This window comes from Akebia trifoliata, chromosome 4 (assembly GCF_017979445.1).
Source record: "Akebia trifoliata isolate Shusen 1 chromosome 4, ASM1797944v1, whole genome shotgun sequence".
Taxonomy (NCBI): domain Eukaryota; kingdom Viridiplantae; phylum Streptophyta; class Magnoliopsida; order Ranunculales; family Lardizabalaceae; genus Akebia; species Akebia trifoliata.
Genome location: NC_141378.1, coordinates 32,270,756 through 32,342,844, shown reverse-complemented (window position 1 = coordinate 32,342,844; position 72,089 = coordinate 32,270,756). Strand labels below are relative to the sequence as shown.

At 35.1% G+C, this 72,089-nt stretch overlaps 2 protein-coding genes and 1 pseudogene across 7 annotated transcripts in view; all 3 read left to right on the top strand.

Annotated features, from left to right (window-relative positions):
• Window positions 1-22,562: 22,562 nt before the first annotated feature.
• LOC147404740 (uncharacterized) lies at window positions 22,563-48,391 on the top strand. Of its 6 annotated transcripts, none has more exons than XM_086440808.1 (10): window positions 22,565-22,847; window positions 22,986-23,080; window positions 23,173-23,251; window positions 23,503-23,671; window positions 23,774-23,974; window positions 24,346-24,487; window positions 24,592-24,783; window positions 24,879-24,969; window positions 25,042-25,207; window positions 48,161-48,391. In XM_086440808.1, exons 1-6 carry the CDS (start codon window positions 22,720-22,722, stop codon window positions 24,463-24,465), a joined length of 792 nt encoding a protein of 263 aa, XP_086296934.1. In that variant the 5' UTR covers window positions 22,565-22,719; the 3' UTR covers window positions 24,466-24,487; window positions 24,592-24,783; window positions 24,879-24,969; window positions 25,042-25,207; window positions 48,161-48,391. The 6 variants fall into 6 exon arrangements, with proteins under 6 accessions (XP_086296937.1, XP_086296934.1, XP_086296935.1 ...); XM_086440809.1 differs by lacking the exon at window positions 48,161-48,391 and adding an exon at window positions 44,885-46,825; XM_086440810.1 differs by lacking the exon at window positions 48,161-48,391 and adding an exon at window positions 44,882-46,825.
• LOC147404741 (secreted RxLR effector protein 161 pseudogene) lies at window positions 41,822-42,525 on the top strand (annotated as a pseudogene).
• Window positions 48,392-69,115: 20,724 nt separating the features above from the next.
• Window positions 69,116-72,089, top strand: part of LOC147404739 (uncharacterized) — a 3,854-nt gene continuing 880 nt past the window's right edge. Inside the window, exons 1-2 of the mRNA XM_086440805.1 lie at window positions 69,116-69,212; window positions 71,856-72,089. The exon at window positions 71,856-72,089 is cut by the window's right edge and continues 880 nt beyond it. Coding sequence (XP_086296931.1) covers window positions 71,856-72,089 — 234 coding nt within the window. The 5' untranslated portion in view covers window positions 69,116-69,212. The remainder of the gene's footprint in view (window positions 69,213-71,855) is intronic.

The window sequence follows — 72,089 nt, the reverse complement described above, 5'->3', positions numbered from 1 at the left end:
AGTACGTGGTATTCCAGTTTGATATACCAGAAGGTACTATACTGAAGTTATAGCGTTCACTGTCATCCCCTATGTCTCGAAGGACCAGGTTAGCTTGGATCCGGCTACAAGAGTTTCTAAGGACATGTCATGATGCAAATATGGATATGGATGCTCGTGAGTGTGTGCAAAAAGACAAAGTGCGCCCAAGGCATTTTCGCAAATATGCAATCATACAAACCATATTCATCCCACCATCAAACCAATCACAATAAATACAATAATTGATTACATCCAATCACAAACAAATGAAAGAAATGACAAAATCTAACCTAAACTAAAAGTCTCATTGAGTCAACTAGGTTAGCTCGAGTAAAAGTCAACCTAAGGATAGTCTTGGATCGGGTCAAGTTTGACCCTAAAATCTCCATCCGAGTCGCCACTAAAATCGCCTCGACCCTTCTTCACTAAATAGTGGATAAGGGTCCGATTTATTAAATGGAGGATTTTGAAATATGGGAGGTGCCACCTAGTTTAGGTCTAAGAACCAAAATTAACTCCAAATGGATATGGGTCAATCTACGGATCAGAGAGATGGATAAGGTCAGATTACAGGTTTCGGAAGAAGATTATGGTTAAGGCTATGGTCCAATCATCATCATCAATTTATGTTGGGTTTACCAAACAAATCTTATGGCTAAAATTGTCCCAATTATTACATAATTATTCTTTGAATCCCACAAAATATAGAAGGGTTTGAAAAAGCCATAATTAGTTCCATGATCTAAAATCAGTTAAGAAATTCTACATGCAAATATTTCTCAAACTGTCCAAAGTAGAAACTACTAAATTGGAACTCATGAGAATATTCTAAATAAGAAGATTATGAATAGAAACCTGCTAAATTGGGACTTATGATATTTTCAAATTAGAAATATGAATTTTTCTCAATTAGAATTCAAAAAATATATGGTGAGCCCTTAAATTAAAAGTTTATAAACTGAATTCTCCCAAAATAGAAGTTTCCAAAAAAGATCAAATTTTCGAATTAGAAATTTTCAAATCTATGAACTTTTGAATGAAAAAATACAAAATCTTCTAAATTAGGAAATTGTCAGAACGTGAAATTTCTAAAATGGAAACTTATAAATATGTGTTTCCCCAAAATAGAAAATCATGCAATTCTCATAACAGAACATTCCAAATAGCGATTTTCCAAAACAAAATCATGAATAAGAGTTTTCGAATTAGAAAACTATGAAGTTATGACAAATCACCAAATTAGACATTAACACAATAACAATGAAAAACTCCGCATCATCGTACTTGCCAAATTGGAAATCAACCAATATCAATGCATACAAAATTTTCAAGTCAAAGAAATTCATATAATTTCTAAATCGATCCGAACGAGCATGCATACATAATTCTCAACTTTTCCAAAACATTTATCTTTTAACGACATGCATGTCCGTCAAGTTAGGGAATGTGTTAACCCCATAGAATAATCTTAAAAGAGCACAAAGAGCTTGAATATCATCACAAATCATGAAAATCCAATTCAAGCATAATAGTTGTAACATTCTAACAAAAATCCACTCATCCTATTAACATGCGATGAACTAAAAATAAGAGAGACGCATAAAACTATTCCTCTAATCCTATCAATATAAAAAAAATGAGTAAAACATTAAAAAAAACCTAAAAATATATAAATTCTCCTAACCCTATCAATATGCAAAAAAAAATAAATATAAAAAAACCCCTAATCCTATCAACATGCTAAAAAACCAAATAAAAATGTAGAAAATACATTAAAAAATATATATTTAAAAAAAGATAGGAAATTCTTCTAATCCTATCGATATGCAATAATAGTTGAAAACATACAAAATACAAAATACAAAATACAAAAAAAAAAAAAAATTCTTCCAATCCTACCTACGTGTAAAAGTAAGTAATAAAAAAATTTAATTCAAAGAAACTAAAGAACGACTTTCCTATAGAATGAAATAATGTCGAGTCGATTCCTTTAGGTCCGATCCAAAGGCTTTCGAGTATTAGCTACTGTGAGGAGAGATGGGGGCAGCGAGAGAGTTGTTAGGGGAGATGCTGAGGAAAAACGTAGGCAGAGATAGATATATTCTCGTCAGTATGTAGTAGTGAGCCAAAGAGTGACGTTGTACCAATAGCACGTAGGGGCTGGGCAAAATGTGGGTGCAAGAGAGAGAGCAGGTTTAATGGTTGAGGTATTGGTACAGTAACCAACAGAGAAAGAGAGGGGCTTGGGCGTTATGGGTGAATTGCAGGTTTAATGGAGATGATGGGACGGCATCAATAACATTAGAGATGGGGGCTGTGAGTGGTAATGAAGAAGAAGAAAGGGCTAGGCAGAGAGAGATGAGTGTTGGGAAGGTTGGCTGGGCAGAGGTAGAAGAAGAAGTGGCAGAGAGGGCTTGTTACAGGTTCAGCCAAAGAAGAACATGACGAAGGGGCAAAGATGGGAGAAGGATGAAGTGTTGAGAAGGTTGGGGGCGTTGGCTCAGCAGAGAGAGATGAAGAGAGTCTATAGGTGAAGACGTAGAGAGGGAGTTGGTTGGATTTGTTGTAGAGGGTTGTTGCTGCTATGGGGATGTGAGGTTCAAATCCATTGGAGAAGAAGAAGGTTGAGGCGTTGCAGGCAGAGAGAGAAAGAAAAAGATGTCCTTCAATCTGTTGGAGAAGAAGACGTTAAGAGGGTTCAACAAGAAGAGTCAAAGGAGACCTTTATAGAAGCGTTGATTCTAAAAAAATTTCTTTCTTTTTTCTTCACACGTTATTTCTAGTCTTGGTTTCCCTTTTCGAGAATGGTGGTGGGGCGATCCCACGCTATTCACCTCATTGTTTGTTCCTTGTTAATTGATTATGATTGGTTGATAATTCTTGTTTTGGGTTGATTTTTAACGGGATTTCGTTGACATTTTGATTTTGATTTGATACTTAAAATTTTTCTTTTAATTTAAATTTGAGTTTGTGTTTTATTTCGAATTTTAATTATTCAATTAAGATTTAATTTCAATTTGATTTTATCGATCATGTTTGATTTTGGATTGGATTAATTGTGAATTTTAAATTTGTCGATTAGATTTGAGTTTAATTTTGATGATTGGTCAATTGGACTTTTGGTTGATCGATTTGAAAATTTTTTGATTGGATTTACTTTGTTGATTACATTTTAATTTTAATTTGATCGATTGTTTGATTTTAATTTTAAATGTTTAATTGTTTAATTGTTTAATTTTAATTGTTACTTGATTTTAATTTTAATTGTTTAATTTTAATTGTTGATTAATTTTAATTGTTGAATTGTTTAATTTTTAATTTCAATCGTTTGAATTTGAATTGTTTAATTTTTAATTTGAATTTTATGTTTAGTTTTAATAGTTTGAATTTGAATTTTTTAATTTGAGTTTTATTTTTAGTTAGATTGGATTTTTTACCAGATTTCAATTTTTATTACATTTTCGTAAGGATCGGTATCTCAAATGTTTAATTGTTGCTTGATTTTTATTTTTATTGTTTAATTATTTAATTTTAATTGTTTAATTGTTTAATTTTTAATTTCAATCGTCTGAATTTGAATTGTTTAATTTTTAATTTGAGTTTTATTTTTAGTTTTAATTATTTGAATTTGAATTTTTTAATTTGAGTTTTATTTTTAGTTAGATTGGATTTTTAACCGGATTTCGATTTTTATTACATTTTCGTAAGAATCGAGATCTCAAATGTTTAATTGTTTAATTTTAATTATTGCTTGATTTTAATTTTAATTATTTAATTGTTTAATTTTAATTGTTGCTTAATTTTAATTGTTTAATTTTTAATTTCAATCATTTGAATTTGAATTGTTTAATTTTTAATTTGAGTTTTATTTTTAGTTTTAATTGTTTGAATTTAAATTTTTTAATTTGAGTTTTATTTTTAGTTAGATTGGATTTTTAATCGGATTTCGATTTTTATTACATTTTCCTAAGGATCGGGATCTCTAAGTTGAATTTGGAGGTTAAGGGGCATTTCGGTCATTTTTATGATTTTTCCTAAATTTTTTTGTTTTCGTCTTTTTGGGTCCTGTTAGACTCGAAATCATGTTCTGAGTGCATTTGAAGTACTTTCGAGGTCTTTCGGAGGTCCAAAATTTATGAAGGGTATTTTCGTCATTTTGTCGATTTTTGCTGATTTTTACGAATTCTGGCATAAGGTTTCTTTTAGTCCCAATGTGATTATTTCTAAGTTTTAAAATTGTGTTTTCCTACGTAGCGAGGTCTCTAGGTTTTCGAACTGTATAGCGAATATAAGCGTACGTGCTTGCTAAATCGGGTGTAAAGTATAGTGATCCTAAGCGTGCGTGAATTTCTATGTCGAGTCATAACGAGTAGGGGAGATGAAAAGAGTGAATATAAAAAGAATCAGGGACAGTACTCACAAGTCTTTGAGTTCTTTGTGATCATCGTTAGGAATTCACGGTCACCGGGTGACGAATTGTCTAATTAGGCAGATGCAAAACTGGGGTGTCTACACACGTAAAAGCTGAAAGTCTTCCTGTGCACACATCCAATCTTGTTCCTTCCCATGTCGAGCCTCCAAAATTAGAACTGAAGTCACTTCTAGAAATCTTAAAATATGTATTTCTTGGCAAGAATCAAACCTTACCTGTGATCATTTCCTCTCACATCAATGAAGTCCAAGAGGGAAAGTTGTTAGGAGTATTAAGAGAACATCAAAAAACTATTGGTTGGACCATAGCTGACATCAAGTGAATTAGTCCATCTGTGGTGATGCACCATATTCGTCTAAAGGATTTCGCTAAGCCTTCCTTAGAACGTCAGACATGACTAAATCCTGTCATGAAAGACGTGGTTCGGATGGAAGTGATGAAATTACTAGATGCGAGTATTACCTATCCCATCTCTGACAATCGTTAGGTGAATCCTATACAAGTAGTTCCTACGAAGTCTGGTATCACTGTGGTAGTGAACCAAGACAACGAATTAATCCCCACTCGAGTCCAAAATGGATGGAGAGTATGTATCGATTATAGGAAACTCAACTCCTAAAGATCATTTCCCCTTACCTTTTATTGATTAAATGTTGGAGCGTCTAGTAGGACATTCTTACTATTGCTTCTTAGATGGCTATTATGGGTACAACCAAATACCCATTGCTGCAGTCGATTAAGAGAAAACAACTTTCACTTACCCTTTCGGAACTTTTGTGTATCGTCGCATGCCTTTTAGATTGTGCAATGCACCTGCTACTTTTCAACGGTGTATGATGAGTATATTTTTCGACATGTTAGAAAAATATCTCAAAATGTTCATAGACAATATTTTAGTTTTCGGACCAAGTTTTGAGGAATGTCTCCATCACTTGACTTTGGTGCTTGTACGTTGTAAAAGGGTCAACTAGTCCTCAATTTGAAAAAATGCCATTTCATGGTAACATCGGGGATTGTGCTTTGACACATTGTTTCTGCTAAGGGGATTGAGGTAGATAAGACGAATGTAGGTCTAATTGAAAAATTACCACCTCCTAGAACGATCAAAGAAATTAGGTTATTCCTAAGCCATGCGGGTTTCTATCGTAGGTTCATTAAAGATTTCAAGAAAATCTCGAAGCCTTTATGTGAGCTATTGGGAAAGGATGTTCCTTTCGACTTTTCAGAGTCATGTCTCTCTGCATTCAACAAGTTCAAGTCTGAGTTAACCTCGGCATCCATTATTTAACCTCCAAATTTGAGCATTCCATTCAAAGTAATGTACGACGTTTCAAATTATGCAATAAGTGATGTTTTGAGTTAGCGAATTGAAAAACCTCATGTTATCCAATATGCTAGTAAAATCCTTAACGATGCTCAACTTAACTACTCTACAAGAGAGAAAAAAATGCTAGCAGTAGTCTATGTCGTTGAAAATTTTTGCCCTTACCTCATAGGATCTAAAATCGTGATCTACACAGACCACGCAGTATTGAAGTACCTTTTATCAAAGAAAAATGTTAAAGTAAGGCTAATCCATTGGATTTTACTTCTACAAGAGTTCAATCTCGAGATCCGAAACAAAAAGAGGGCAGAAAATGTCGTAGCTGATCACTTGTATAGGATAGTTAATAAGCCATCTGAGGAGTCCTTACCCATCTTTGAATCCTCTCCTGATAAGCAACTTATGCAAATCTTTCAAGCCAATGCTCCACGGTATGCGAACATTGTCAACTACCTAGTTACAAGTCAATTCCCAATCGAAATGAATAGCCAAGAGAAACTCCGTCTTCTGTCAAAAACAAAATAGTATTTCTGGGATGAGCCATACTTATTTAAGTATTGTCCCGATCAAGTCATTAGATGTTGTATTTCAACCTGTGAGCAAGTCAATATCCTAGAATTATACCATAATCATGCTTGCGGAGGGCACTTCAATGGTAAGAAGACCGCTATAAAAATCTTACAGTGTGACTTTTTCTGGCCTAGTATTTTCGTGATGCCCAAAAGTTTAGCAAATCTTGTGATAGATGTTAAAGATTAGGAAAAATCTCCAAGAGAAACGCAATACCTCAAAATCCTATCTTGATCATCAAAATTTTTGACGTGTGGGGTACAGGCTTCATTGGATCCTTTCTTATCTCCCAAGATTATCAATACATCCTAGTTACCGTTGATTATGTGTGAAAATGGGTCAAAACTTTGGCATGCAGAAGTAACGATCACAAACTTGTGATAAAATTCTTCAAGGAGACGATTTTTTCAAAACTCGGTACTCCGCGAGCTATCATAAGCGATGGTGGCTCGTGTTTTTGCAATAAGATCTTTGCTGCGTTGATGAAGAAATATCTCATAGTGCATAATGTTGCCACACCTTACCACCTACAAACAAGTGGGCAAGTGGAGATTTCTAACAGAGAAATAAAGACTATCTTAGAAAAAATAATCAATCCTTCAAGGAAAGATTGGTCTTTAAAATTGAGTGATTCACTCTGGGCCTATATGATCGCATTCAAAATACCCATAGAGATGTCTCCCTACCGATTAATTTTTGGTAAGGCTTGTCATCACCCTGTAGAACTCGAGCATCGTGCATATTGGGCGATCAAGCGCCTCAACTTTGATGTTGATAAAGCCAGTGATAAGTGAAAGTTACAACTAGACAAGTTAGAAGAGATTAGAAATGGCTCGTATGATTGTGTCAAAACGTATAAAAAGTGTGCCAAATTCTTTCACGATAAGCACATTCTTAGGAGGAATTTCATTTCCAATCAAAGAGTTTTGTTGTATGATAACAGACTCCACCTTTTTCTAGGAAAACTCAAGTCTCGGTGGACTAGCCCATATATTATTCAAACAGTTTAGCCCTATGGTATTGTTGAAGTCTTTAATCCTAAGGACGGATCCACTTTTAAAGTGAATGGCCAACGTCTTAAACCTTTTCTCGAGTACGTTTTGCAGGAAGAAGTTCTTCTCCTCGATGACCATGTCTATCAAAATTAACTAAGTTTACGTCTAGCTAAAGACGTTAAACTTACCCACGCGATTCAAGTGACATTGTGTTAAATATCAATAGGACTGTAAGGTCTTTCTCAGGTTCTATCTAACCCACTTCATTTCATTTTGTCGATTTCAATTTTACCTTAGCATGTATATGTTGAAATATTGAGGACAATATAATGTTTAAGGTTGGGGGTATATGGGTCAGATCTCCACTTATTATTTTCTTCTTTACAAAAAAAACATAAAAATTTGAAAATTCTAAAAAGAATAAAATAAAATTTTTGGTGACTTTGTTGTATTTTGCTCAAAATCTTAGCTTATATCTTTAAGTACTTAGTTAAAAATATTTAATCAGTCTTTCATTGGAAGCTATGATCTGGAATCCTCATTTGTGTTTCTCTTAGGCAAAAGATAGAGCAAAGTTACCTTTTGATTTATAGTCAATTCTAATAAGGTTATTAAGAGTCTAGATTGTATTAAGAGAGCTTGTTACCTTCTTTCTACCTAAAGTTTAAGGAAAAATTGGGTTTGATGAACTTTGACTTCCTTATTCAATTGGTTGGTTGATTATAAGAAAAACAGAACTAGATTGTATACACCTTGTACAATAACCATTGAATTAGACGAGGTACCTTGAAAAGGGCTACCTACTTTTCTTAGAAAAATAGTGAAGAAGTAATAGAGGAAAAAAAAATCAAAGATCCAAAAGTTTATGTATGAAAGCACCCTCGATCCGTGGGGTATGCGGATCCACTTTTCATTTTCAAGATTTAGGAGTCGTCACCTAGTTATTACGGTCTAAGAACCGAGCATCGACTCAAGATGGATAAAAACAACTAATCTACAAAAAGAAACTAAGTCTAGGGATCACGTTATAGGGTTGGAAAGTGTTAGGCACCAACCTCGCCCGGCAAACTTCGATCTCTACTATTTCCCAAAAGAAAACTACATTGCTAAAAGACCTAAAACAAATAAATAAAATAAATAGAAGAAAAATGAACCTAGATGTTCGCGACGATTGATTCCCTCAGATCTGGTGAAGAGATTCCTCATATGATATTCCTTATTTCGTTTCCGTCACTAAATCCACTTATAATCTTTAAGATGAAGTATCTACTTCTTAGATCTGAGTGTTTTCTAATTTTTTGATGGATTTCTAGGTATTTTTGAACGGTCTCTGGGTGTTTTTTGAGCAAAAGTTAAAGTTTGAATGATAGTAAGGAGTTAGGACTTCAAAATCAGGGTTTTGGGAAGGCTAAGGAGGCTTTTTGACCTACTTTTTCTAGGATTTTCTTTGACCTCCGAAATTAGGTTGTGGAGGCTCTCTATTTATAGAGTTTTTTGGGTAGAGTTAGTGTTTGATTAGGTTTCTTTTATATAAGGTAAATTAGGGTTTTGACTTTAGTGTTAGGAGATTGACTTGGTCTTTTTAGATTAAGGTTTTAATTAGGGTTTTGACTTAAGTCTTATGAGATTGACTTGATTTCTTTAGATTAGGGTTTTGACTTAAGTTTTTAGGGTTTTGACTTAAGTCTTATGAGATTGACTTGGTTAGGGTTTTAATTAGGGTTTTGACTTAAGTCTTATAAGATTGACTTGGTTTCTTTAGATTAGGATTTTAACTTAAGTCTTATGAGATTGACTTGATTTAGATTTTTAAATTAATTTTATTAAGGTTTTACTTTACATTGATTAATATTTTATTTATTAATTTTGAAATTAAAAATTTTAAAAATTAGAAAATTATCATTTTGTCCCCGAAGAGATCTTTTACTTTTCAAGTTGGTTTTCGATGTTCCAGGATGTTTTGGAATCAATTTGTCATAAGAAATTCAATAGGATTATTGGTTTGTATCATTTACGAATTTTTTGGCATGAAATGATCATGAACCCTATGAGGGGTATTTTCATAATTTTGTCAAATCTGGTGAAAATTGACGAAATAGTTTATTTGGTTTCACTTTATTATCCTATGTGTTCGAAAGAGTTTTCCTAAGCATAAGGGGGGTCTAATGATATTTTGATGTTACGGGTATTTTGGTAATTTGATCATTTTTTAGTGATTTTTACCATGAAGCTTCTTTTTGTTTGTGAAATGATGATTTCTATGTTTTTGGGGTTATATTTTCCTAGCGTAGTGTGGTTTCTACAGTTTTGTTAGATTGAGATACCTCATCTGAATTTATGAAATATATCTAGTAACAAATAAAGCATTGGAAAAATCATCCATTATTGGGAATCGTCGCGATCGGGTAGACGAGTTAATTAATCAGGCGAATGCAAAAATGGGGTGTCTACAGATGCCCCTCTTTGGCAAAGGGTTGAAGTAAATTAGATAAGAAATCTATTTTGGTAGATAGTGTGATATCTGAATGCCAAAGCTAGTGACAGTTCATTTTGCAGCATGATTTAGCAATTCGTCGAGGCGTTCGGATCCTTGAGGGTAAAATTTTCCTCGAACTAAAAATTTGTCAGGTCCTTGAGCGTGAGCTCTCACTAACGGCGTCAGATCCTTAAATTTTAGAAAATTCTCCCTGACTAAAAATATGCAATTATGTGTTCTTGAAATCTGAGAAAAAGCTAAGTAAAAACTGAGTATAACTAAGTATAAACCTAGGCATAATTCTGAGAAAACCCTCGGCGGCATCTAAGTATAATTCTGGGTATAATTTCAAGAAAACCCACGGTAGCATCTGAGCATAATTCCGAGAAAACCCTCAGCGGCATCTAAGCATAATTTCGAGAAAATCCTCGACGGCATCTGAGCATAATTCTGGGCATAATTCCGAGAAAACCTTCGATGAGAACTGGCTGAGCATAATCCGAGAAAGCCCTCGGTGGCAACTGGCTGAACATAATCCGAGAAAACCCTCGGTGGTAACTGGCTGGGTAAAATCCGAGAAAACCCTTGATGGCAACTGACTGAGCAAAATTCAAGAAAATCCTCGGTGGCAACTGGCTGAGCATAATCCGAGAAACCATCGATGGTAACTGGCTGAGTATAATCCGAGAAAACCCTCGGTGGCAAATGGTTGAGCATAATCCGAGAAACCCTCGGTGGTAACTGGTGGACCAAAATCCGAGAAAATCCTCGACGGCAATTAGCTGAGCATAATCCGAGAAAACCCTCGGTGGCAACTGGCAACTGGCTGAGTATAATTTGAGAAAACCTTCGATGGTAACTAGCTGAGCATAATCCGAGAAACCCTCGGTGGTAACTGACTGAGCAAAATTCGAGAAAACCCTCGGTGGCAACTGGCTGAGCATAATCCGAGAAAACCCTCGGTAGCAACTGACTGAGCATAATCCGAGAAAACTCTCGGTGGTAACTGGCTGAGCAAAATCCAAGAAACCCTCGGTGGTAACTGGCTGAGCATAATCCGAGAAAACCCTCGGTGTCAACTAGCTGAGCATAATCCGAGAAACCCTCGGTGGTAACTGGCTAAGCAAAATCCAAGAAAACCCTCGGTGGCATCTAAGCAAAATCCAAGAAAACCTTTGGCGGCAACTGAGCAAAATCCAAGATAACCCTCGGCGGTATCTAAGTAAAATCCAAGAAAACCCTTGGCGGCAACTAAGCAAAATCCGAAATAACCCTCGGCGACAACTGAGTAAAATCCAAGATAACCCTCGGCAACATCTGAGCAAAATTCGAGATAACCCTCGGTGGCATCTGAGCAAAATCCAAGAAAATCCTTGGCGACAACTGAACAAAATCTGAGATAATCCTCGGCGGTATCTGAGCAATCTGAGCAAAATTCGAGATAACCCTCGGTGGCATCTGAGCAAAATACAAGAAAATCCTTGGCGACAAGTGAACCAAATCTGAGATAACCCTCGGCGGTATCTGAGCAAAATTTGAGATAACTCTCGGTGGCATCTGAGCAAAATCTAAGAAAATCCTTGACGGCAACTGATCAAAATCCAAGATAACCCTCGGTGGCATCTGAGCAAAATCCGAGATAACCCTCGGCGGCAACTAAGCAAAATCTGAGATAACCCTCGGCGACATCTAAGTAAAATCCAAGATAACCCTCAACGACATCTGAGAAAAAATAAATCTGGGAAATAATAGATGAATCTGAGAAAGAATGAATGCCCTATCTCATATTCTATATGAAAGGGTAATGGGTTAATCTCTGGGCGAAACCAAATATGAGATCAAAAACGCTTCTGTTCAAAATTTTATGAATTTTTTAACTTCCTTGTACCTCAGGGGTTTTCAAAAAATTGCTATCAAGAGGGGAAGTTTAAATTCGGGGTTCCCATTATCCTTTAGGATTAACATTGATCAAGTTTGAGAACAAAATGCACCTAGTTTGACAGGAAACATTATATTGATCACATTTTGTAAAAAAATGCTCCTAGTATAAAGGGGGAAACTACATATCAGAGAAGAAAGAAAGTGCCCCTTCTATGAAGTTTTGAAATGTTTGATTACCACAAACACAATAAAGATTCAACTTTTAATTTTGATTTTTTATATTGAAGATTTTGAGTCAGGCTCAAGAAAACAAAATATTTCCTTTTGAGATTCATTGTAGAATTCACCATTTTCCCTCTTGGTTTACTTGGAGAAGTAGAAAATTTTCAGATCAATCGTAGACGATGCTCGTGACTTCTGAGACTTTGCTTGGTTTAAGTTAGGTACTGAAACTTGGTTATTCGAACTTCTGATGTTTTGGCTCGGACCGTTTTTTAGCTTTTCAACTTAACAGAGATTTTCTTTTATTTTTTTATTGCTCTAATTTTTGCCTAGATTGCCTTTTTAGGTTTTCGATCTAGCGAGCTTGCTCTAGCTTTTGCCTAGATCGCCTTTTCAGGTTTTCGATCTAGCGAGTTTATATTTTTTTTATTGCTCTGATTGTTGCCAAGGCCGTCCTTTCGAATTTTCAACCTCGCAAGCTTGTCTTAATTTTTTCCTAAGTCGTCCTTTCAAATTTTCAACTTAGCAAGCTTTTTTCCTTTGCTCTAATTGTTGCCAAGACCGTCTTTTCGGATTTTCAACCTTGCGAGTTTGACTTAATTTTTGTCTAAGTTGCCCTTTCAGGTTTTCAACCTAATAAGCCCCATTTTTATTTTTTTTATTTTTGAACTTCTGGAGTTACTGTCTGATCTGCTTTGCTACATTTTTTGACTTTTTCGCTTGGTACTTAGGAGGACTTTCATGGGTAAGCTTAGGATTGGGCATAAAAAGAAAGTGAATTATAAGGCTCAAAAACCCAAATGCCCCTTGTGTGGATGTTCTTCCCCATTTTGAAAATAATTTTTTTATTTTTTTTATTTTTTTTATGTGGTCGGGCATGAAGTAACTTCTCAAGTTGCCTACGTACCCCAGACTTTTGAGATCAGACCAAAATGTAGTTCGGATTTTTCCCTCCCCTAGGTTAGGAGATCGGGCTAAGAAAAAAAAGGTATTTTTTTTAAAAAAGGTTGCAAAGGGCTGAGAAAGGAGATATTAAACTGGGTAGCAAGAAAATTAATTTGGCCAAAGATGTCCTCCTTAAATGTAGTACCGCTTGATCTGGTCAAGGTTGGTTGGTTCTGGTAGTTCAATTCTATCATGATCTTGAAGTTTGACGGTTTTTTCAAAAATATTTTCTTAATGAATGAATCTCTCCAATTGGGTTCAGACTTCCTCCTATAGTCAAGTAGGGGTGCACAATTTTCTTTGAAGTCTGATGGTTAAATTCTTGACTTGTAAGTAGTGAACTTTGACTTTCTTGTAAGTGACTCTTCTCTGATAAGTTTACATGTGGTACAGAACTTCTAGGTTATTTTTTTTTCAATTAAGTTTAGCTCTTCGTACCCAATGATGAGCCTAGTCTGTTTCCAACAATTGACTTTCCATCAAGACCTTGAGATATGGAATTTCCTTTAAACTGGTAAGACTATTTCTATACCCCTGTAGTGTGAATGGTAACTTTTCTAACTAATCCCGATGTGATTGACACATTTTCTTGATGATTGTTTTGAGATTTTTTTATTAGCTACTTCAACCTTTCTATTAGTCTGAGAACGTAGGGGGATGATTTGTGATGCCGGGTCCTGAACTTTGAACATAGATTAATGACCTAAGCTTTGATGTACGACCTATTATCAGAGATCAATACTGCTTCAACTGTTTCATTAGTCTGAGAATGGTAATCTATTATGGGAGCTCTACTATTTTGAGAAGTGTAGCACTGATACATTTTGTAATATCTTCATTGATATCATTTTATCAAGCCAGTATCTGTTCCGTGTCAGACAATACCCAAGCTTACACCTAACATATCCTCATCAGACCACACAAACAAGTCTTTTGAAATTTTTGAGTAAGTTTATTATCCCCTTGTGTTCCTCTATGGATAGGATGGTTTCTATTTGAATTTCTTGAGAATTTTTTGCTCTGAGGTCAATGATCTAAGGGTTGAGCCCAATCATTATTTTCTCATTCAGGAAACAAATCTATCCTTGAATTATTAGTTAATCCATTAATGTGCTCGAGGTATTCAAAAATTTTCTTTATTCAAATGGGGAGACAGACGGCATTCTAGACCTGGCAAACTAATTCGACTCAACAGGAAAAAAATAGACTCGATCTAAAGAAGACATGACATTGACGGATTGATAAAAAAATGGACTCGAGCTAACTCAAATGACTTATGAAAACTTAAAACAAGTACCCACAACGGGTTTGATTATAGACTATGGACTCGAGATATTGCTTACAACCGGCAGGACTGAGGCACTGTGATCTTCAAGGAACAACTGACCGATGTTGAGAAATTCTGAGGTCATTTCTGACTGTTGACTTGGTATTGACGTTTGTTCTAACTGACCGAATCTACAACTCTAACTAAACGATGGATGATTGAGCTTAAGTACAATGATAACCATGACATTTAATCGAAGGTCAATTTCAGTGTTACCCCCTTGATAACATTTTAATGAATCCTAAGGTTTTATCGAATTTTGTGTACCAAACCATTAAACAATTCATTCATGTAATGATTATTCAGAAGGAAAATAATTTTATTGCACTCTTGAAAATTATTGACAAATAATATTTTCATTTCAATAAAAAACCTTCATAAATCTAATTATTTTTTGCAGTCATTTTCTTTTTAGGAAAACATATTTTAGCAATTTTTCATGCAAAAAATAGATGTTTTGTAAAAATCCTTTTTTTCTTTAGAAAGACAATATCTTAGAAAATTTCTAAGGTCCATACAAAAATAGGTCTTTTGTAAATCATTTTTCCTTGAAAAAAATAGATCTTTTGTAAGTCATTTTTTTCTTCATTTTATTTTCTTTTGGAAAATATTTTTCATTTGGAAATTTTTTTTTTCTAACAAATATTTTTCATTTGAAAAATATTTTTCTTTTGGAGAACATTTTTTTAAATGGATTGAAATCCGAATTCAGCAAAAAATTTGAATACCATTTTGATTTGAATGATCCGACCCATCATGATTGTTGGACTGACATGGACTGGATCATTATGAAAATGAATTCTTTATTGAGTTGGTGCACCCAGCAATATAATAGCCTTAGGCTAAATTAAACAAAAGTTTGATCTCTTAAGGACAAAACCATACTTTTCCTAATCTCATTATTTGTAAGGTCCAATTCTAATAAACAACCCGGGAACACTCACAAAAAGTTCGAGTCATGACCTATAGGGAGGTTTCTAGACTTTAGGTTCACTATATGCAATGCAATTTATCTAGCCACCCTTGCCCAAGTGTACCTATATACCTCTCGATACGTGGTGACTTGGTTTGATATACCGTATAGGTGATAATCTAAGACTCTAACTCAAATCTCTGAAGTCAAAAAACAGCCAGTTTAATCCCCAGTTGAGAGGTAGCGCACGATGCTTAGGAAGGGCCTACTTAAATACCTCTCGTCTAGAATAGACGTTGTCTATCCCCTTCATACAGTAGAGTACAACGGACCAGGATCTCGCTTAGGCACTAATTTTGATTAAGAAGTGCAGTTGGTGAACTTATATTAACTTAGATTAACTTTGATATACCATATAGGTACGAGTCTATGGTTGACGATCGAGACATGTGACTTTATGGCTTACAATAGGACAAAGGCTCAGGTTGCCTCAGCATGGGTGCATCGATATACCTTTCAGTGTCACCTGATCAAATGGTACTGATGCCATAATTTTATATACCATAGAGGTACGTGACTGAAGTTGTGATTTTCATGCATGACGTCGCATCTCACGAGGAGACCGAGCCATACACTAGTGCCACGTTGGCTAGAAGGGATATGCAAGCGTGCAATGCAATAAAGTAAACGTGCTAGTGGTGTGTGCAAAATAGGGTAGGGTGTGCCCGGGGCCTTTTTCGGATATATAGGCCCATAGGTCAAATTAAACCATACAAGCAATAATATCCCATGATATTAATCAAAATATTCAAAATCCACAACGTTTGGATCAAGGCCTGCACATCTCATATGTGTCTCAATTAAGATCATGGTGTATGAGATATCACATACATATCTACTATCAAATCACTTAATGAATCGATCATCAATCAATAACGTGTGATCAAGCTAATCAAGGCATTAAAAAAGGAGGGATATACCCTAGATATGATATATCAAAATATGGTCCAATGTCAAGAATCAAGATATTTACACATACCAATCAAGATCAATCAATCACGATCACACACATATCACGACAAAATGACACATTCAAGAAAACGTTGAATATCACATGGTATACTACGAGTTTGACTAAGGAGATTTTTCAAAAATAAATTCCTTTTTTTATTTTTTTTTTATTTTTTATGGTCCAATCATAGATCACTTTGGGTGAGGACCAAACTAGCTTGACTAACACAATAAGATTTCAAAATTTTACTAAGGGTCATTAGGCCACGTGGCCCTTCATGTAGGCAATCCAATGTCGCAACCTTCTAGATTTAATGGAAAAACCTGGATGCAAAAGTGAAATTCATATTTTTTTACTTTGATCCAATGTTTTTAAAATGAGTGGCTATGAAATCAAATTTAAAATCAAAATTCAAAATGAAAATTAATTTTTAAGAATTTTTTTTTTAAATATATTTATTTTTAAATTCTCAGAATTTCCTTCGCCATAAACAAGTGGCATTGGATCATTTTTTGGGTGCCACGTGGCAAGGTCAATGACTATTAGTAAGAAAAGAACCTTACTAAGCTAGTAAGACTAGTCCATTTCCCTTTTTTTTTTAATTTGTAAAACAAAAAATAAAACAAAAAAAATAAAACAAAAAATTTATGTTGCTACCAGCAACACTCACAACCCAAAACTCTTTTTTTTTTTTTAAATTACTAAAAGAAAAAAAACAAAAACACAACCTAAAAAAGTCTATTGTCACACCAACTACACATTTGAGAATCAAACGTTCTGATTGTGTGTTGTTATTAGAAAATTTTCCTAAATAAAAATTTTCCTTTTTTGCTTGATATGTTGTTAGTAATAAAAAAAAAATCAGCGTGCTACTGTGCGCGATTCACATTATTGTTGTTAGTACCAAAAAAAAAAAAAAAAAAAAAATTCAACGGGCTGCTTGTGCGTGATTCACACTATTGCTGTCGGTAACAAACAAAAATAAAAAATAAAAAAAATTCTGCGGGCTGTTGTGTTTGATTCTCATTATTGCTGTTAGTACCAAACAACAAAAAAGAAAAATTCAGCGGGCTACTTGTGCGTGATTCATACTATTGCTATTGGTAACAAACAAAAATAAAAAAAATTCAACAGGCTACTATGTTTGATTCTCATTATTGTCGTTGTTATATCAGGTTTATTCTTGAAGTCCACAGCCTCACTTTTTTGCTTTGTAAAGAGTTTTTACCATATCTTTGAAGGAAGGTTTTAGAGTCAAAGATTGGTCGACCCAAATACCATTAGCAGAACCCTTTAGCTTGTGTTCAACAAATCAACAAGTTTAGCCTTGATCGAATTGAGATGGGTGGACGTAACAGAGAGAGAGAGAGAGAGAGAGAGGGAGGGATAGGCGTCCCTTTCTTGCTGTCTCTAACGCACATATTTAGGAAAAAAAAAACCTTTTAATAACAGCACACCACCCATTTAAAAAAAAATTGATGTTGCTAACAGTACCCCACAAATCTTTTTTTGCTTGTTGTCATGGACAGATCAACTCACCTATAAAAAATATTTTAAAAACAAAATACTATCAAAGAACAAATCACGCACACCTAGTAAAAATAAAAATATTAAAAAAAAAAATACTGTCAACGATAGATCAAACACGCCTAATAAAAATAAAAGATTTAAAAAAATATATATATATTGTCCAAGGATAGATCAAACACGCCTAAAATAATGTATAAAAAACAATACTACCGAAGGACATATGTCTAAAAAGAAAATTATTTATAAAAAAAAAATGTGCTTCATGATTCAACAAGTATTACTCTATCCTTAACCACTCCACCCTCAATGAGGTTATCCTCTTCAAATCTTGAATTAGTTAGGGTCATTCCAAATGATCTTTTATTGAACCATAACAAAATAATATGCCAAAGCAGAATATTCATAATCAAAATAAATGATCAATAATTGAGCAAAAAAGAATGATAAAAATAAAAAATAAAAAGATAAACAAACAACTAAAAATATAAAAAAAAAAACTAGGTCGTTTTGGCAATGCTCTCATACTTGGGACTTTTCAAGTTTGATCCTCAATAATCCCTAGTGGAGTCGCCACTGATAGCGCCTCGATCCGCGGGGTGTATGGATCTGCTTTTGATTTTCGAGATTTGGGAGTCACCACCAAGTTAATACGGTCTAAGAACCGAACATTGACTCAAGATAGATAAAAACAACTGATCCACAAAAAGAAACTAAGTCCAGGGATCACGTTACGGTGTTGGAAGGTGTTAGCCACCAACTCCACCCGGCAAATGCCGATCTCTACTATTTTTCAAAAAAAACTACATTGCAAAAAGACCTAAAATAAATAGAAGAAAAATGTACCTAGATGTTTTCAATGATTTGTTCCCTCAGATCTGGTGGAGAGATTCCTTGTTTCATTTTCGTCACTGAATCCGCTTCTGATCTCCAAGATGAAGTATTTGCTTCCTAGATCTGAGTATTTTCTAATTTTTTGATGGATTTCTGGTACTTTTGAAAGGTCTCTAGGTATTTTTTGAGTAAAAGTTAGGGTTTGATTGATAGGTAAGGGGTTAGGACTTCAAAATCAGGGTTTTGGGAAGGTTTTTTGACTTACTTTTTCTAGGATTTTTTTTGACCTCCGAAATTAGGTTGTGGAGGCTCTCAATTTATAGAGTTTTTTGGGTAGAGTTAGTGTTTGATTAGGTTTCATTTATATAAGGTAAATTAGGGTTTTGACTTTAGTCTTATGAGATTGACTTGATATTTTTAGATTAGGATTTTAATTAAGGTTTTGACTTAAGTTTTATGAGATTGACTTGGTTTCTTTAGATTAGGGTTTTGACTTAAGTCTTTAAGATTTTGACTTAAGTCTTATGAGATTGACTTGGTTAGGGTTTTAATTAGGGTTTTGACTTAAGTCCTATGAGATTGACTTAATTTCTTTAGATTAGGGTTTTGACTTAAGTCTTATGAGATTGACTTGATTTAGATTTTTAAATTAATTTTATAAAGGTTTTACTATACGTTAATTAATATTTTATTTATTAATTTCGAAATTAAAAATTTTAAAAATTAAAAAATTATCATTTTGCCCCCGAAGAGAACTTTTACGTTTCAAGTTAATTTTTGATGTTTCGGGATGTTTTGGAATCGATTTTTCGTAAGGAATTCAATGGGATTATTGGTTTGTGTCATTTACAATTTTTTTGGCATGAAATGATAGCTAATCCTATGAGGAGTATTTTTGTAATCTGGTAAAAATTGGCGAAATAGTTTATTTGATTTGGTAATTTGGTTGTTTTTTAGTGATTTTTACTGTGAAGCTTCTTTTTATCTGTGAAATGATGATTTCTATGTTTTTGGGGTTATATTTTACTAGCATAGCGTGGTTTCTACAATTTTATTAGTTTGAGATACCTCATCTGAATTTTTGAAACATATCTAGTAACAAATAAAGTATTGGAATAATCATCCATCATTGGGAATCGTCGCGATCGGGTTGACGAGTTGACTAATCAGACGAGTGCAAAAATGAGGTGTCTACAATATAAAGTTTTAGTAAGGTGAAAACCATCAAGTGTAAAAATGGGAGTATACTGGAATATCACAGATAAAGCCCCTTAGAGGTATTAAAGTGAATGTCCACACTTCTCACTACCCTAGGTAGGATGCTAAGTTTAGAATTAAACCCTAAGTTACTCTGACTATTCTTGAGTAGTTAGAAGGTTGAAACTCATTTTAGGAAATCGAATCTCTTAAATTTCTTAGTTAAAACCACTATCGCTTAAAGGTGAATTTAAGTCTAAATTTTGTTGTAAAGAAATAAGGGTTGGGTCTCTATACCAAACATTACTTCCAATTGACTGACAAAATCAAAAAAAAAAAACTTGTGCTTTTCAATATAAGTTTTGATTTTGACTATTTTTACTTTAAAGTTATTTTCAATTTTGTGGGTATGTTTTTTACAAACCCTCATGAGTCTAACTCGTTCACTAGGGGTAACCTAGTGATTCAAGGGCTTGTTGCATTCGCTAAATACAGTTGAGGTGCCTACAAAAGTGGCAGTTTTATTTTCTAAAGACTAGAAAAAAGGTAAGTTTGGGGTTGTGATAAGTGTCTCGAAACACTGAATTATACGCACGTTTCTGAAAGTACCCTCGATCCGCGGGGTGCGCGGATCCACTTTTGACCTTTGAGTTTTGGGAGTCGTCACCTAGTTATTACGGTCTAGGAACCGAACTTTGACTCTAAAAGGTAAATAAACTAATCTACGAAATAAAAATATGGGTCTGGGGATCACGTTACAGGGTTGGAAGGTGTCAGGCACCAACCCCACCCGGCAAACGCCGGTCTCTACTAATTCCCAAATAAAACTACATTGCTAACAAGACATAAATAATAATAAAAAAATAAAAATACTCACCTTTTTCGAACGCAACGATTTTGTTCCCTCAGATCTGATAGAATAGCTCCTCGTATAGTATTCATCGCTTTGTTCTGTCTTCGAATTTGATCTCGGAGCTTCGAGGCAAGGTATCTCTTTCTTAGATCTGGATTCTTCGGATTTGTTTATGGATTTCTAGGTGTTTTTGAAAGGCTTCTAGGTGTTTTTCAAGTTAAAATTGAAGTATGGGTGTTAGGTAAGGAGTTAGGACTTCAAAATTAGGGTTCATGGGAGGGTAGGGAAGCTTTTTGACTTACTTCTCTTAAGATTTTTTTTAATACAAAAATAGGGTGTGAGGACCCCTATTTATAGATTTTTTTAAGGATTTATTTAGATAGAATTAGTATTTAATTAGAATTCTTTTAGTTAGAGTTATATTTTAGTTAGAATTATTTTAGGTAGAGTTGTATTTTAATTAAAATGGTTTTAGGTAGAGTTATATTTTAGTTAGAATTCTATTAAATAGAGTTATTATTTAATTAGAACTCTATTAGGGTTTTGACTTTTGGTCTTATTTGATTGACTTTAATATTTTGACTTTAGTCTTACTTGATTGACTTTAATATCTTGACTTCAGTCTTACTTAATTGACTTTAATTTTGACTTTAGTCTTACTTGATTGACTTTAATACCTTGACTTTAGTCTGACTTTAATTTTTTGGAAAACCCCCCTCTATTATATCTTTAATTCTTTGGACCCCCAAATGGAGGGATCCTTGAATAAATATTTTGGCAACCCTCAACAATTTTGCCTGAGAGTATGATTGATTGATTTTTTTAGTTTAAAATTTTAAATTAATTTTATTAATGCTTCACTTTAATTATTTAATATTTTATTTATTAATTTCAAAATTTTTAATTATAAAAATTATGAAATTACCGTTATACCCTAATCCCACTCCAAGATTTGTTGGGTAACAAATTTGATTAAATAAGGTTCATTTGAATTATCAAAACTCTAAGGGATCTTTTTTTTTTCCCAATAAAATTGCAACAGATAGTTTTGCGGTCTACTTGGATGCCATGTGGCGAGAGTGACTAAGCCCCTTTAAAATTTACATTGTTTTTCATTATTTTTCCTTGTCGTTTTTGGTATTTTCTACTAAACAAATATGGACAGAATTGCTAAAAAAGAAATTAATCAAATATTAACTCCTCTCTAGACTTTGGAGGATAAGAGAACAAATTCTAAAAAAATGAAGGTATTATAAATATTTAGTCTTTTAAAATAGCATTGGTCCCACCCCCAAGGTTTGTTGGTTGTCAAAATTATGGTAAGTTCATAATAAAATGAACCAAGCTAGCCTTACTAACTTAGTAGGATTTTTCAAATCTTACTTGTAATTAGGTCCACATGGATTATTGAAATCTAACATCACAGCCTTTAGATTTCATGGAAAAATTAATATTAAAAAAATAATTTTAAATTTATTTTAGAATCCAAGGTGTTGAAAAATGGATGGTAACCAAATTCCTAAATTAAAATTAACAATCAACAGTCAAAATTATTTTTTATTTTAAGTTCTTAAATTTTTTTTCTTTTACAACTTTGTGGGATTAGATAATATTTTTAGATGTCACGGGGTGATACGCTCAAGAAACTTTTCTTTCTAAGAAAAGTGTTTTGTTTACTTAATAAATCTTGAAGTGTGAACTACATCTTTACAAATCATTAAATATTAATAATATCCTCAATTCTTTTAATCAAATACTCATGATATCTTGTTCATTTTCGGATTAGAATTAACGTGAAAAAAGAGAGGATATAACATATATATTAATTTAAAGAATTGAGAGTATTATAAATATTTAATTATTTACAATGATGTGACACACTCCATAAATTATTAACAAACTACAAAAATAAGGGCGTTTTGTAATAAAAATGCAACAACAGCCTGCCCGGACGCCAGGTGGGGAGGAACAAAACCCCTTTAAATTTTAGATTCCACTTTTCATTACTTGTCTCCTTCTTTTTTTTTTTTTTTGTTATTTCCTGCCAAACAAATATGAAAAGAATGGCTAAAAAAGACAGGAATTAATCAAATATTAACGCCACTCTCGTCTCTCGAGAATATATCTCTCAAACTCTCACTAAAATGGCTGTTTCTAAAAACCCTCCATCATCGAAACCCAACACCAAGAATGAAGATCAATAGGTGGAGAACAACAAACCAGATTCTCCTCAACAACTCCCAATTCTCCCCAATTCTTCTTCACTTTCGAAGAACACCCAATCTTCAGAAGTTGACAAAGGCAAATATTGTCACCAGGTTAATTGAATTATTCCCTAAAAAAAACCCATATCTTGTTTCAATTAATCGATTCTCTTGAGTGATCATATTTTCGATTTTTGATATGTTTTTTCTTTATAAATATTTTTGGGTACTTTTGTTTGAGTTGTGTTACAGTGTCGGCAAAGAACAACGAAGTTCGAGTCTTGCGAGAATCAGAGAAATAAGAAACCTTGCACTATTAGATCCTGTAAAATTTGTCTCTTCAACAGGTTTAGACCCTTACTTTATACAACATTTTATTATGGGTATTTTAAAAGAAAAAAAATTCTCTTATAATGTGATTTGGATTGGTGTTGAACAGATATGGCAGAAGATGTTGCTCTGTTGGATGATTGGAAATGCCCTAAGTGTAGAGACATTTGCAATTTTAGTTGTTGCATGTAAGTGTTTGTTTTTGCCAATTTAAAGTTTTGGGTTTGATTTGGATTTGCTAACAAGAGAGATTTTCAAAAATTAAAGTATTGGGTATAAAAAATGGTTAGTAAATTTTAATTGCTTATGTATTTCTTTATTTTATTTTATTTTATTTTATCAAAATGGTTTTTTTTTTTTTTTTTTTCAAATTTTTTTGAAGTAGTAAAATCAAACCCTTGTTGAGAATGTTAAAAAAAAAAAAATGTCTGTTTTATAGGAAGAGAAAAAGGAGCCAACCTACCGGTCCTCTTGTTCATACTGCAAAGGCAACTGGGTTTTCTTCAGTTTCTGAAATGCTAATTGCGAAGGTTCCTGAAGATTTGATTTCTTGGATGTCTGCAAAGGATGCAAGTGCCTCACCGAAAAATCCATCTGCTTCTAATGAGGTTGGATTGATTTACCACTTTAAATTGGTTGGCCCTTGAAATGTTTGATTGATGGGCTTGTTACGTTCCACCTTTTTATTAATTCATACTTGTTTCTAAAAGGAATTGATAGTAGTGGAACTTAGGTCAAGTCCGATAGAGAAGATGGATCTACCAATGCCAGCTTGTGATGATGAGGTTCCTGAAGCCCATATCCCATTGCCTCAGGACATTGATCTCACAACTGTGGTTGGCATTGATTTACGTGCTGAAGATATTGGGCATACCTTGCAATTTCTAGAATTCTGCAAGGCTTTTGACGAGGTAACTATAACTTTGGGTTTGAAATTGAAAGGAAGGTTTGATGTTTCACTTGAAAGACATTTATATATTTCCAATTTTTAAGATAAAATGGTCAACTTTGTTCAGATTCTAGTATTAAGTTGCTGATTTTGGTTTCACTAAACTTGGTAGTTGTTTAAGAGACTATTTTTTGCTCTATGTTTTATCCTTTGGGGCAAGGGCCTTTGGCTTTGCAATTTCATTGATTTCTATTAAAGATTACTAGCTAAAAGTTTCAGAAATTGTAAAATTTGCTGTTCTGAGTTATTTTTCTTGATTTGAAAAAAGCATGATTTTTTTCCCACTATTATATGAGGTGGATTTCCCTTTTAAAATAATTTTTTACTTTCTAGGTCTTTAATTTGAAGGAAGGCATACCTGCATATGCTCTTCGAGAATTAACATGTGGGCACTTACGTTGTCGAGGACAAAATTCTTTGATCATTCAGTTTCATGTCCAATTGCTGTCTTGATGCAAAAGGCCTCTGAAGCAGAGTATATTTCTTTGCCCATGTAATTTTATGGGGATAGGATTTATATTTTTCCTGCTTTTATATTTTTCTATGAGCTGATAAGATTTATATTTTTCATGCTTTTAGACACCTTCTAAGTCTAGGCTACGAAGATTCATGATTGCAAGCCCTTGGAAAATGCTTATCTGAGTCCCAATGGGAATTGGAGGATTTTTCTTTCAAGTGTTTTGATGAGGGTGTTGATGGATATGACAAGCTAGACCTCTTGACAAAGCTTAAACACTTGAATTTTCTATGTGATGAAGCTCTTAGCACCCCGTAAGTGATAAAGGCTGCTTATTTTGCATCACTTCTTTTTCCACTTGTCCCTCCTCTTTTCAGATTGTTCTAATAATATTTCATCCATTTCTCAGAGAAATACGAAGTTGGATTGAGAAACAAAACTCAGAATATGTTGAAAGAAAGAAGGCAACAAAAGGAAAAGTAGTTGCTGCAAAAGATAAGGTAACAAATCTTGTACTCATAAAATTAATATTGATTTCTTAGTGTTTCTTCTTAAACTGGAATTTTGTACAGGAGAAATGCTTAAAGCAAAAGATGAAGGATGAGTTGGCTAATGCTGTCCTGAAAAATGGTGCCCCACTTTCTATTTCTGAGCAAGATAATCTTGTTTTGAAAATGAAAATTGAAGTCATGGAAGCTCATGTAGAGATGCCAGAAGCAAAAAACATGGCAACTAAGAGTATGTTTTTAATCTATTGGCTCTCTTCACCTAATTTGTTGACTTACTTGTGTTTATATTTGTATTTAATTTCAGTATAATCACTTGACTCCTATATATAAACTTTCAAATGTGTACATCCTGCATTAACAATGAGGGTTAGGTTTCATTATTTGCCTACAAAAGTTGTTGACATGGTAGTAATAGATTACCAAATGCAAGCTTGCAACCATGCACTATGCTTTTTAACCTGGTGCACTTATATCAAGTATTAAAGGCTGGATTAACTAGCTAAAGAGGAAATTTCTCTTCATTACTTTAAGATCAAATTATGTTACATATGAAGAATCAGAAGTAATTTATGTCTCTTCATGCAAGAGAGATTTGTATGGAAGTACAGCATACCATTTATTCATTTATGATATTTGATGTTGGGCCACAATTTTTTTGTAGCCATTATGTTATTCACATGCTCTCTTCTTTCTTTTTGTTTCTTCATAATCAACTAGTACAGTTGGTAATTAGAGACTTGGATTTGGACAAAAGGGAATTGACGAGCAGTATTCCTTTAGATGACTGGAAATCTTTGGAATAATGCTTTGTTGTTTTTGTTGTTGTGTTACTAGTTCAGTTGGTAATTGTACACATGCCCATGGGTGTTCTGCATGGTAAGTTGTATTCATGTAATTATTAGCTTAATAACTTAGCTCCATCTTTTCTTCCCTTCTCTTTTGAATTGTATCAAATAAAAAAAGGAGGTAAAGTCTTTCATTTACAACCTGCCAAGTAAGGGACTGATTGTTTCTTCTGGGAGAGTGCGGCAGTGTCTTCCCCTTATGGGTGCACTATCTGGAAAGGGATTTATAGGGTTTTTACGGAGTTCCGTAAGAGGATCATTTTTAGGATCGGATTCAGAATAGGTTTAGATTTTTGGAAAATTGTTGGGGTGGTGTATTGCCGCTGAGATCCCAATTTCCTAATTTGTTTTCACTCTCTAAAGTAAAACGTGACTGTGAGAGATCTTGTGGTCCAATCTGGAGATCATGTTTCTTGGGATCTTGGTTTTAGAAGGAGCTTTAATGACTAAGAGATTCAAGAGGTGGCCCCATCTTATGGATTGGTTACCCAGCACAATTTGGACTACTCATCGCAAGATTCACATGGTTAGGAAGATAGCAAAAATGGTGATTTCTCGGTTCAATCTTTTTATGCTTCCTTGGGCCCTAATAACTTCTCTTCTTCTCCTCACTTTCAATGTGGGGCCCAAAAGTTCCTTTAAAAATCTCTTTGTGTGGGCAACTAACTGCCTTCAAAAAAATTCCTACCACGGATATCATCATGCTTGAGTGAAGCAAGGCACAATAAAATTATAATATAATTATAAAATTCAAAAAAGTTAAATGGTGAAAGATAAGTTTTAGATATTATCAATTATCACATATATAAATATGAATTTTATAAAGAAGGTAAAGTATTTGTTCAATATTTCAAAGGGAAGAATAAGGGTCGGTACTAATAGAGAAATTAGATAGGAAGAACAAGAAAAAGGGAAGTAGTATAAGCAGGTTAATAAAACTTGTCGTTGTTGCTACAACACAACAACAATTAGGGTTGTTAATGGGCGGGTTTGGTTTGGGATTGGTTGAGCCCTAACCCAACACTAATGGGCTTGAGCTAAATAAAAATGACAAAATATAAAATTAAACATTTTAAATAGTAAAAAATATACTTTCCAAATAAATCTTTTTGTACGTGAAGACTATACAAATAAAATACACTTATTTCATTCAATTTTAAGTTATTCGTTAGCCTGGTTTGCCTTGCACCTTGGCTGAGGTGTAATCTGTTGATAACCATTTACCCGAAAAGACCGATTTGATAGGGAAGGCGCAACTATGAATATAAGAGCGTCATGAGTCGAACTGGAGCATGATACGTGAGCACGTGATATTTGGGAGCGGAGGGGGAACACAACATTCAACACTCCCCCTCACCTATAAGGGTGGAAAATTCCTTTGAGGAGACTCCAATTTGTGATCGATATGAACCTAGCGCTCTGATACCATGTTGACAAATCATTTACCCAAAAAAACTAATCTGATTGGGAAGGTGCAACTATGAATATAAGAGGGTCACGGGTCAAACTGGGGCACGATACGTGAACACATGACACTCAGGAGCGGAGGCAGATAACTCAACACAATCAAGGTGTGCGCCTTACTTATATTGCCCCGCCTCACATTTATTAGGGAGCCTTTGGCCCACCTCACATTGAGGCAAACCAAGGCGCTCGAGTTGACTAACGCCATCAAATGTCTTTAACATGGGGTTTTGATTAGATTCTTCAAATGTTGCTGATATTTTAAATTCTACCATATAAGAAATTTCATTTCTCCACTTTTTCCATTACATCCAATATATAGCAACATTTTAAATGCTATGAAGGTGCAAATAAGAATGTATTTGGAATAAGACATTTCATCGTTTGCATTATGTGAAATACTCCCATGATGTGGAAACTTGCAAATGATGGTGATTATGTAATAGAAATTAAATTAACCAATATGACGGACAATAGTTGTCATATGAAAATTGAGTCAATTTATCGCAATTTTTGTTTAGAAAATATGAGAACAAGACGGATTGGTCGTTCACATAAAATCTAAGATCTTAAATTGAAGAACAAGTATGCATTTGGACAAACATAGTGTAACCTTGGCATTTCCAATTTCCATTTTTTTTGTGGGGACATGCTATTTTATGGCATGGCATGACACTTCCATGCATTTGCTAAACATGGTAGAATCAATTTCCCTTACTGATTTTTGAAATGAATTAACATTAGGAGTGTATCATTTACTTTAGTTACTTGAGATTTATTCAACTCAATTTTCCTTCATGTCTTTCAAAATATTAAATTACCACTTAGAAGATATGTTGTACCATTAATTCAATGCCTGTATGATAATGATTGTTTGCAGCACAATCACGGATCAAATCGAAGATTCTTAATCTACATATGCATATAAAATATGGATCTTTTTTTGCATTAATAAAAAAATAAAACTTAAGTTAGTTTTTTTTATTGAGGCTCCATGCACATGCATTTAATTTGTGTAATTTCACACCTATTAAAAAAATGGATGAAAATTCCTTCCGTACTTGATTAATGGGAGAAATCTCTCATACGCATGTATGCAAATTAAATAGAATGGGAGAAAATTATTTAAACCAATTTAGTTAATAGGGGATGATATTTTCTTTTCATGCATGTACACTAAATAGAGCAAACATGATTTAGAAAAGTGAGTCACTGTCTTCTTAATGAAGAAATCTTATTACATAAATGTATGTATGCTATTATTATTATTATTATTATTACATTGAAAAAGGGGTATAAGGTTAAAGGCCATAAAGTTGGAGGGTTATTATTGGAAAATGGAGAAAAGAGGAAAGAGAATAAAGTTGGAAAGGTATCATTGGAAAGGAGGTATAATGGAAAAGACAATAAAGTTGAAGGGGTTTTATTGTAGAGGGAGGAGAGAAAAAGGAATACTTTCATTATTCCTTGAAAACATGAGATTGAATTTGAATTGCTTTTCATAGGTATAAACATTGGGGGGAAGACAACCGTTGTATTTTATTATATATACTAGAGTTCACACGGTCTTCCTCTTTGGGGTTAAGGGGGTAAAAGAGGAAAGACAATACAGTTGTAGGGGTATTATTGAAAAAAGGGTTAGAAGAGTAGGCACAATCATCTTTTTTGGGGTTAAGGGGTAAAAAATGAAAGAAAATAAAGTTGTAGGAGTACTATTGGAAAGTGGGTAGAAGAGGAAAAGCAATAAAGTTGAGGGGTATGCTTGAAAAGGGAGGAGAGAGAATGGAATAAATATGGCGATGAGAATTGTTGTAATTTATAATGATATATATACTAGAGTTTGTTCGTGCCTACGGCACAAACATCCTCTTTGTGGTTAAGGGGGTAAAAAATTAAATTAGAGGGGTATCATTGAAAAAAAGGGGGGGGGGAAATGAAAATAGCGAATAAAGTTGGAGGGTATTATTGGAAAAATGGGAGAAGAGGAAAGTCAATATATAAAGTTGAAGGGATATTCTTGAAAAAGTGGGTAAAAGAGGAAAGGCAACAAAGTTGGTGGTATTCTTGGGAAGGGAGACAATTAAGTTGAAGTTGTCCTCTTGATACATTCTTTATAGGGGATAGAGATTAAGACTAGGGGGGCACACGTCTTGCTTTATTATAAAGATATAGATATGTTTAACTTTTAATTTATTTTGAGGAAATCCCTCATTAATGCATGCACATGAAAAAATTATCTTTATTGGAAAAACAAAAATGTTATTGTGATTTCTTAAAATATCGAGGCCATAATATGTATATTAAAAAATTATTCAATATTTGACTTTGCTCTTTTTGGGAAAATTCTCACATGCATTAATTAGAGGCTTACGCCTTGAGGCGCGCCTCAAGGGGAGGCACATTAAAAATGCCATGAGGCATAAAGTTAAAACTTGAAAGCAGCAAAAGGCTTACACCTCAAACTATGAGGCACCTAAAAGGCATTTGCCTCACACCTTTGGCCGTGGCATACACCTCACATTATTATTGTTATTTAAATAATGCATTTCTTCCTCATACTTATTATTTTCTTGCTAATTTACTTATTTATTTATTTTTTACTGTCTAAGTAAGATCTTATAATATATTTTTTTTTCTTTTTTACTACTAGTGTCCAATATAATTGGAACATCTAATGTAAAGTAGTAATATATACAAAAAAAATCATTGAGTTAAGCAAATTTATAAATAATTTTTTGTAGTATTTAGTATTATATAGATATAGTTTGTAAAATATTGATATTTAATTATATTTTTGTATTGAATATAAAATAGTTAGTTATTATAGAGACTTTCAACTATTCAAATACAAGAATTAATTGGTAAAATATAAATTAATAATATAAAATATTATTATTTATTGTTATGGATTAAAATTTGAAATTTGATTGTGTGGATTTGAAATTTATAAATATGCACCATACTCCAACCCATTAAAAATAAATTAACCCACACATCTAATCACATTGTGATCCTCCCTTTGGATGCACATATCCTAGTAGATGTTAAATTAGCTAGATCTAGACATTTCTTCACTTGGAATTTCCGGAGTTGGTTGTGCTAGACACCTTGACACTTGGCACTCATGACATGTGTCAATATACACTAGGCAAAGCTATCCTTTTCTGGTTGGTAAATAATTTCAAGGTAAGTTTCTAGTGAAAAAGCTTAGCATAGATCGATTTGAGATTACATATGAATAAAGCATACTCATCGAACTATCCTATCTACTCCCTTGATGGGAAGTTCTGAAGCTAGCACATGTTTCTAAGCTTAACAAAACCCATTTATGGAAAGAAAAAGAACTTCAGGTGCTGTTTTTCCAATAGTGTTTCCATGTTGACTTTGCCTCAAATGGTTTTAATTTAGTATATACATAGGCTGCATAAATGGCAAGCTTATATTTCTTTGATTTAGAAATTAAATTAACATTTCTTTGTGATTATTTCCATAGATAAAGTGAGATCGGATGCTGTTAGAACAAAGTCCCATCTTTTGGTTGAAAATGGCCTTGCATTTTGGAGATTGGAAGGCTACTCTGATGAGCCACATATGTTGCTTCAAGGAGTGTCTTAATTGCATTATCTTAATGTTTGATTCTACTATGAAATTTCACATTCAATCATTTTTTCCGCATAGATATTGGAAGTTGGGACTCTGTTACTCCTCAGGACAAGTGGTTTACCTATGATTTTGATCTGTACAAAGTGGTTGAGGATTATATTTCTACTAATAGGTGAGTATTATTCTTGTTCATGCCTAACATGTGGTTCATCTGTGCAGTACTTATTTTTGGCAATTGTTATGGAGTATAGCATATAAAGTTTAGTCATGGTTGATGTAATAGTCTGATAGGAACATCTGATTTGAATGTCACATGGTCCCTACGAATATCAACTTAGCTAAATTTATGAGACGTGTAAAGTGTTATTCCATGTCCGAGGTTTAGGCCTTTTTGAACCCAACTTTGTATTGCTAACCACTAATCCTTTACCTGTCTGATGTAGTTGAGAGCTGAACCAGCCAAGAGGAGATGACTGATAACAGATCCAAAGGAAAGAAATTAAGAGGAAAATTTTGATAGAAACAATGAGAACTATAAGCCCTAAGGCTGCCTGAAAGGTTAAGAGGAAAACCCTTGAGAAATGTTTATTTCTATTAGAAATTTTCAGCAAAAGTCCTCGTTACAATGTCAAAGGGATGTATTTATCCTAAATCCTACTAAAAATAGATGTAAACCATTAATATATTTATAATCTAAACCATCTAATTAACTTGTAACCAAAATGAACAAAAATGTCCTTAATGATCATATGACTCTTAAACAACTAGGATATTACTAAAAGGCCCTTAATAAGAATAAAATATAGAGGGCAAAAATAAAATAACACTATTTGTGTTTCTTATTTCAAGCAATATGATGTAGTTGAGAACTAAACTTGCTAAGAGGGTGGTTGATAATAGACCCAAAGGAAAAAAATTAAGGGGAAAAGGATGATAGAAACAAAGAGTACTATAAGTCTTATGGTTGATTGAAAGGTTAAATGAAAACCTCTTGAGAATGGTTTATTTCTATTAGGAATTTCCTGCAAAAAATCTACTTTTTCCTCTTCCTCCTTACATTGATCATATATTGGTGCATCATAATCTTACTCTTCACTCTTACGTTCGGCAAGGTTGACTCGTCGATGGGGAAAAATATAAGAAGTATCTCCATCGTCTCCACAAGAGTAACAACATGTTGATCTGTTTTCAAACAGATTTGTGTTGTTGCCAGAAGCATCAACAACACTAAATTTTGCTATTTCCTTCTTTTTATTTCTACCTTCACCACCCCCAATACTTTGATTAGTCACCCGATCTGTCGTAGTAGCATTTTTATCCCCTCCAACGACTATTGGAATACTCCTAACACCTTCGCCGGCCCCCAAACACCTCACATTAGTTGGTTGGGTGGAGTTCTACGAAGTTCCAAACAAGTGACACATTCCTCCGCTTGAGTGTGCTTGAATTTTCTTAAGAGAAATTACACTTTAAACCCCCTCTTTAATGACTTTTCCCTCAAGAAATCCTACCATTTTACTCTTTCATCCTTGCATTAATTCCCTAATGATTCTCTCACCTTGGTTTCACAAGTAATTAGTCAGTTCTCCTAACAAAGATTCTTGGTCAAGATTGGTCCCCACATGAGTGTAATTACTACCCTAACCCAACCTTGTTTAGCCTAAGAAAGGGTAAGTTACACTTACACCCATTGATCATATCCTCAATCCTATTAGAATTCCTTAGCTTCGAGGTAATTTGACAAAATTCCTTAGTTTGTGACAATTTTGCCCAACCTATAGAATCCTCTAGAATTTATACACAAAGACTAGCTTATCCTTAGGTTGTTGGAGAGTTAGTCAAAGGAAATGGCACTTAGGTTCAAAATCCTATCACATATTTACATGTCATTTGGTTTGATTCTCTCTCAATTGACTCAAAGCTTAAGGTATAGAACCACTCTACTCTTCTCAAAGAATTTTCTAGAAACTAATAGGTTTTTAGTAGTCTATTCCTTAATCATCTTGATTGGTTAGACTCATAGATGAGTGAAAGACCATCAAGACCAAGGAGAGAAGAGGTAATTGGGAATTTTAGGATTTAGGACAAGTCTATCCCAAGGGTCTACCAAAATCCTATAAATATAAGACCCATCTAAGGCAAAGAGACAGAGCTCAAGTGATCCAAAATTCTGTCCAATCTTCTCTTGAAAGCCTTCTAACCTACCAAAACTCTATCCAAATCCTTTCTCAAACTCCCACTCCCAAGAAGCTCTAACCAAGAACAATAAAGAAAGAAAGAAAGAAAGAAAAGAAACCAATTTGAATAAGAAATTAAAGAAATGAGAATAATTTATGTCCTGGTGCAGTGACATTGAGGGCAAAAATACCTTTCTTCCTAAAATTTTCCAATTGTTGGAGAACTTTGAGGAGTTGCCTCTTGATGCAAAGATTAGTGAAGATGGTGAAGCTTATGCATATTATATAAAAAACATTCATGTTGAAGTTCGTGATACTATTAGAATGAGTAATGGGCATTATCAAGGGGATACTAACCAACAACGATGTGCCAAGGAGTTCAAGGAAGGAGATCAAGTCATTGTGTATCGAAGATAAGAAATACTCCCTCATGGTACCTATCACAAGTGGAAGTATAGAAAAATTGGGCCATGAAAAATTGTTAGGAGGATTGATGTTAACGGTTATTTGGTAGAATTGCCAGATGAATTTCAATCAGTCCCATCTCTAATGTGGCTGATCTATTTGATTGCTATGGTTTTGATGGTGATGAAGACCAAGCAACTAGTACAGATTTGGCAGAACAACTTCTTAAGAAGTTGTAGACCATGATTGAAGACATTCTTGATATGAAAGAAGCTATGTCACAGCGTGGGAGCCAGTACCAACACTTTCTTATAAAGTGGTTGGGCAAACCTCCAGGTGAAAGTACCGGATTTCTGAAGAAGACCTGAAATGATTGGGACCCAACCATCTATGACCAAGATGAGCATGTTTTCTCGTCAAAGCCGAGATCTCTTCAACCTAAGGGGATTGATGCAGGAGCATTAGTATTGAAATGAGAAATCAAAATAGTGTTGTTTTATTTTTGTTCTTTATGTTTTATTGTTGTAAGGGCATCTTAGTAATATCCTAGTTGTTTAAAAGAGTCATGTGATGATTAAGGGTATTTTTTGTCCATTGTGGTTACAAGTTAATTATATAGTCCAAATTATAAGTATATGGATGGTCTAGATCTATTTCTAGTAGGATTTAGTATAAATACATCTCTTTCACATTATAAAGGGGATTTTTGTTGGAAATTTCTAATAGAAAAAAAATCTTTCTCAAGGGATTTTTTCCCTTAATCTTTCAAGCAACCTTAGGGTTTATCGTTCTCATTGGTTCTATCATCTTTTCCCCCTTAATTTCTTTCCTTTGGGTATGTTATCTGCCACCCTCTTGGCTAGTTCAGTTCTCAGTGACATCAATATCAAAAAAATGAAGACAATTTTCAAGAGTTATAATGGTTGCTTCATAAGTGTGAATGTGTAGGTTTGAAGTTGAGATGCACTTTTTTTAGGTAATCCTTTGAATAAAATAAAAGGAATTTAGTTGAAGGCAATGAAAAGGAACTTTACCTTTTGATGATGGAGTTCATTCTCAGAGTGTAATTGATAGTATATCTCATTTTAAAATGTTGTCTACAATTTTTTTTTTTGCTAGGCTAACATGAAAGTAGATTCAACAGGTTTTGAACCTAGGCTGTGGGATCAAATTCCACATGCTTTACCCACTTAGCTAAGTTGGCACCTTCATAATACATACCCATTATCTACCAAATATATATATATATATATATATATATTATGGTTTCAAGCCAGAGGATTTGTTACAACTCTGAGCTTTCAAAAGGCACCCATGGGTAATCACCATTGGTTCTATTTCTTGGTTGTTATGGGATCAGGACCGTGGTCCGTTGGCTAGTCGGGATGGGATGCATACCTCTAGATTCAACACTATAGGGATGCATACATCTTATGCACATAAAATTGTCAAATGTGAGTTGTGTCATGTTGTTGATGGTTGCCGAAGTCGGAAAGACCCCAAATCCATCTTTGTCAGTGCTACTATAGCAATCATGATCATATCCATACTGAGAGAGAAGATTTAGAGACATAGGAGATTCAAAAGAATTTTGTGTATGATCCATATGTCTTCAACTTTCTTTTATATAGGTTAAGTTGGCTTGACAAGAGGATTTGATGGTTCAAGATAAATGATGACAATCCCATGGTTGACGATTAGAAAAGACGATAGTTTTTAGATGATGATTACTCTCGTGTGGCTTCCTTCCTTAGTTATTTGGTCCTCTAAGGTGCCAACCAAAGTTTCCCTTCTAGAGTGGTTGGTGGCTTTGAACAGACTCCCCACGATGGATGCCCTTTGGCGCAAAGGTCTTGTGTTTATAAACTATTGTTGTTTGTGTAAATCCAATGGGGAGTTGATCATATTCTCATTCATTGTAAGTTGGTCTATTCTCCTTGGTCTCATTTCCTTTCTCTTTCCAAGTTTCTTGGTGTCAACCCCGTTTGGTCCTTTCTCTTTTATTTGGTTGGAAGTCTCCCTTTAATGATCAACTCCAATGGCATTAACACCAATGGCATTTAACACCTTTTGCAATTTTTTTGGGGCTTGTGGAAAGAGAGGAACTCCTAGACTTTTGATGGGAAGGAAAGCACTTTACTAGAAATTATCTTCAACATCGTTAGCTTGTTGTTCTTTTGGACCAAGCAATTCAAGGAATTTCGGGGCTTTTTTTTGAAGATTTTGTTTTTAAATGGGATTCTATGACTAGGGAGTAGCTTGCTTTGCTTTTTTGTTTTCTCTCGGTTCTTCTCTTTTTTTGTTCTCTTCTTGCTCTCTTTGTATGTTTTGAGGACTCTTTGTTCTCCCATTAATAAAAGTTCTACTTATCAAAAAAGCATTATTCTTTAATCTAAATAATGAAATTGTTTCTTCTTAATGGATTAAAAATGACTCTTAACAGTGTAACTTGATACTGAACATGGATCATTTGATTTAAAAGAACGTCTTATAAGGAAAAAGAGTCAATTCACGTCTTAGCTATACACTAGTGTGTTAGGTTGGGTTGCCTAGTAGTGTGGTTGGTTGCTGGACTTAGAAATTTGGATTAGGAATTTGATTTGTATCTGGATTGTGATGAATCTGTTGATATGTTCATTGGATTGTTTAGGAATTGATCTATAAATATGGAATATATTTTCATTTAGAGATTAATGAAGAATTGACCAATTTTCATGAAAACACTAGGAGGCTTTCTCACATATGTACTTCTGAAGTGTATGAGTTCCCCAACCTCAGTTTTTTTTTCTCATCATTTTCTTTCATTTTTTACCTACGTGATTTTCATCCATAGAAATTTATGTCCTATAATGTGTCACATATATAAGGGATGGCAAAGCTACTTGGTGAAGTTAAAACTTTTTCTTTATGCTTGGAAGGTGATTTGTTTCACTCTCTCTCTCTCTTTCCCTTGTTTGTAGTATGAAAGGAGATTTTTGTGTGGCAGTTTATACTCTGCTATGTTTATTTGTAGTGTGAAATGTACTATATATCTTTTATAAATATAAAATGGATCTAGTGATGTAAGTAGAAGACACCCCATTTGACCAAACACTAATAATCTATAAACCTAATTGCTAATTCCAAGTCTTTGAAATCACAAAAAATTATTTATCTACCAAGAGAAGGTATTTTTTTGTTTTGTTTATGTATTGTTGGTTATTTGAGTATCTATGTGGACTCAACCCATTAAATCACATATTAGGAATCCTTTTGCAGTCAAAGTTCTAGTGAGATTGAGTCCCTATTATACTAGGAGATTTCAATCTCATTGCCTATTTTATCTCTATAAATAGGTATTGATAGGGGATATGAAAGACAACAAAAAAAAAGATTTTCTCTATTTTCTTCTTCTCTCTAAGTTCGGTAGATTTTTGGATTTCTACCGAAAATCCTAGGGTTTAAGGTGTGGAAAAAATCGTGACTGCTCTAGAAGCATTGACGTGATGGGTATTTGGATTTACAATATCTGGTGATCGACTCAACGTGACATGACTCCAGGTTTGGATCTCCACTACGATTAAAAGGTATGCTCCCTAACAACTTAACATTGGTATCAAAGCTATTTAATTCATGCTCTGTTGTTTGAATAAAAACCTAAATCGAATAAAAACTTAAGAAATTTGGGGGTTTTCTTCCCACCCTTGTTGGACTCTTTGAAGACCCTAGTTTTTTCGATTCTTGTTACTTCTTGTTGAAGTTTATAATAATAAATAAAAAACAAAAATAAAAAAAATGGGAAGGATGAGGTAGGATTAGAAGAATTAGACGAAGAACATGTAAAGAGATCAGATCAGACTCACCTGATCTGTCAATTTTTTGCGGTGAGCATGGATTGAACTCGCAACCTTTTGATCTAGAGTGAGTTGCACTTAGATTGCGCCTCAGATACATTGTTTTTTTTTTTTTTTTTTTTTTTTTTTTTTTTTTTTTTTTTGTTTCTTGAAGAGGTTGGCCATGGCTGTTGATTCACACTGTTCGTCACTTGGATCGAAGCTCCGACGCGGCCATGGTTGCCACTTGATCGTGAAGCTCCCCAAGTTTCCCTTTCCATCATCTTCTTCTTCTCTTCTTTAAACTCGATCACGGGTCGTGTTTGCTTAGTTTCCCTCTTTCATCCTCAGCCTCAATGAAGGAGATAGGTTATAACATTCTCATTTGTTAGACAAAGTTAAAGAATTTGGTATTGATGTATTATACATCAAATTTTTGATGATTGGGACTTTAGATGTCAACACATATTGTGTTTGAGGCTGATGTTTTATATATTGGTGTCTTTAACACACCATGTGCTTAAACAATTTGACATTGTTTTTTATTTTTAATAAAATAAAATAAATTAACATTTTTTTTATTTAGAATTTTCCCCATAAATTTTTTTATTATTGTTTGTTATTTTAGAAAATATATTTTATGAAAGGGTTCCACTTGCTTTTTGGAGGTTGACTAAATTATAAAAATTTGTTTTATATGATTAAGATGCTCATTGTCAATACATTTAATAAATATGACTTCTTAACATTGGCTTACAATTAGTATACCCAAATTTGAACTAATCCATCAAAGGGTAGGTCTTAACACGTAGATTTATAATGGGGTAGATCAAATGCATTACACATTTATGATTAGTTTCCCATGATTAATTGTTTTATTATAGTTGTTGGAATAACATGATATCGATAATTATTTTTTATAACCTAATAAAAATATTTATTTATTTTATCTTAATTTATAATAAATTAATTTAAATATTTATTAATTTATTACTAATAAAAGTGGTAATCTTTTGGATTCCTTTTTAAAATTTGTGCATCACAGATTTAACAATTAAGATAAAAAAAAATGATTGCTAACTTTGATAATTATTAATATTTAGTTTTTTGATCTGATGTCATAACATTGGTTTTGATTGGCTGATCTAAGGGATAAAACAAATTTTTGTATGGCATAATTGATAAATATAAAAATTATATATATATATATATATATATATATATATATATATATATATATATAATTTGTGCACGTTTTTTTGCTTTTAATAGTAAATTACAATGACATCTAAAAGCGGATTTAAATAAGGGAGAACAAGGGGTTCTGAATACTTTGACCATGATTATAGATAGACCAAAAGAATGAACGTCTGCCCAACATCGTCATAACATGGACACAAACCTGAATCGGTAGAAATAAGATCGGTACGCACGCTTTACGATGTTGAATAATATGTATAATGATCTTATTGGCGAATTTGAGGATTATTAGACAACCAAAGAAATGTAAGATGTTTTAGAACTTTTTTTGGCGGGTATCTCAACAACTAGATTGTGCGCATTAATGTTGAAATTTGACTCATATAAGAAGGCTCCTAATGACGCAATGGTCGAGCATCTTAAGAAAATATCACAAATGATACACGATCTAAAAGTTACTGGAAATGTTCTAATAGATGAGCAGCAAATCCTTATTATCTTGAGATTTTTGTCTGATTCTTGGGAGTAGATAAAGCTTAATATGACGCACAATGAGAGTATTACGAACTTCTCTCATTTGTCGCGATATCTTAAATGAAAAACTGAATGTTAGTCTGCAAGGACTAATAGTGTCGTTTTTATTGTAAAATCCTGTAAGCGCGAGAACTTCAGATCCAATCGCGAGCCAATGAAAAAAACTCAGACTAATGATTTTGTGCCTAAGAATAACCAAAATTTTGAATGCCGTAGAGGAAAACATGATGAAAAGAAATACAAATCTAAGATGACATGCCACAACTGTAAGAAATTAGGTCACTTTACTCGTGAATGTACTTATTCAAAGAAGGTAAAAACCAACTCTAATACCCCCTTTCATTGTTTTGTTTACACAAAGGTGCTTGTTGTCGGTTCGTGTGATCCTGATTGGATTGTAGATTATGGAGCAACCAAACATATAAAAAGAGATAGAGTATGGTTCGTAGAGTTTCATTGAGTCTCGCATGGCAGTATGAAGATATTCATGGGAAACAATTCTAGTGAAGACGTAATGGGAGTGGGAACATATCAACTACAGATGCGCACAAGACGCACTGTTACTCCACGATGTTCTTTATGCACTAAGAGTTCGACGTAGTTTGCTTTCAGTTATATTGCTATGAGATTTAGGTTTTGATTTTCATTTTTCGTTAAAAACAGTTAGCATTTATTTGGATTCGATTGTTTATGAATACGCTTTTATTTCAATTGGTTTGTTTAAATTAGATTTTAATTATAGTAATTTAAATCCTGATGCTTATTCGATTTGCAATAGTGTTGCTTCTGGTTTTGTGAAATGACATGCTAGATTAGGTCATATTGGACAAAATAGGATGAAAAGACTAGTGAAGGATGGGTTATTAAGTCCACTTTCAAAAGTCGATCTTTCAGTCTATATATTGTCTAGCCGGAAAGTCGAGTAGGAAACTATTTGAAAAGGCGGTACGTGCGTCAGTTCCCTTAGAGTTAGTTCATTCTGACATCTGCGGACCACTTAATGTGCGGGTACGCCATTGAGCGACCTATTTCATCACATTTATTGATGATTATTCACGATTTGGATACCTTTATTTAATTTCACATAAATCTGAAGCATCAGATTGCTTTAAGAAATTTATGTTGGAAGTTGAAAATCAATTGAAGAAGAAAATTAAGACTCTCAGAACTGACCGATGATGTAAATATTTATCAGAGACTATAAAGATGCTCTATGAAGAAAAAGGTATCCATAGGAAATTAGCGATTCTTTCTACTCCGCAACAAAATAGCGAAGCAGAAAAAAAGAATAGAACCTCTTTAGACATGGTGAGATCGATGATGGCGCGAACAAGCTTTCTTATTTCTTTTTTAGGAGATGCTCTTTTTACTGCAGCCTACATCCTCAATAGGGTACCTTCTAAATCTGTTACATCCACCCCTTATGAGTTATGGACAGGTAGAAAAGTTGATTTGGGTCATCTAGTTTTTTTATATTCCTTCCCATCAGATTGGGAAGTTAGACATGAGAGTTAAGAAATGCACGTTTATAAGATATTATGAGCATTCTAAAGGTTTTATGTTTATTTATGCATGAGACAATGATGGAATGGTAAAGATTGAGTTGCAAGATGTGGATTTCATTGAGAATAATTTTCTAAGTAGGAAGAAAACTCAGACATCACATGAGTTCTATGAAATAATAGAACAAAATCCTAAATTAGAAGAGGAACCTCCACTTATTCTCGGCGAGAGTGGGGTAACTAAACCTTATGATCATCTGATGATTGTCGAGAATAGTGGGAGTGTACCAATTGGTGGGAGTATACTACTAGATGTTTCTGATAATGATCTTGAGCTTCGTAGGAGTAAATGTGGAACAATACCCTGTTATCGATTTGAGATTGAAGGGGAATAATTCATGTTTGTCTTAATTGATGATGATGAACCTAGGAATTACTGAGAGGCATTGTTATCATCTGCATCTAAAGAATGGATGACTACTATGCAAGAAAAAATTAGTTTTATGATGAAGAATCAAGTTTGGGAACTTATTGATCTTTCGTCTAAACACAAGACTGTTTTAAACAAATGGATTTTAAAAGTCAAATGAAAGGATGATGGAACTATTGATAAGTATAAAGCCCGTCTGGTTGCGAAAGGATATACCCAAATAGAGGTTATCAACTATGATGAGACATTTTCACCAATAGTAAGACTCACCTCTGTTCGCTTCATTTTAGTCATTGTTGCACATTTAGACATAGAACTCTTTCAGATGGATGTTAAGACGACGTTTCTCAATGGAGATTTGGATGAGGAGATCTATATGAATCAACTTATAGGCTTCAAAATAGAAGGATATGAGCGCAAAGTCTGGAAGCTTAAAATGTCCATTTATGGTTTGAAACAATCATCTAGGCAATGGTACTTTCATTGAGCCATTACTTCAAATTGGTTTACGATGATAGAAGAGGATCATTATGTGTACATTAAACGAAGTGGAAATAGTTTCTTAATATTGTCTTTGTATGTTGATGACATTCTGTTGGTTGGAAATGATATAGAGTTAATTGTCGTTACTCAGAAGTAGTTATCCTCAAATTTTGACATGAAAGATATGGATGAAGTAAATTTTGTACTTGAAATTAAAATCACTCATGCTCGCTCTAAGAGACTTTTTTATTTATCTTAAAAGACTTACATTGAAAGAGTGCTCGAGCGTTTTCGTATGCAAAATTGTAAACCCATAGACACTCTAGTCTAGAAGGGACATTTCTTACATCTTGGTCTTTGCCCTATAACGGATGCAGAGAAGGAAAAGATGGCACAAGTGCCCTATGCAAATGCAATTAGAAGTCTGATGTATGCTACGATGTGTACTCAATCGGATATTTGTTTTGTAGTAGGACTAATCAGTCGTTATGAACGTAATCCAGGAATTGCTCATTGGAAGGCAATAAAGAAGATATTTCGATACTTGCGTGGGACTGCAGATTATAAATTATGTTATCAGGGAGTAGATTTGCAATTACAGGGCTATAGTGATGCGGATTGGGTTAGTGATATAGATGAGCGTAAATCCACATTATGTTATGCATTTTTTCTTGGAGGAGGTATTGTTTCTTGGTCTAGTAAGAAACAATTTTGTGTTGCTTTATCCACGATGGAATCGGAATATATTGCATGTAGTGCTGCATTTCAAGAAACTGTGTGGTTGATAAGGTTCCTTATTTGACTTAGTATAATGCATAGTACCATATATCCTATATCATTGTATTGTGATAGTATGGTAGCACTAGCATATGCAAAGGATCTTAAATACCATGGAAAACCGAAGCACATCGACATTCGCTACCACTACATTCGAGATATGATTGCACAAAATAAGGTAGTCCTAACATATTTTTACAGGTCAGATGGTAGTAGATCTTCTGACTAAACATGTTCCTCAAGACATTTATCACACTTATAGTAGGAGTTTGGGACTTTGTAATTGTTGATCTGTGATTGTAACAGACATCTTGATTTAATATCACTATTGGATATTTCTTTATATATATATATATATATATATGTATATTCCTTTCATTTGATTAAATCATCATTATATTGCATTCTTTTTTTATTATTTTATGCCCACACACTTTTGACTATATTTTTGAACATAAACATGCTTTTCGTCATCAGGCTAAGGTCATTCACTCACACAATGACCGTCCTGACACATAGAACAGGAAGATATTATTTAGACAATTAAACATTAAGGGTTGAACCAATTTACAAGGCGCAATGATTGCGAGTTTGATAATTGTATTATTGTCACCTCGAATATTATCATGATGAAATTCATAGGAATCAAACATGATTCATAGACTTATAGAATTATCAAGCCTGGGGAAGCTGGATGTGAACTTTAATTAGGTGTTTTAGTAAGCGATTGGATCGGGAAGTTCAGGTTAGGCGCTCACAGTGCGATTAGACTTATATCCGTATGGTGTCGAGGTTAACAAACTCTTAAGGAGCTCCACCATATCATGTATATCATACTACCCATATGAGTAAGTGAATGATTCCATGTTTCCTTACTATGTGAGTATATTACATAATTAGGTGATTATTGTGCCCTTAATAACTAATGACTATATTATAAAATAGAGATCAATGTTTATTGACTCTAGCATGTTACTTATGATTAGGATTGATAAAGTCTAATGGAACATGACTGGGAAAGCAACTTAACCAAAACTAAGCAATATGAGGGCTTGAGGAAAATTATGTGGCATCACATTCTAATGATAGATTGTACATAATGACTATAGCTTGTGCCGGCACTAATATTTCTAGTTTCAAAAGTTTTTTTTTATGCTATTGTATATTTAACTAGTATAAATTAACAAATTATTTTGTTTTTGGAAAGAAAACTTGTGCATTGTATACAGGGTTGAACATTGTTCTGAGCTAAGGTTTATGAAGGTTTGGAAAATGTTCAATCCGATGTGGCCAAATAAGTCTGGGGCATATGTGAGTTATAGGAGATGAGATGTGTTTTGTCAGTTAGATAGAAACTTGACATAATGCTATCTTCGGAAGATAAATTCCCGTTGTTCACACACCTTATTCTCTTATATGAAGAGAATACATGCACAACTTGAGATGAGGAGATGATTGTGAGTCCTACAATGGACGAGTGGGAGATATTGGTTATTTGGGCATTTATTTGGACCCAACCTATTAAGTCACGTACTAGGACTCCTCTTGGAGTCAAGAGTCCTAGTTATATATTATTAAGGGTTGGGATTGTTATCACACCTCGAGATTCTAACAAAAGAATCATTGGGACTCATGTTTGGATCTAGGGGTGTGACAGCTCTCCTAGAACTTTTTCAATCCTTGGATAGTCCTCAGGATCTTCATAGGTATGTTCTATGATCTCTAATCTTCATGCATTCTAATGATGACCCTAAGCTCAAAATAGCTCTACCAAGGGACCTACAGGCTACAAAAGAATTTCTCATAATATGTATCCTAATGAATTTGCATCCAAATATGTGAAAATGTATGTACGAGTACGAGATGCTTGAAATACATGACTTTTTAAGTGAAAAATCGAAGAAATATTCAAAATAATTATGATAATGCCCTTGAGTTGAAAAAGAGGATAATTTACATAAAATGAGCATTATCAAACTGCAAATGGAAGGAGTTTCCATGGATCCCTTGTTCAAATAAGGTAGAAAAAAATGTGACGAACTAAAATGTATTGTCAGATAAAGGTAGAAAAAATGTGATGAACAAAAATGTATTGTTAGATAAAGATGCTGGTTGGCTTATGGTTCCCCTGACTTCTAGTAGGAAGTGAAAGTAGTGTTAGTATTAAGTAAACAATGTGACGAACTCTTCGCTTTTAGGAAGTGGTGAGCTTGCCACTAGATAGATTTTGAAGTACCTAGAATGCATATATTATTGTGACAAAACGGACATTTGGAGCAAACATTAATCTAAAAAAGTAGCAGGTGCCAATGATTTCCCTTAAATACATATACACACTTTGTAAACAATGTCAAACCATCTACAAAATTAAAATTTTTCTAGAAAGAACATAATCCCTTTTTTAAATGAAAGTGTGCGAAGAAGCCATAGAAACAAAGAAATATTTGCAGTGAGAAATGATTATTTCACATGATTAATACCTGCAAACACTATCATATATGAGCTACATGAACAAAAAACTTGAAAGCAAATTATACATGCACTTGTTGACACCTACAATATATAGATCCATAGGTGTGTAAATTATTACAAAAAAAAAAAAAAGTTTTCCAAAATAATTATGTATAGTACTCGGGCCCTTTTTTGCTTTGAGCTGACCACTTTTGTCTAGTAGTTCCTTAGTTTTGCAGGAAACAGTGAAGGCTTCATATTTGTTTCAGAATTGGCTACGTCCTTGGAGTCTCTTGAAGGCGTGAACGCAGTTTTATTCCGACTTTTATCAATTGGAAGCTTGTTAGAATGCGAATCTAATGCTTCCAATTGACTTCCATCAGTACTTGATTTCGATGCATCCAACAACAACGATCTGTCTCTTGATCATGCCCATCATGAAAAAATAGAGGCCTATTGTGAGTTTAGTACAACAACAACAGCTGTAGCCTTGTCTCTTAATTATATCTTTGGCTTTTTGTTCCTAGGCAAGAAAGAAAAAACAAATGGTGTTAGTTTGTGAATTTCAAATTAATAATAGATGAGTCTAACATATGATCTGATCATCAAAATATATACTCTTTTGACAGCTAAAGTATGAGAAAAAGAAACATAAATCAACTCTGGTGGATTTACAATGGGGGCATTTGCCCCCACAAAAATTTTCAAAGTCAAGAAGATTGTGAGCTATTGTGACATATATTGCCCTCACACAAAAAAAATTCCCTCTTGGTTGCCCCCACAACAAAAATTTCCCTTCTTCGGTGCCCCAACCAAAATCTTTTCCCTTCTTAATGGCCCTCCGCATGGGAAAATTTCTGGCTTCACCCCTGCATCAACTTCAACAATTCCAAAACGTTTTCTAGTAAAATGCTTTCTAATTTCACCAACAAAGTCTTATCCGAAAGATTTGAATATAACTAAATGAATCATATTCCTCCATTCCACTATGTTCAAATTAATGCTCTTTGTTAGTGATAGTCTTCCTCCCACTCTTTTTAGACCATCAACTTGAATATTTCTTCTAATTGGATCTATAATTGACCTTCATTGAACATGTCGAAACAATTCCAGCCGATTTTTTTAGTCAATCACCTATTAGAGCTACTCATACATCTTCCCAAATGCATATGTTTCTAATTTAACATTCTTTAAAGCATTCCAATGACATCTAATAGAATGGTGGTGTAATGACCTGAAAATCCTAAAATGTATTTCGAGGAAAGAATTTTAGATCCGTGCATTGATTTAAAAGTATGGATTCTTAATTTTTAATATTTGAGAAAAATTAACTTCACCAATAGATTTAAAAGGATCAAGAAACATACTTTACTCTGTAAGCACGCCTAAATCTGAAGTCAATTGAAAAAGTTATTAAATCATCGAGTTTCGCATTAGATATTTTTCCAATAGGTAAACGACACTACGTAATTTGAGAAAATTGTTCATACCATTAGATTCGTGTAAAAAAAATAACCCAAAATAGAGTATAAGTTTGTCCAATTCGACATTCGAAAAAAATAATTCTCAAAATGACAAGTATGTCCCAACATAAGTTATATAAATATCTGAATTCTATTAGAAAAATCAGATTTTTTTTATTCTCCTCTTCAAACAAATCTCAATCCTTTTCCCTCGATATTTGAAACTCAAATCTACGTCAAACGAGAACGATCCGAGCTTAGTCGCAATAAGGAAAGTTGTTCCTATCGCCGAGGGTTACGCGTGGACGCAAAGAAATCCAATTTTCGTCGGAAGAAAATTTTGGAGATTGGCTGGAGGCGATTTTAAACTTCGTTCAACCATTGAATATAGCTTGAGGTAGGTTGTCTTCCCTTCTACCTTCTAGTTATGTGATAATTTCATAAAAAATCCATGCAATCGTCGATAAATCGACTGTTTCATTAAGTTTATACATATTTGAACAATTTGAATCATGTTTGCATGTTTATTTATGATTGATTTTAATTCATTTGATATAATATAAGCATTTTATAGTTGGTGTAATATTTGGATTGATTTTGGTCAAGTTTCGACGAAAAATCAGTAATTCGAAAATTATCCGAATGTTGAGTTTGGTTCTATTTTTTTTTGTGTTTCTTTTATATAATATGTATACCCATTTCCTACCTTTATTTCATTAAAAACAGTTAAATATTACTTTAAGTTCTTTAATAAATAAATAAAAAATAAGAAATAAATAACCCGTTTTAAATTTCGACTTTGAAAAATCATTTTTTCAACACTTAGCCAAATTTTCACAGATTTTCAGCTTTTACATTTTATGGTTTTATATTTATTTCTAAGTCATTCGACTCAACCAAAATCATCGAATGGAATTGGTTGATGCTCTATGGATTTCGAATTACTTTAAAACTGAAATTACTTTGATAGATATGTAGGAAATTAGATGATAAATTGATTAATTTAATTGATGGATGGATAGAGAGAACGTATGTTCTCGACTGATTGATGAGATAGTACCTTCAGTTCTACGTAGTGACCATGCCACATAAAACGTGATAAATAGATAGAGGGATGAGATGGTTGATAGATGGAAATGACAAATAACTGTCACTGGAGGGCACTACCAGACTTTGTTTGTATTTTCGATTAAAAGAAATGATAATATACAAAATAAATTATTTTGTTTACCAGCAAAGGTTTGTAGAAGACCCATAAAGAGTGACGCGTTGTTGTGTATCCAGAAGTGTTGAGTCAATCTAGGATAGCGTTAGATGTCATATGCTCTTCGGTAGTATGGGATACCTTAAAGCATATTACAACTTATGAGATTCGGTAATTTCTCCTACTTATTTCCTGAGGAACATTGTATGTAAAGGCGGTCTTTGTATAGTGTAGAGCTAGACGGGGTTCACATGCATTCTCTCTTGATAGGCTTCGACGCGAGGGGTCTCCTGGGCTAGTAAGTGATCACTTGTAGTCTGTAGTCGTCAAACAGTCGACCTCACCGTTAGTTAAACTCAGTATTGGGTTCTTAGTCAATGGCCAATCTGAGCTGGATAAATGGTCATCCAACCGTGGTATGCTAGACCGGCCACCAAAATCAAATTATAACGATGAGATTCCACATCGGAGGTTAAGTTTGGAATATCGTATTGCCATAGTCGAGGTGGTTATATCGGCACCGTGTTCCTCTACTCTCTTATCGATTACACCGCCGTGTTCTTATTATGTATATTTTCCTTATTTTGTAATGATTGATAGATGTTTTCATTTAAAAGATGCATATGTTACTTTAAATGATAGAAATGATAGGTTGAAATTATTTAACAGTTTATTGAGTATGCTTAGACATTTATCATATGTTACATTATGAAAAACTTGCATTATTTAACCGTTCAAATGATTACTCGTGCATGTATAACTCGTTGTTAGAACGGCGTTCATCCTGTTGAGTAACATTCCCTTATTACTCATCTTATCTTTCCCTTTTTAGATTATTCAGCTTTTGAAGAGCCGTTCTTTGAGGAATTTTTTGAGGAGGTCCTCGAGGAGGATCAAATTGATGTCTTGCCGCTACCGTGTCTTTGAGGATTAGTAGAGGATCCTAGCAGTTTTTTGCTTGTAGATAAGAAACATGTTAGTTTAGAAATTTTTGTAACCTAATGTATTATGAGATTGAAAATCTTGACTTATATTAGTGTTTGATGATTGTTTCCACTTATTCTAGATTTTCGTATAGATGTTAGTTAAATGTTTATTCTGCTACGTGTATATTTTTTTTTTCCATAAGTATTATTATTTGTGAATGTTCTAGTAGGTTGTGTGATTGGTTACCTCACACCTCGAGATTCTGATTGATGAATCATAGGGATTCGTGTTGGGATTTCGGGACGTGACAGGTGACGAGTAGAGACTAGAAGAAACAGATGAATTTGAAAAATAATAAACTATATTATTGCGAATCAGAAAATTGCGAAAAATACTTACACTAAAAAAACAGAGATGAATTTGACGTTTTGTTGGTAGACAAATAAATTTTGGTGATTCAAAGGTTTGGAGTTACAAATAGGTCTTTAGATTATTAATGTGGTCAAATGGGGTGTTTTGTACATCACTAGATCCATTTTATATTTCTATAAGATGTTTTACATTTGATATTGAAAAAAACAAAGCTGAGAATAAACTCCCAGACAGAAAATCTCCTTTCATACTACTAAAAGTCATAAAAAAAAAAAAAATTGGTTTTAGTTTCACGGAGTAGATTGGCCCTCCCTAAGATATGTGATACATTACAACATATGATCATAATCCAAAATAAAAATACCTCATATTTATAGAGCAATTCCTTAACCAACCAATGCACATCTCAACAGATTTGTCACAATCCAAATACTGATCAAATTCCTAATCTTAATTTCTAAGTCTAGCAACAAATCACACTATTATAAAGCCCAACCTAACAAACTAGTGTACTCCCTACTACTACTATTTGGGTACCTAACATAAATCTTCAAGAAGAGAAATCAAGACCTGTTCTTATAGCAAAGACATGATGCAACTCTTTTCCTTATAAGATGTTCTTCAAACCAAATGATCCATGTTTAGTGTCGAGTTACACTATTAAGAGACATTGTAACCAGAAACAATATCATTATTTAGAGTAGTGAGTAATCGCCTTCTCAAAACTCTCATCGTTTGTAATTGTCAATCATGGGATTGTATCATTTAACTTGAACTATCAAATCCTCTTGTGGACTATTTTTCCTCTTACGATTGCCCTCATCAATACAAATATTGGTTATGTTTCTTGTTTCTTCTGTTTCATTATTGATGTAGTCACACATCACTCTATAGCCAAAATTAAATTATTACCAAGGCATGGAAGCATCATAGTGTGAAAATTGAAAACTTAGTTCACGAAAATGGAAGGGTTTTCCACATGCTTGTTTGGAAAGACCAGTGCTGGTTGGTTTGATATGGGTGCCTATGAGGGGATCTGTCCCTATAGCGCACTCAATTAGGAGTCCCACAATTGGTAGAGAGTCCTGGAGATATCAAAAGTTGTTGCACTAGGAGTGTGCAAGCAAATTCATCCTATATAAAAGAAGGTTGAGGACATATGGATCATACACAAAAAATTATTTTGAATCTCCTTTTTCTCTAAGCATGCTAGGCATTATATGCCTTTTAAAAGCTCAGAGTTGTAGCAAACCAACCAACTCTAGGGTGCTACTTCATGGGTCTATGTGACTACAAAAAAGGAGTAAATCCTCTTAAGATGGATTGAATCCAGAATATGTACATATATATTTTTGGTAGATAATGGGTATGTTTTGTAACTTGGCTAAGTTGGTAAGATGTGTGGAATGTTGATCCCACAATCTAGGTTCAAAACCTGTTCAACCCACTTTCACGTTGATCACCAACTCATTGTTGCCTAGAAACAATATCTATATATATATATACCAACAATTACACGACTAAGAATGAACATCATCATCAAAAGTTAAAGATCCTTTCCTTTGCCTTCGACTGAGTTCTTTTTCTTTTATTTGAAGGATTAACTATAACAACTTCAAACCTCCTACTTTCACACATACAAAGCAACCATTATAGCTCCTGAAAATCATCTTCATTTTTTATTTTATTTTGTGATAGGTAAAGGGTTTGTGGTTGTTAGAGAATGAGATGCATCGCACAAAGATACACGAGATGCATTGTATCGTTGTTGCTGCATCTCATCATAAATGGAATACTATATGAATCAGTACCTTTTATACTAGGAAATATTTGAGATTATGATATTTAAATAATTGGAATGATTTAGGCTAAGTAGTAATGTATGATCTTAATATATTTTACTTTCTATATCTTGGCATGATGTAACCTCTATAAATACTCTATCAAAGTGAACTTAAAATCATCCAAGAATTCCCAATAAATTTCTTTTACAGTAAGCAACGTAAAGTTGGGTTATGAAGGTCTAACTTAGGACGTGGAAACAATACTTCACAAAACTTATTAACTTAGCTAAGTTGGCACTTCTTAATTTGGAACCGCATGACATTAGAATCAACGCTACGTTCCAGATGTTGTTACTAGACTGTTACATCAACCATGACTAAACTATATATGATATACACCATAGACTGATATTAAGATTTAACTAATCTTTGGGTCATTAATCTATAGGACCAACAATAGTGCAAATACAAATAAGTCTGGAACAACTGCCAAAAATAAATACTGCAGAGATAAACCATACGTTAGGCTTGAACAAGAATAATGCTCACCTTTTAAAAGAAATATAATCCTCAACCGCTTTGTACTGTTTAGAATCATAGGTAAACCACTTGTCCTGAGGAGTAACAGAGTCCCAGCTTCCAATATTTGTGTGGAAAAAAATGATTGAATGTGAAATTGCATGGAATATTCAAACATTAAGATTATGCAGTTAAGACAAACCTTGAAGCAACATTAAGATTATGCAGTTAAGACACACCTTGAAGCAATATATGTGGTTCATCAAAATAGCTGTCCAATCTCCAAAATGCATGGCCATTTCCATCCATAAGAATAGACTATGTTCTAACAGCATCCGATCTTGCTTTATATATGGAAGTGATCTCAAAGAAATGTTAATTTAATTGCAAATTCAAAGAAAATATAGGTTTGTCATTTATGCAGCCAATGACCATACAAAATTAAAAACATTTGAGGCAAATTCAACATGGAAACACTTAAAAAAAAAAAAAAGTGCATCTGAAGTTCTTTTTCTTTCCACAAATGTGTAGACACCCCATTATTGCATCTGCCTAATTCGACAATTCGTCACCCGATTTTGGTGGATTCCTAATGATGAATATAAAAGAACTCGAAGGCTTGTGAGTACTGCTTGGTTCCTTCTGTTTCTAGTTTCTTTTCATCCTCCCTACTCGTCACTACTCTACCTAGAAATTTACGCACGCTTAGGATCGCTACATCTTACACCTGACTTAGCAAGCACGTACGCATAGGTTCGTTACACAAATCGATAACTTAGAGACCTCGCTACGCTAGAAAAATATAACTTTAGAACTTAGAAATACTCACACAGTGACTAAAAGAAAACTCACGTTGAAATTCCTAAAAATTTGTAAAAATCATCAAAATGACGAAAATACCCTTCATAAATTTCTGATGTCCGAAAAGTCTCAAAAGTACCCCCATTGCACTCAGAACGTGATTTCGAGTCTAACGGGACCCAAATCGATGAAAACAGAGAAATTTGTAAAAAATCATCAAAATGACGAAAATACCCCTCATAAATTTCGGATGTCCGAAAAGTCTCGAAAGTACCTCCATTACACTCAGAACGTGATTTCGAGTCTAACGGGATCCAAATCGATGAAAACAGAGAAATTTAAGAAAAATCGTCAAAAATCGTAAAAATGACCAAAACGCCCCTTAACATCTAATCCTAACATAGAGACCTTGATCCCTAGGAAAATAAAACTCAAAATAAAAAAATTAAACCAAAATAAAATTTAAATTGAAAATTAAACTAAAATCCAAAATTTAAAATTAATTTAAAATCGTAAAATCAAATTTTAATACAAAATAAAAATTACATTTTCAAGAAACCGATTAAAATACAAAATCAAAATTAAAATCAAATTGAAAATCAATTTAAAAATCACTCAACCAATTAAAATGCAAAATTGAATTAAAATTTTAAATCAATCAACCAAAAATGTAATTAACAAATCAAAATCCATTCGATCACATTTAAATCGAAATCCAATCAACCGACCAATTAAAAATTGAAATCAATTTAAATTTCAAATTAAAATGCAAATTAATCAATCCGTTCAAAATTTAAATTAAAATTAAAAATCGAATCACCTAACCAATTAAAATGTAAAAATAAAATCGAACGATCAACCAATCAAAAATCAAAATTAAATCAACCAACAACTAAATTATTCAAATTAAATTCTAATCGAAATTCAAAATTTAAAATAAAATACAAATTCAAATGTAATTTAAAACATCAAATTAAATTTTAATCAAAACATCGACTAAAATAAATAAAAAATAAAAAAAATTCGAAATCAACCAATCGGAAGGAAAATTAAACCGACCAATTATGACTCATTGACGGAGAGTTACCGTAGTACGAGTAGCGTAGGATCCCCCTCTTCCATTCTTTTAAAAAATAAAAAATAAAAAAATTCAAAAATAAAAAAAGAAAGAAGAAGAAACCACGTTTCTTCTTCTTCCCCACGTGCTCCCATGGTCATCTTCTCCAACTCCTCCTTCTCTCAACAACCCACGTTTTGGACCACCCACATAGCAGCCACGTTCTTCTCCTCCTCTTCACTCTCTCCCTTGATCTCTCCCATCAACCCACGTCCTCTACCCTTCTTCTTCTTCACAACAAAAATCAGCAACATTCTCTGACGTTTTTTGCTAGATAACCACCCATACAACTACCCACATCTCCACCCTCTCTCCCCTCTTTCTCTCACGTTTTTATGGGAGGGAATGACTATAAAAAAAGAGCAAAAGGAACCAAGAAGAGGGAGTTCTCTGGTTGACTGTCATTTTTCAAAAAAAGAAGAAGAAGAAAAACGTTTTTTTCTTTTGGCTGCCATTAAAAACCAGCAACTTCAGCTCCTTCATCTCTTTGATCTCTCCATCTTCTTCTCTCTCATGTTTTGAACAGCCCTTCTCCCCATATTGGAGCAAAACCAGTAGCTATTGCAACCCTCCATTCATATCTAAAATCGTCCAAAAACAATAGCTATCAGGCCTTCCTTCCATCTTCACCTTGCTGCCATTTTTTAGTTCTCCATTAAAAATCTGCAACTATCTCTTAGCCTACAACCTTCTTCCCAAAAAAAAAAAAAAAAAAAAAAAAAACCTGCAACATACCTTCACCTACTTCCTCATTTTTTATAGCAGCCATAAGCCAGCCTGTAACACTCTTCATCCTCACAGTTTTACAACCTAACTCAGCTCTCACTTAATTTAATTTTTGCAACCGACTCAGCCTTCTATTCATCCTTATTATTAGCAACCCATGGAGCATCTCTATCCTCACAGTTAGTATCCCCAAAAGCCATTGGTTCAATCTTTTTTTTTCATAACTCTCTCAATTTCGGCCTTTAAGCAAGCTCATAGCCATTAAGCAAGCCTAGACCAACTCGATTTTGGGAACAGGCTTCTTAAAAGCACGCAAGATCACAACAATTACTCACACATCATTTCGAGTTCTTTTTGAAGGAATTCACACATCCGAAATTATTCGATAAAGGTAAATTTTTATTTTCATTTTTATTTTTATTTTTTTTGTTTTTTTTTTTTATTTATTGTTTCTTGATTTCATATGCATTTGAAATAATTCATTGATTTTTGGGGTATACGTGGCATTAATGACAATGTTCGAGTTTACGAATTATTAACGTATCAATTCACCTATATTTTTTTTGATTAATAGATCGATTGAATAAATTCACGTATACCAAGTTGATGGACCGACTCATTGGATGTTAATATTTATCGGGTTGATTCATCACTTTTTGATGTTGTTGGGTCGACTCATAAATGTTGATTTTAATCGACTCAATAAAAATTAATGGTGTACACTAAACATAAAAAATAAAAAATCGATTTTCACAATAAAAATTACGAGTCAACTCGCTGATTTTGGGGGACATCGAAAATTTGAATCGGTTTTATTTTCAAATTGTGCACGTGGGTTAAATCACATATTTAATACATGTGGTGATTTTAAAAAATAATCAACGATTATTTTGATTAACCAATTGCAAGTCGACTCGCTGATTTTTGGTACATTGGAAATTTGGTTCGATTTTTTTTAGAAATTGTGCACGTGGGTTAAATCACATATTTAACACACGTGGCGATTTTTAAAAATAATCAAAGATTATTTTGATTAACAAATTGCGAGTTGACTCGCTGATTTTTGGTACATTGGAAATTTGGTTCGATTTTTTAGAAATTGTGCACGTGGGTTAAATCACATATTTAACACATGTGGCAATTTTTAAAAATAATCAAAGATTATTTTGATTAACAAATTCCGAGTCGACTCGCTGATTTTTGATACATTGGAACTTTGGTTCGATTTTTTTTAGAAATTGTGCACGTGGGTTAAATCACATATTTAATACATGTGGCGATTTTTTTAAAAAAATCAAAGATTATTTTGATTAACAAATTGCGAGTCGACTCGCTGATTTTTGGGACATTGGAAATTTGAATCGATTTTATTTAAAAATTAAACATGTGGCTAACTCACCAATTTAATACATGTGGCAACTCAAAATTTGCAAGTTAACCCATTGAATTTAATGCACGTGACGACTCAGAAATCAAATTTCTTTGATAAATATCATCAATGAGTCAATTCATTAATTTCATATACGTGACATTGAAAATCAATTTTCTATTATTCAAAGTATGATCGAATTGATCCATTAATTTTTGGTGTCATGTATGCCTCATTAAATCATGTAATTATTTTAACCGTAGGATTTGTTTAGTAAATCCGGTGCAATTTGATGATGATTGGACCCTAGTTTAATTTTAGTCTTTGAATGTTGACCGTAGGATATTTTTGGATCGCAGTAGAGACTGGTCATCTTGATCAGGCGGGTTCGGTGCCTAACACCTTCCGAAATCCGTAACCTGACCCCTTACCCATCTCGTTGATCCACGGACCGACCCATATCCATTTGGAGTTAATTTTGGTTCCTAGACCTAAACTAGGTGGCGACTCCCTATTCTTTTAAAAATCCCCGAGATACATAGATCGGACCCCTAATCCGCTATTTAGCGGACGGCCGCGGGGGTCGAGGCGATTTCAGTGGCGACTCCACTGGGGACTTTAGGGTCAAACTTGACCCGATCCAAGACTATCCTTAGGTTGACTTTTTCATCGAGTCAACCCAGTTGACTCAATGAGAATCTTAGATTAGGTTAGATTTTGTATTTTTTTTTTATTGGCATGTGATTAGATATATTCAATTATTTATCTCTGTTGATTAATTTGATGATTGGATGTATTTAATTTGAATGGTTGGATATTTGCGAAAAACGCCCCGGGCGCACTTTGTCCCTTTGCACACACTCACGAGCATACATACGCATATTTGCATCATGTCATGTCCTTATAAACCCAGTAGCCGGATCTAAGCTAACCTGGTCCTTCGGGACACGGGGGACGCCCGTGAACGCTACAACTTCAGTACAGTACCTTCGGGTATATCAAACTGGAACACCACGTACTGCTTGACTAGGTAAAACTGGAATAGTATATCGGTGTTTCGGGCTGAAGTGACCTAAGCTTCGTCCTAACCTAGCCTCAATCATATAGAAAGCTTAGAACTTAGGCGCGGTCCTACTAGGCCACGACTCGAATCGATCATAAGTGCTCCCGGGTTGCTTTTCTCCAAACTAACCAAAAGGTAAGTGGGTGGACCGATCCACACCGCTCAAATGGAACCCGCAATATCGGTCCAACCCAATAAATATAATTGAAAAAGTTGTGTTGGCCCATCATTTTTCAACCCATTAGCCCAATTGGTACGTTGATCTTTTGGATCAATATACGAGCCGATCGAGTTAATTGGTTCAATTAAATGTCAATGAGGTGATGTATTGTTTTTTGAATCCATTGTATAGAATCGGTCCGAATGTGATAACTGAACCTTTTCTGGTTAATTCTATTCAATGGATCGGACCTTTCTTTAAATTAAAATGGTTGAATCACATTAAAAATCGTACCAAAAATGGACGGGGTTTGTTTTTAAATATGTCAGTAATGAGAGTTAGTTTCTTGGTTAGATGGCTCATGGTGATGTACAATTGTTGATGGAAAGAGCTTTAGATGCGTTCACCACCGTCGAAAAGTACAATTTTGGTGCATATGGACTTCAAAACGTATTCTCTCTCAAGTCAGTAACTGTCAATTGGAACCTTTTATGTGCCGCGGCTAATTTCTGGGATCCGAATTACCACATATTCCGTTTTGGTTCAGTCACACTTTGTCCAACTCACGAAGATTATTGTAATATTATGGGGATAAGCATATTGGGTCCGATGATTCGTCTTCCATCGAAATCCAAATTCACAAAAGAACTCTCGAAAGGGTTAGGAGTTAAGCCAAAAAAAGCAAGAAGATTCACAGACCACGGTTTACTGAACATGCGGAGACTCCTAGAAGTACACCAAACTCCTGAACAAGAAAATCCTGGGGATTTCGCTCCAGAACTTCACAGGAAGGCCAGGGATTTTACTTTATGTCTGGGGGTATTGTCAACATATTTTCTGGTTTCATTTAGGATGGGTCATCAGTTACCAAGCTTCTTTGCAGATATTGCCGGACAACTTAAAAACAAGGTTAACCCAGTCCCCACAATACTCGCCGAGACTTTTGAGGGATTATCAAATGAGAATGCACCAGGAGGGACAAGATTTCGAGGAAGTCCACATTTGCTTTATCTGTGGTTATGTATCCGACTTCGCATCGCAGAGTTCCCGCAAATCAAGGAAAGTAAATGGGAAAAATTCACAAGAAAGGAAACATTGGTGGACTTTGCATCCATAGAAGACTGGAAGGACTGGCTCTCAAATTTGACTACACAAGATGTAAATTGGGATAAATTGGGATCAAGAATGGATGAAGGCACCGTGCTTGCTTCAAAAGGGTCTGATCACGTAATGCTCACTGGTTTGTTGAATACATCTTTTTATTGCCCAAGGATGATACCAAGACAGATAGGATTCCCTTCATGGATCCCAATGCTTCCGAGGAATCGACATCCTATTAAGGAGTTGACTGTGCACTTGGTAGAACACATAGCTACTGCTTGGGACAATCGGTTACTTATTGAATCAGAAGATCAACAAGCATTCAAGAAGCAAAAGAGAGAAGTAGAAGAGCATACAGGGTCCTAGATCGAGTCATCTTTGCTTTAAGAGGAGAGTCTCCTCATTTCTTTTGTATTCGCATTTGTTTCATTGGTATGATTTTTAATGAGAAGTCTATTTTTTTTTATAAGGCCCTAATTAACAATAAATCACCTCATCAGACATAAGTTCGACCAGCACAACTTATCAATTATAATAATAAAAGTAAATGCTATCAAAAGGGATCAATTCTTAATTCACCTTTGATGGGGTTTCAGGATACTATTGCGCCCAAACTTAAGCGTCCGCCACCTGGTTGGAGTCGAGAGTCAGGTCGTTTGGAAAGAACATCAGTGCCAAGTGAACCATCGAAAATGGCTTCTGAATCTGAACTCGCGGAAATTCGTAAGATCCTGGCAGTCTTTGCAATGGATATGAACAACATAAAAAACAAGGTAGAAGTGCTAGAACAGATTTCTGAGTCAACAAGAGACCAGCCAGATGATCAAAGGGGCAAGGGACCGGAAGGTAGCACAGCTAAGAATCTGGATGAGGTTTATGAGCTTGACGGAAATGAGGAGCATTTTAATGAGAATCCAATGTTAGCCAACAGAATGACTCAGTTGGAAACAGCCGTGAAAAATATAAAAGGGATTGATGAAATCGCGGCAGGAATAGAGGCTTTGAATCAAATCCCTAAGATCCGTCTGCCCGAGAAATTTGTTATGCCAGAAATGGAAAAATTCAGTGGAGTAGGTTGCGCAAAAACGCATCTCAAGGTATATGTCACCAACATGCGTACAATGGGCCTCAGTGATGAACAGATGACATTATTGTTCCAGCGTACTCTATCAGGATCAGCGTTGCGATGGTTGATGTCCCAAGACTCAGCTGTAATTGGGACATGGGAAAATATGTCAAGGATGTTCTGGCACCAGTACAAGTACAGCACTGAAATCGAAACTTCTCGAAGAGATTTGGAATCCACTAAGCAGAAGAGTGGGGAAACATTTACCGATTTTATTAGCCGTTGGAGGGCTAAGGCTGCACAGATGTGGGATAGACCATCAGAAAAGGAACAAGTGGCAATCATCTTGAAAAACCTCTCATAGGGGTATGCCCAGCATTTAGTTGCCCAGTATCTCCCCACATTTGAATCCTTGTTACAAGCTGGAAGCCAACTTGAGGATGCTTTTGCCTCTGGGATTCTTTCCAACTCTTCTGACAACAAAGCCAAAAAACCCTTCACTAATTCCAAACCCAACATCAACCATGCCTATATAGCCAATACTTCCACTACCCCAGCTCAACCCCCAGCTCGAACCAATAACCAGGCAAATTTGGGTAGAGCCCCCCCTCGACAGTTCACAAATCTAGGGATGACCCTCACTGCGGCCTTCTAGAAATTATTGAAAAAAGGGCTCCTCACCCCTCTCCAACCTCAACCTCTACCAAATCCCAACTTCACATAACCCTAACGTCTTTTGTGAATTCCATCAAAGCCCTGGTCATTATACTGACCGTTGCATCTCTCTCCGCCATGCCATCCAAAATCTTATCGATGATAAAAAAGTCATCATTCCTACCCCAACACCGTCAAATGTCACTACCAATCCACTACCTGCATATCAACCTCCACCAACACTAAATATGGTCTCCAACACCCAACTACCATTCGACCTACCCTCTTTCATCCATCCAATCTACGCCAAACCACCTAGTTATCCTCTTGTTGGAATAACTTTCAATGATGAGGTCTATGCCACAAGCCATGAGCCATTTGATCTAACTGAAGATGAATCATACTGTCTATCCCCACCTCGCTACGATAGCCCGTCATATACCAGCCACCTCTTGGCACAAATGATCTCGAAAAGCCCATTCTCTGTAACAGATGAAGATCCTTACCTATTGGCCAAAGAAGATGAGCCATTTCCACTATCTTGTGATGAAGTCAAGCACATGACACGAGGAGGAAGAGTCTTTAAGCCACCGGAACTCAGTGTTGACAATCCAGCGGCCTTGGCAAGGAAGGAAAAAGTATACCCCATTCAGGAAACTATTGAAGAGGATGATATCGTGATCAAACAGTTAAAAAAGGCAGGTGCCAACATTTCAATTTGGGGTTTGCTCATGGCCTCCACAGCTCACAGGGAAGCTGTTCTCAAAGCGTTAAGCGCAGCCCAAGTTTCCCTCGACACATCTCCGGATCAATTAGCCAGTATAGTAGGGGCAACCTATGCTGAAAATAGTCTATCCTTCTCAGATTCAGATCTCCCAAAAGAAGGGCCGAGCCACACAAAGCCATTGCACATTACAATTGATTGCAATGGAATGAGAGTCCCTCTAGTCTTGGTAGATAATGGAAGTGCATTAAATGTCTGTCCTCTGAAGACCGCGACTTGCCTCGGGTTCAAGACAGACGACTTCAAACCAACTAGCCAAGGCGTCAGAGCTTACGATAATACGAAGAGGGATGTACTAGGAACTTTGCAGCTACTAATATCCACAGGTATAGCAGACTTCCCTGTGGAATTTCAAGTCTTGGATATTCAGTCATCCTTTAACCTATTATTAGGGAGACCGTGGCTGCATCAGATCAAGGCCGTACCTTCTACTTTGCATCAGAAGATTAAATTCATCAAGGACGGTTTGGTGATCACACTTCATGGGGATGCCGAAATTATGGAGATTGTGAACGATATAGAAACCAAGGATAAGTCACTGCCTGAAATTCAACCTAAAGAAAAAGAAATACAACTCAGCGGGTTTGAATTTGAAAATATTCATGCGGTTCAGTGGGACGATTCTGCAAAAGAGCTGGTACCTATCGATAATACGTTCAGTTGTTGTGTGGCCAGCATGTTCAAAAGCATGAGATTCTTCCCAGGCATGGGTTTGGGTCGTAGACAACAAGGGATTAAAGCTGCACCAGTCATTCAAGAAGTAGTTGGGACATTCGGATTGGGGTACGAACCTACCAAAGAAGACTGGGCCCGATATTGGAAGATAAAAAAGATAAGGCGAATGCAAAGAGACAAGGACATGTCATCGACCTAATCAACATGAAGCCATATCGCAAAACCCTGAATGGGCACTTTGTGAAAGCAGGGGAAGATTTCCCTTATTGTGGTTTTCCAGAACCCTTTATCGACCACGTCACAGGTACCCGTCAACCGGGATTTGAGATTTTCTTTGGAATGAGTTGGCCTGACAAGGAAGAAGACGAAGCATCTAAAGAACTCGAAGGAGCAGATGATTGGCAGACAACTGTGGATTCACTCAATATTTCTCAGATGTTTCTCGAAGAAGGAAATGTGTCAGTCTTGTCAGTCAAAAGTAGTGCTCAAAACCCACAGTCTGTAATCAAACCCGCAGTCGGGTCTCTTTCCAATTACCATGTAATGAGTCCTTTGTTGTATGTCGGGTCTGGTCATGATGAGTCTGTCGAGTCTGCAGTAAGTCCTGTCACCCCATCTATCTTTAATGAAATAGAAGAAGTTTCTGATTACCCCGAGTGCAATAATGATTTAACTGATAATCTGACTTCGAAGGATGAATCTTCTGATGAAGAAACTCCTATCGAATTAATTAAACAACTTGAACAAGAAGATGAACGTCGGGCTCAACCTGTAATGGAAGAAACAGAATTAGTCAATCTCGGGACTAAAGATATTCCTCAAGAGATTCAAATTGGAGTCACCTTATCTCCCGAGGAACGCGAAGGGATAGTGGATTTGCTCAGAAAGTTCAAGGACGTATTTGCGTGGTCGTATGAGGACATGCCAGGAGTAAGTACAGATATCGTCCAACATCGGATTCCATTGCATCCAGATGCTCGGCCAGTAAAGCAGAAACTCCGACGTATGAAGCCAGAATGGACTTTGAAGATTAAGGAAGAGGTCACTAAGCAGATCAATGCTGGATTCTTGGAAGTGGTGGAGTACCCAGAATGGATTGCTAATGTAGTCCCCGTTCCCAAAAAAGATGGGAAAGTGAGAATGTGCGTGGACTTCAGAGATTTAAATAAGGCCAGTCCAAAAGATAGTTTTCCGTTGCCTCACATAGATGTATTGGTCGATAATACAGCAGGGCACGCCATGCTTTCTTTTATGGATGGATTTTCGGGGTACAACCAGATAAAGATGGACCCTCGTGACATGCAAAAGACATCATTCATCACGCAATGGGGAACATTTTGCTACAAAGTCATGCCTTTCGGTTTGAAGAACGCTGGGGCTACCTATCAGAGAGCAGCTACGACCTTATTGCACGACATGATACACAAGGAGGTCGAGGTCTATGTGGATGACATGATAGTGAAATCCAAAGAACGATCGGGACACGTCGCTGCATTAGAGAAGTTTCTTACAAGGATCCAAAAATACCAGTTACGCCTTAATCCTCAAAAATGCGTATTCGGAGTGACTTCTGGAAAATTACTTGGATTCGTAGTCAGTCAAAGGGGGATTGAAGTAGACCCTGGAAAAATCAAAGCTATACAAGAAATGGCACCTCCTAAGACTGAAAAACAGATTCGAGGGTTCTTAGGCAGAATTCAGTATGTCAGCAGATTTATCGCTCAGCTCACCAATGTGTGCGGACCTATATTCAAGCTTCTCAAGAAAAATGAGCCCACAGTATGGAATGAGCAATGCCAAAAAGCTTTCGACCAAGTTAAGGAGTATCTCTCAAATCCACCCATTTTGGTTCCACCTACCCCAGGTGAACCTCTCCTCCTTTACTTGTCAATCACGGAAGAAGCTATGGGATGCATGCTGGCACAGTACGACAAAGACAATCACAAAGAGAGGGCCATCTACTATATCAGCAAGAAGATGTTAGAATATGAACAAAAGTATTCATCTCTCGAAAAGACTTGCCTAGCACTAGTATGGGCTACTCAAAGGCTTCGGCATTACATGCTCTCTCATTCAATCATTCTGTTATCTCGGATGGACCCCCTAAAGTATCTCTTCGAGAAGCCGGCATTGACAGGTAGAACTGCACGTTGGTTGTTGCTGTTATCAGAATTCGATATTACGCATGTCACGCAGAAGTCTGTCAAGGGAAGAGCAATAGCAGAATACTTGGCGGATCACCCAGTGGCAGAAGGAACAAGACCTATCGATCAATTCCCAGATGAAAATATCTTGAACCTTGAAAAAGAATTGCGAGATAAAGTATGGCGGTTATACTTTGATGGAGCGGCGAATCAGAACGGGTACGGAATAGGGGCAGTCTTATTCTCTCCTGAAGGATGTCACATTCCGATTGCTATTAAGTTAGCTTTCTCCAATACTAATAATACCGCTGAATACGAAGCATGCATTGCCGGGCTCGAGGCTGCTTTGGATCTGGGTATCACAGAAATTGAAGTATTTGGAGATTCAGCCTTGGTTATACATCAGTCGTTGGAAGAATGGAAAACTAAGGATGTGAAACTGAAGCCCTATCACGAGTATCTGCTAAATTTAGTAAGGAAGTTCAAAGCCATTTTGTTCCAACATCTTTCAAGGGAAGAGAACAGATTCGCTGATGCTCTGGCTACGCTTTCTTCGATGATTCATTTGCCTTCAGGCATGGAACTAAGGCCTATTACAGTAGAAATCAAAGATAAACCTGCATATTGCCATCAGGTCGACATCGCTGCTCGACTCCCTGACGGAAAGCCATGGTACACTGACATCCAGAAAGTATTGGAAAGACAAGAGTTTCCAGTTGAAGCGTCAAGGAAAGAACGGCAAACCTTACAGAAATTCGCATCCCAGTTCATCCTGTGCGCAGGAAACTTATATAAGAGGTCTTATGATGGAATTCATTTGTCATGTGTTGACGAAAATCAAGCTGAACAGTTAATGGAAGAGTTGCATTCCGGAGACTGTGGACCGCATATGAGTGGAAAAATGTTAGCCAAACGAATCATGAGACAGGGGTATTATTGGCCAACAATGGAAACAGACTGTCATCACCTGGTCAAGACCTGCCATAAATGTCAAGTACATGCTAACCTCATACATGTACCTCCATCACAATTAGTTGGTTTGACTTCGCCATGGCCATTCTCTGTCTGGGGTATCGACATAATTGGCAAAATCACACCTAAAGCATCGAATGGACATGAGTATATTCTCGTGGCTATTGATTATTTTACAAAATGGGTGGAGGCTACCTCATATGCTGTTCTCACTGCATCCAAAGTTGCCAAGTTCGTCGAAACACATATTATCAGTCGATATGGGATACCTTCTGAACTGATCTCTGATAACGGGTCACATTTCAAAGCTGAATTTATTTCCCTATGTTCAAAGTTCAAGATCCGACACCACAAATCATCACCCTACCGTCCCCAGACTAACGGAGCAGTTGAAGCAGCCAATAAAAATCTCAAGACAATCATCAGGAAGATGTGTCAATCTCATAGGGATTGGTCTGAAAAATTACCATTTGCGCTCTGGGCATACCGTACCTCGATACGATCTTCCACCGGAGCCACCCCTTATTCACTAGTGTACGGAATGGAAGCTGTCTTGCCAGTTGAAATGGAAATCCCATCCCTCAGAATTCTAATGGAAAGTCAGTTATCTGAAGCAGACTGGGTTCGTCACCGGTACGAAGAGTTGAACTTAATCGATGAAAAACGACTTAAAGCGTTATACCACGTACAAGTCTATCAGAGAAGAGTCGCTCGGGCATTTGATAAAAGAGTTAAAGTTCGCAACTTACATGCTGGAGACCTCGTACTTAAAGAAAATCGAGCACCCATCTTCGATCCTAGAGGCAAATTCAAGCCCAATTGGGGAGGTCCTTTCATTGTCAAGGAGGTACTGCCTGGGAAAGCTGTCAAACTCCAAGATCACGATGGCATCGAATTACCAGAACCGACAAACCTTGACCAGATCAAGCGGTATTACATTTGAGGAGGCCATCTTCGGTCGAACCAATTTTTCTGTCACCCAATTAAATATCTCCTTTCTCAGCCCCTTGCAGCCAAAAAAAAAAAAAAAAAAAAAAAAAAAACTTTCTTCTTTCTTAGCCCGTTCACCTAACCTAGGGGAGGGAAATTTTCGAACTACGTTTTGGTCTGATCCCAAAATTCTGGGGTACGTAGGCAACCTGAGAAGTTACTTCAGGCCCGACCAGTTCAAAAAAAATATATATATGTTCTCCCGTAAAGAAATTTGTCAAAATGGGGAAGGAAAAGAAAACTATTTTAAAGGAATGCCACACAAGGGGCATTTGCATTTGGGTTCTCGAGTCTCAAATCTCCTTTCTTTTTTAACCTATTCCTAAGCCCACCTATGGAAGTCCTCCTAAGTACCGCATGAAAAGGTCGAGGAAAATAGTAAGCGTAATCAGACAGTAACTCCAGAACTCAAAAAAAAAAAAAAAAAAAAAAAAAAAAATAGCCTGCTAGGTTGAAAACCTGAAAGGGCGGCTTAGGCAAAAATTAAGGCAAGCTCGCAAGGTTGAAAATCCGAAAGGACGGCCTTGGCAACAATCAGAGTAAAGAAAAAGAAATTTATAAGCTCGCTAGATCAAAAACCTGAAAAGGCGGTCTAGGCAAAAATTAGAGCATGCTCGCTAGATTGAAAACCTAAACAGGCAATCTAGGCAAAAGGTAGAGCAATCGAAAGAGAATCTCCATCGAGCAGAGAATCTGAAAAGACGAGCCTAGTCAGAGCGTCAGAAATCTGAAATGACCAAGCTTCAATACCCAGTTTAAAACAGGCAAAGACTTACAAGACACATGTATCTCGTCTACGACTGATCTGGAAAAGTTTACTTTCCTAAGTGAACCAAAGGGGAAAGAACGTGATCTCCAAGATGAATCTCAAAAGTGAATATTTGTTCCCAACAGATGAGCTTGACTCATAATCTTCAATAAAATCGAAATTAAAAGTGAATCCTTATTGCACTGGTGGTAATCTAAGACTTCTAATTTTCATATTTAGGGGCACCTCTCCTTTTGTTTGGAAGCGTATTTATTTTCCCTTTACAGTAGGGGCACGACATTTCAAAATATGTTCAATTATCCCCAGTGTAATGTCTTATCAAACTAGGGGCATTTTTTTTAAGCTTCCCAAAGGATAAGGAATATTTGAAATTAAAGGTCACCCTTTCGATAGCATTTTTTTGAAAACCCCTGAGGTTCAAATGTTGACCTGACCATCTAAAAAAATAAAAAATAATAAAAATGATTCCTGTGGAGTGAGATTTTTACTCCGGTATTTTACTCAGACCTACTCAGATTTTGCTCAGACCCGCCGAGATTCGTCTCGGATTTGCTCAGATGCCGCCGAGGTCATCTCGGATTTTACTCAGACCTACTCAGATTTTGCTCAGACCCGCCGAGATTCGTCTCGGATTTGCTCAGATGCCGCCGAGGGTCATCTCGGATTTTACTCAGACCTATTTAGATTTTGCTCAGACCCGCCGAGATTTGTCTCGGATTTGCTCAGATACCGCCGAGGGTCATCTCGGAATTACTCAGACTTACTCAGATTTTGCTCAGACCCGCCGAGATTCTTTCTCGGATTTTGCTCAGATACCGCCGAGGGTTTTCTCGGATTTGCTCAGATGCCGCCGAGGGTCATCTCGGATTTTACTCAGACTTACTCAGATTTTGCTCAGACCTGTCGAGATTCTTTCTCGAATTTGCTCAGATGCCGCCGAGGGTCATCTCGGATTTTGCTCAGATACCGCCGAGGGTTATCTCGGATTTTACTCAGACTTACTCAGATTTTGCTCAGACCAGTCGAGATTCTTTCTCGGATTTTGCTCAGATACCGCCGAGGGTCATCTCGGATTTTACTCAGATCTACTCATATTTTACTCAGACCTGCTCAATTTATTTTTAGATTTTACTTAGTTTATCTGAATTTCTGCAAAAACATGTTGCACGGATTTTATGTTGACCTTACACAGTTTGCTATCCTCTCAGGCATGAATGTGCAGAATGGGAGATGCGCATTTTCAAAGTCATCACTACACAATGGCACACACGTGCACCCACATTGCATTTGCATTAGTCAAGGAGAATTTTTTTTCAAAATTCAAGGATCTGACATTTTTTCAGGAGAGGTTATCTCAGGATCTGGACACTTTGACAAATTGTCGAATCAGGCTGCAAAATGGCTGTCACTAGCTTTGACATCGGATGTCGCACTATCTACACAATAGATTGGGCATCTAGTTTGCTTCCACCTCTGCCAAAGAGGGGCATCTGTAGACACCCCATTATTGCATCTGCCTAATTCGACAATTCGTCACCCGATTTTGGTGGATTCCTAATGATGAATATAAAAGAACTCGAAGGCTTGTGAGTACTGCTTGGTTCCTTCTGTTTCTAGTTTCTTTTCATCCTCCCTACTCGTCACTACTCTACCTAGAAATTTACGCACGCTTAGGATCGCTACATCTTACAACCTGACTTAGCAAGCACGTACGCATAGGTTCGTTACACAAATCGATAACTTAGAGACCTCGCTACGCTAGAAAAATATAACTTTAGAACTTAGAAATACTCACACAGTGACTAAAGAAAACTCACGTTGAAATTCCTAAAATTTGTAAAAATCATCAAAATGACGAAAATACCCTTCATAAATTTCTGATGTCCGAAAAGTCTCAAAAGTACCCCCATTGCACTCAGAACGTGATTTCGAGTCTAACGGGACCCAAATCGATGAAAACAGAGAAATTTGTAAAAATAATCAAAATGACGAAAATACCCCTCATAAATTTCGGATGTCCGAAAAGTCTCAAAAGTACCTCCATTACACTCAGAACGTGATTTCGAGTCTAACGGGACCCAAATCGATGAAAACAGATGAATTTAAGAAAAATCGTCAAAAATCGTAAAAATGACCAAAACGCCCCTTAACATCTAATCCTAACATAGAGACCTTGATCCCTAGGAAAATAAAACTCAAAATAAAAAATTAAACCAAAATAAAATTAAATTGAAAATTAAACTAAAATCCAAAATTTAAAATTAATTTAAAATCGTAAAATCAAATTAATACAAAATAAAAATTACATTTTCAAGAAACCGATTAAAATACAAAATCAAAATTAAAATCAAATTGAAAATCAATTTAAAAATCACTCAACCAATTAAAATGCAAAATTGAATTAAAATTTTAAATCAATCAACCAAATCAACCAAAAAAAAAAAATCAAAATCCATTCGATCACATTTAAATCGAAATCCAATCAACCGACCAATTAAAAATTGAAATCAATTTAAATTTCAAATTAAAATGCAAATTAATCAATCCGTTCAAAATTTAAATTAAAATTAAAAATCGAATCACCTAACCAATTAAAATGTAAAAATAAAATCGAACGATCAACCAATCAAAAATCAAATTAAATCAACCAACAACTAATTATTCAAATTAAATTCTAATCGAAATTCAAAATTTAAAATAAAATACAAATTCAAATGTAATTTAAAACATCAAATTAATTTTAATCAAAACATCGACTAAAATAAAAAAAAATAAAAAAAATTCGAAATCAACCAATCGGAAGGAAAATTAAACCGACCAATTATGACTCATTGACGGAGAGTTACCGTAGTACGAGTAGCGTAGGATCCCCCTCTTCCATTCTTTAAAAAATAAAAAATAAAAAATTCAAAATAAAAAAAGAAAGAAGAAGAAACCACGTTTCTTCTTCTTCCCCACGTGCTCCCATGGTCATCTTCTCCAACTCCTCCTTCTCTCAACAACCCACGTTTTGGACCACCCACATAGCAGCCACGTTCTTCTCCTCCTCTTCACTCTCTCCCTTGATCTCTCCCATCAACCCACGTCCTCTACCCTCTTCTTCTTCACAACAAAATCAGCAACATTCTCTGACGTTTTTTCTAGATAACCACCCATACAACTACCCACATCTCCACCCTCTCTCCCCTCTTTCTCTCACGTTTTTATGAGGGAATGACTATAAAAAAAGAGCAAAGGAACCAGAAGAGGGAGTTCTCTGTTGACTGTCATTTTTCAAAAAAAGAAGCAACTTCAAGATCTCTCCAAAACAGCCCTTCTCCCCATATTTAGCTATTCAACCCTCCATTCATATCTAAAATCGTCCAAAACAATAGCTATCAGGCCTTCCTTCCATCTTCACCTTGCTGCCATTTTTTAGTTCTCCATTAAAAATCTGCAACTATCTCTTAGCCTACAACCTTCTTCCCAAAAAAAAAAAAAAAAAAAAAAAAAACCTGCAACATACCTTCACCTACTTCCTCATTTTTTATAGCAGCCATAAGCCAGCCTGTAACACTCTTCATCCTCACAGTTTTACAAACAACCTAACTCAGCTCTCACTTAATTTAATTTTGCAACCGACTCAGCCTTCTATTCATCCTTATTATTAGCAACCCATGGAGCATCTCTATCCTCACAGTTAGTATCCCCAAAAGCCATTGGTTCAATCTTTTTTTTTTAATAACTCTCTCAATTTCGGCTTTAAGCAAGCTCATAGCCATTAAGCAAGCCTAGACCAACTCGATTTTTGGGAACAGGCTTCTTAAAAGCACGCAAGATCACAACAATTACTCACACATCATTTCGAGTTCTTTTTGAAGGAATTCACACATCCGAAATTATTCGATAAAGGTAAATTTTTATTTTCATTTTTATTTTTATTTTTTTTTGTTTTTTTTTATTTTTTATTGTTTCTTGATTTCATATGCATTTGAAATAATTCATTGATTTTTGGGGTATACGTGGCATTAATGACAATGTTCGAGTTTACGAATTATTAACGTATCATTCACCTATATTTTTTTTTGATTAATAGATCGATTGAATAATTCACGTATACAAAGTTGATGGACCGACTCATTGGATGTTAATATTTATCGGGGTTGATTCATCACTTTTTGATGTTTTGGGTCGACTCATAAATGTTGAATTTTAATCGACTCAATAAAATTAATGGTGTACACTAAACATAAAAAATAAAAAATCGATTTTCACAATAAAAATTACGAGTCAACTCGCTGATTTGGGGGACATCGAAAATTTGAATCGGTTTTTATTTTCAAAATTGTGCACGTGGGTTAAATCACATATTTAAATACATGTGGTGATTTTAAAAATAATCAACGATTATTTTGATTAACCAATTGCACTCGCTGAGTACATTGGAAATTCGATTTGTGCACGTGGGTTAAATCACATATTTAACACATGTGGCAAAGATTATTTTGATTGCGAGTCGACTCGCTGATTTTTGGTACATTGGAAATTTGGTTCGATTTTTTTTAGAAATTGTGCACGTGGGTTAAATCACATATTTAACACACGTGGCGATTTTTAAAAATAATCAAAGATTATTTTGATTAACAAATTGCGAGTTGACTCGCTGATTTTTGGTACATTGGAAATTTGGTTCGATTTTTTTAGAAATTGTGCACGTGGGTTAAATCACATATTTAACACATGTGGCAATTTTTAAAAATAATCAAAGATTATTTTGATTAACAAATTCCGAGTCGACTCGCTGATTTTTGATACATTGGAACTTTGGTTCGATTTTTTTTAGAAATTGTGCACGTGGGTTAAATCACATATTTAATACATGTGGCGATTTTTTTAAAAAAAATCAAAGATTATTTTGATTAACAAATTGCGAGTCGACTCGCTGATTTTTGGGACATTGGAAATTTGAATCGATTTTATTTAAAAATTAAACATGTGGTTAACTCACCAATTTAATACATGTGGCAACTCAAAATTTGCAAGTTAACCCATTGAATTTAATGCACGTGACGACTCAGAAATCAAATTTCTTTGATAAATATCATCAATGAGTCAATTCATTAATTTCATATACGTGACATTGAAAATCAATTTTCTATTATTCAAAGTATGATCGAATTGATCCATTAATTTTTGGTGTCATGTATGCCTCATTAAATCATGTAATTATTTTAACCGTAGGATTTGTTTAGTAAATCCGATGCAATTTGATGATGATTGGACCCTAGTTTAATTTTAGTCTTTGAATGTTGACCGTAGGATATTTTTGGATCGCAGTAGAGACTGATCATCTTGATCAGGCGGGTTCGGTGCCTAACACCTTCCGAAATCCGTAACCTGACCCCTTACCCATCTCGTTGATCCACGGACCGACCCATATCCATTTGGAGTTAATTTTGGTTCCTAGACCTAAACTAGGTGGCGACTCCCTATTCTTTTAAAAATCCCCGAGATACATAGATCGGACCCCTAATCCGCTATTTAGCGGACGGCCGCGGGGGTCGAGGCGATTTCAGTGGCGACTCCACTGGGGACTTTAGGGTCAAACTTGACCCGATCCAAGACTATCCTTAGGTTGACTTTTTCATCGAGTCAACCCAGTTGACTCAATGAGAATCTTAGATTAGGTTAGATTTTGTATTTTTTTTTTATTGGCATGTGATTAGATATATTCAATTATTTATCTCTGTTGATTAATTTGATGATTGGATGTATTTAATTTGAATGGTTGGATATTTGCGAAAAACGCCCCGGGCGCACTTTGTCCCTTTGCACACACTCACGAGCATACATACGCATATTTGCATCATGTCATGTCCTTATAAACCCAGTAGCCGGATCTAAGCTAACCTGGTCCTTCGGGACACGGGGGACGCCCGTGAACGCTACAACTTCAGTACAGTACCTTCGGGTATATCAAACTGGAACACCACGTACTGCTTGACTAGGTAAAACTGGAATAGTATATCGGTGTTTCGGGCTGAAGTGACCTAAGCTTCGTCCTAACCTAGCCTCAATCATATAGAAAGCTTAGAACTTAGGCGCGGTCCTACTAGGCCACGACTCGAATCGATCATAAGTGCTCCCGGGTTGCTTTTCTCCAAACTAACCAAAAGGTAAGTGGGTGGACCGATCCACACCGCTCAAATGGAACCCGCAATATCGGTCCAACCCAATAAATATAATTGAAAAAGTTGTGTTGGCCCATCATTTTTCAACCCATTAGCCCAATTGGTACGTTGATCTTTTGGATCAATATACGAGCCGATCGAGTTAATTGGTTCAATTAAATGTCAATGAGGTGATGTATTGTTTTTTGAATCCATTGTATAGAATCGGTCCGAATGTGATAACTGAACCTTTTCTGGTTAATTCTATTCAATGGATCGGACCTTTCTTTAAATTAAAATGGTTGAATCACATTAAAAATCGTACCAAAAATGGACGGGGTTTGTTTTTAAATATGTCAGTAATGAGAGTTAGTTTCTTGGTTAGATGGCTCATGGTGATGTACAATTGTTGATGGAAAGAGCTTTAGATGCGTTCACCACCGTCGAAAAGTACAATTTTGGTGCATATGGACTTCAAAGCGTATTCTCTCTCAAGTCAGTAACTGTCAATTGGAACCTTTTATGTGCCGCGGCTAATTTCTGGGATCCGAATTACCACATATTCCGTTTTGGTTCAGTCACACTTTGTCCAACTCACGAAGATTATTGTAATATTATG

What these genes read in the sequence shown, in the direction of transcription:
- LOC147404740 (XM_086440808.1), top strand. Translation starts at nt 22,720, where the DNA reads ATGAAGATCAATAGGTGGAGAACAACAAACCAGATTCTCCTCAACAAC. An exon ending in AAAATTTGTCTCTTCAACAG is followed by an intron (nt 23,081 to 23,172) that starts GTTTAGACCCTT and finishes GGTGTTGAACAG; the next exon opens with ATATGGCAGAAGATGTTGCT. An exon ending in ATCCATCTGCTTCTAATGAG is followed by an intron (nt 23,672 to 23,773) that starts GTTGGATTGATT and finishes TGTTTCTAAAAG; the next exon opens with GAATTGATAGTAGTGGAACT.